This window comes from Aptenodytes patagonicus, chromosome 2 (genome assembly GCF_965638725.1).
Source record: "Aptenodytes patagonicus chromosome 2, bAptPat1.pri.cur, whole genome shotgun sequence".
NCBI classification, from domain to species: domain Eukaryota; kingdom Metazoa; phylum Chordata; class Aves; order Sphenisciformes; family Spheniscidae; genus Aptenodytes; species Aptenodytes patagonicus.
Genome location: NC_134950.1, coordinates 101,911,357 through 101,983,445, shown reverse-complemented (window position 1 = coordinate 101,983,445; position 72,089 = coordinate 101,911,357). Strand labels below are relative to the sequence as shown.

Here is a 72,089-nt window from a genome sequence, read left to right as displayed (position 1 = left end):
GCTTGGGGCTCTTCATGGCCCCAGGATTACTCAGGGTCAAACTTCTTGGCGTGTTTTCTACCCAAGAGCCTGAAAGCTGGATTCTCCTCTGCCTTGCATCTGTTTCCACCTCTACAAAATAGGTGTCAACGATCAGCAAAGAAATGTTTCCATTTTGTCAGCTCTCTCTACTGTTTTAGCTGGACAAAAGCCACCCAGCCTTTTGGACACGACATTCTCTGATGGTGTCAAATGTAAGCATTCTGCTTCAAGAGCAGGCTGCCTTACTTTAAACAGATAAAAACGCAATACAGACCACAAGGTGGTGGAAAACAAATTTTCAAGTTGTTGTTCCTGCGGTAACAATGAAGTATACTGATTTATACAGTGGACACAGTATGCTGTATCATTTTTTTGTTTCAGTGTTTTTCACACTCAGAAAAAACAAAACAAAACAAAAACGCTACAAGAGAGAAAGGAATCTGTAACATCCTTGAGAGAACAACACATTTTACCAGCTGAGTGCTCAACCCCTTACCTAGACAACACTTCCGTCTAAGTTTATGATAGATTGGCTTGACTGCTGGATCCAATCCAGAATAAATGCTGAACTAGATGTCTTCCAACTATTATCTGTTCCAAGTCTGGACACTAGTTGGATTCTTGAGATGGCTGGCAAAATATCACTCCTGCTGCTCCCATTCCCCCGCCAAGGTTAATGGTGCTATTTCCCACAGCTCAGAAGAGCAGTTTTGAAGAGATCTGTCTTGCCTCAACAAAACCTATAGCCTCCCCTTGGGCCGACACTGCAATGCAAGCACAGAATATTTAGGTTTAAAACATTTGTTTCACACAAACGAATTGAGATATATATTCAAATGCAGAAATTATTGTCTTATCCAACAAGGTTTTAATGTCATATTTGTTGATTAGAGAGGAAAACAGTGATACGGTATGTTCTTAAGTTAGAGTGTTTGGGTTACTAGAATTGTTTTTGGGTAGCAATGAAGTGCAAGGTTAAGATGTAATAATAATACTATAAACATGGTAATAACTATTCATATGTTTTTAGCAAAAGTAATTGTGAAACTACTAACAGCAAGTTGTTAATACATTAGCCAATATTGTTAAAAAGCTTAGAACAGAAATATGTGAAATAGAAAAATGTGACATAAAAGTAAGTTTAAAGGAAAATGGGATCTGCTGGAGCAGAAGCAGGTTGATGTGGTTGGATACTGTGCCACCTTTTTTCTGTTCAGCCATGGTAAAAATGCTGTGAACTACTATTCTCATCTGACAGTAGGGAATGTTAACTTCAGCTCTTGGTATTTGCTCATATCTGTGGCTTTCTGTCATCATTTCAGTGCAGCATGTCAGAATCAAACCTAGCACATGCAATCAGTGTTAATTGCACCAGGTAGTCACTAAGGCAATGTAACAAGGTCTTTATGTTGAGGTTCAGGGCTGCTGAAGTTAGCACTGCCTTTATGAGGACCTAGCCATGCTATTAGGAATTATGCAGATATAGTATACATGTAAGAATGTAAAAATTTCTCTATGGACAATAGCCATAAATTAAAAAGGCAAGAGATACAATTTCATCTGCATTAGTCTGCAACTTGTACTTTTTTTATTTTGGAGGACTATGCTGGGGCAAAGCTGCCCGTTGTAACTAAACATTTCCTCTTTTTTTCCTTTAAGATATGAGATCTGGAAACAATATTATTCAGACATTCACACAGGCGCTTCATGCTGGTCATTGCACCTACATAGATAATTTTTATCATGTTTGCCAGGTCTCTAGTTTTCGTAAAGGTTCCTGCAGCCTTTTAAGTCCTGTTTCTTTTTTTTCCCATTTGCCTGCCACCTGAGGAGAAGGCAGTTGCACTAGCTAAGATGTGCTTTGAGAGGGCGTCCTCGGTGACTCGGTTGCATGTCAGTGCCTAGGTCTCCCTCAGGTGGGCATGCTTAAGAGAAAGAGGTTGAGAGAGGTCCTCCTTTCTTGGCTAAGACAGAGGGATGTTTGGGCCCCATTGGGATGGCCAGAATCTCCTGATGTCCAGCCTTGCAGATTGCCAGATTCTGCCAGAACTTGCAGAGGCCCAATTAGTGTCGGAGACACTCCTCTTTTTATCTCCTAATGACCGCCAACACTCACCACCTAAGATTTCTTCATGAGATGGGGAGAAAGATTTTTCAGTGCATGCTGACTTCATTATTCTGCACAAAATTCACATTTCTGTTTCAGCCAGAAACTCAGTTTTGGGGAGTAGGGCAAATCTGTGGCATGCTCTGTGCAAAATAGCTTGAACTAGCTGCTTACTCTCAAAACAGGCTTTTAACACCATTAGTTTGTTTCTTTCACTGCTGCTTCTTTCCAGACATCTCCCTCCTAGAATTATCTTCTATTAGATCTTTGGAGTCTGTTTGCTGGATTTAATGTCTTGTTATTGGTTTAATGCAATATTAATGTTAAACCCCTTTTGTTTTTTAACCCCCCCAATGATTTAAAATGCTTAAAACTGAAAGTAATGTATATGCCTCAAGACAAGGATGCAAAAGCCCTAAACATCTGCCATCAGAGTCTGAGTTGTGGGGACATCCGACATTGTAGATAACACTGTTGTTCTCTGTCAACACCAATCAGTGTTCAAAGACTTGTAAGGCTGTAGTGAGAGGGAGAAAAATTTGCCAACATGAATCGGGAGAAAAACTCATGTTACAGTCTTGTTTACAAACATGTACACAAGGGAGGATAAACAACCATGTTTCCTTTCTCATAACCTCTGTGTGGTTTTTTTTTTCCCTCTTGGCATCAGCCAATATCTTTGACTGTAGTTGCAGTTTAGGAAATTGCTTACCTTAGCTTAACTCTGACCTGCCTCCTAGCAGCCTCCAGTAGTTGCAGATGTCTAGTACATCTAGACTAGAGGCTGGCTCTGGACCCAAGGCTTTGTGGTTGATAATTATTAGTATCTTGCAGGATACTGTTAAATGTAACCTCTTTTTGATCCAAATGATTCTTTTTCCCTCCGTGGAGTAATGCAAACTCTGTAGTCTGGAGGTGAAGGGTTTCTCTTTTGTGTAATACTCCATAGGAACTGTAGGTTGACCAAGCTGGTTATGGAGATACTTTCTGTACAACTGCAATGTTTCAGTTCAGAAAACTTTAGCTTATAGGCAGCTGCTTGTTAACTGACACTGAAGAGTCATAAAGACACTGCCAACCCAATGGCCTTGAGGACATGCAGTCAAACTCCTTCTGAGCCTGAAGGTGTTACTTGTCTAGGAATAATAAATGACTCTACCAACTCTGAAAAACTCCAGTGAGGTCTGTGGTGTACTTTCAGAAACATCAGTTACCTGTGAAGGAGTCACACAGACCTAACAAGGTCTCAGAGAAGACAGTCCTTCCAAGGGGTGGTGCATAGGCAAGACAGACAGAAGCCTAAGCTACTTTAAAAAATCCTAGATGTTATCTAATGCTTTGTTTCTTCTAATCGTCACTTAAGTATGAGACCTGATCATAGACTCCCTGGGGAGGTGACATAAATGCCGGAAACTGACTGAGCGTCTGGGCTGAGACTGGTTGCTCTACAGAGCACTGTAGACTCATCTAAAAATAGGGGACTTTCACCTCTACAGCTGACATGAAGAGTGATCCCTGCTGGGGTACGCTTGGGGTGACTCACAGGAGGACCGAGATACAATTAACTTTATAACCATAAAAATGACATGAAAGCAATGCCCATTTAATTGGAAAAGCATTAACATGCCAACCTCTCCTAGAGCATTCCAAAAATAAATATTGTGACGCCAAAAGACCTGGAAGGAAGCATCTTTAAATTGTGATGGATAACTGCTTAACTATTCAGAAACAGAAAGGAAATTACCAAGTAACAGCTAACCTCCATTTCTTTAGGATTTCACTAGACCGCAATTCCTTTTTAAATCAAATGCACATCTCCCAGAGAACACAACTTCTCCCCCCTACCCCCAAGTTATTATAAATGAATACTGTGGCTGGAAGAAGAAAGTAACAGGTTTCCTTTTTTTAATGAACAATGGTCTAGCTTATAGCATTTCATAAGGTTTCCAGATGGAAGAAAGCAATCCAATAAAAGATTTTGCATCAGTAAGGTCATTTGGGGACATAATTATCTATGAAAGACATTGCATTTTTGGCAATATATGAAAAGAGATTACAGTTCTGGGTGCCTAGTTTCTTGTGGGTTTTTTTTTGAGGTAGGTCCTGCTTGTGTAGATACCTTTCTCCCCCGCACTGTTCTTTAAGTGTCAAATTTTGTTGCATTTAAGAAAAGTATACATCATAACAGATGGCAAAAATGCCATTGAATAATTTTAATAATAGCAGAAAGCTAATTGCTTGTCAGCAGAAGATTCCTTTTCTAGAACTGGCAGAAACCATACAGAACATCCATGTTGTTGCTGAAAGGCTCAAGCTAGTCGATTTTGTAAAAACCTGACAAAAGTAGCCTGTACATTCATATAAATATATTTAGGTAAGGTACAGCTGCTGAAATGAGTACCTAATTGATGTGAAATGCTGCCAGTGTGCCCAAATGAAATAACAGAATTTAACAAGATGAAATTACTTCAGTTGTGACTTGGCCATCAGATGAGGAGAGGTGCTCTTGGCTTTTGGAAGAGTTTTGTATTAGTTTATACACACTGAAGACTTTAATTTTACATCTTTTCATTGAGAGTATTATGTAGAGATGTACTCTGCCTGCTAAACATTAATGAATGCTCTTTTTGGCACCACTGAGAGAAATGGCAATATTATTATAATTCCCGTATTAAAGATGTAAAGCTCCTAAATTATAGCCAGTGACTGTTTTTTGGGTATATTTTGGTTAATAAGGACAAGTCCCTACAATTCAGTAGGGCAAGTAGAAACTCATTATATGTTTAAGTTATCTCACTTTTGTTAAGGTTACTGTGAATGGCTGAAGAAGTTTGAAATTTTTTGCTTTATATGCTTTTCCCCTGAAGGAATGGCAAACCCAGCCATTAAATCTCGTAAACCTCGGTTCGGTGCCTTAAACTTTGGACTCGCCCTTCTTACCATTGAAATGGGACCTAATGCCATTTCTGGGCACTGATTCACTACTGCAGCAGGTTCCAGGTGTGGGAGTTTCGGTCCTGTGAAGTGCTCCCAGCTCCTGTTGCCCTACCTCCCATACCATACCTGCTGGTGGTGCCCACAACTGCCCAGTGCTGACCTTGAGGGGATGCAGTGGGGTCTCTGGCATCAGCAGCGGCTCTGCCTGAGTTGTCCTTCTCAGCATCTCCTCCGAAATCCAGGCTGAGCACATCCTTACGTAGCTCATGACATCTGATGAATCACACCGGTAAGTGAGACAGATGTGGATGCATTTTTTAAAAAACACAAGGTAAAAAGGTACTTTATACTTAAAACAAAACAAAACACCCCTAAATACTATTCCTAAGGAAGATCACTCATTTGCAGTGCCTGACAAAACTAATCAGCCTGAATGACTAAGCCATTACATCTTTCCAGAGTACAATGCTGTGTTCACAAAGAACATGACCCAGAAGATGATTTTAAAACTTTCAGCAGAACTAGTTCCATAAAGTATTTAGATTTTTCATATAACTGTAATCCAAAGAAACACTCCGAAATGCAACAGGAGCAGATAGCCATCATTTCTATCTTAGGAGAGACCTTCACCTAGTAATGACCCAATAATTTTTGCTGTATCTTTACTTTCATACGCTGTTGATGGGAAAATGAGCTCAGTATTTCATATCCAGTGTGAGTCTTGTCCTTTTATTTTGATATAATATTGGAGACACAAATAGCTGGAAGAATAGATCTAATTTATTGATTGATAGGAACACGGAAAAGCAATATAAGGAATCTCACACACACTGATACCACCCCTCTTTGCTGTGCCAAGAAAGTCACTTGAAATCCCAAGTTCTTCCACAGAGTTTATGTCTGGCCTTCAGGCTCTGGAACTCATCAAGTTCTCACAGTCTGAAAGAGCTCATATCTGTTGACTCTACGGGTTCAGTATAAAGACCCTCATTTTTCCCTGAACATGACTGTGATGGGGGCAGAATCTCACTGACAGGGAAATGTGATTCCAGCTTTTCATTTGCCAAGTGTATTTTTAACTACTTATTTTGAGTGGCTGATCTGCACTTTGGTTTAGTGTTATTTTTATAAAGATAATTTGTAGCTGTGTAAAAGGTGCTGAGGGTGCACTTCCAGAACCCTTTTGTACATATGCAAAAATAATGAATAAATAAATAAATGCTCCTTTCACATGACCTCATTAAGAGCAAAGCCAAATTCCTGCAAGAGAAAGCCAGCTGAGCAGAATTTTCCAAGTGCCTTTATTACGACATTATTTCTATTCCCATTGCATCTCAGGGTCCTAGTCACAGACCGGGACATTACGATGCTAAGTACCACACAAAAATAAAAAGGATGTCTTTGCTCCAAGGGGCTTTTATAACAGCAGTGGTCAAAACGGGGCAATGTCTGCCAGTAGGACCCAGGAGCATTTTTCCGAGCGTGGAAGTGTGTATCAGCACTTTCTTTTTACGCGGGCTCAAGGACAGATGGGATCGGTGCGATGACATCTGAAGTTCAATTTCAGCTACTGTGTAGAAACTCATAAATGCTTCAGAAGAACCAAGCTGTACACTTGCTGTACTTTGAAGAGGTAAGTTAAAAACCAAATGCTAATCAGCCGACTATGCAGAGATGAAGCGGGGACAGTCAGCTCAGGTTTTCAAGTCAGCATTGCTGAGGGATTTTGCTTATGTAAACACTTGCGATCATGTTTTCTATGTCTATAACCATCTGAAATTTTGCATAGCTGCAGACTGAACATCTGCATAAATCTGAATGAAAGATTTAGAAAACAAATAAGAAGATTATGTAGCAAAACAGCATCTTTGTTGCAGCATTTAGGAGCTCAGACACAAAAAATCAGACACATTATATGAAACTAACAATACGAAATTGTGTTTTCAATACATATCATCCATCTGGACGTTAACTTTTAGCACCTATATCTTCAGGTTTGAGCTGAAGGTGACACACTGCTGGAAGCAAGGAAATCATTATGGATTGTTAGGCTAGTATTGAAGACACTGCGTAGTTCCAATAAATGGACTATATGGACATATATTTGTGGAGGTAAAGGCAAACGGACTCATCTCTCAAATCTCATAGTGGCGGTGATGCAGATGAGCTGTATTGCTGGCGCCCCAAGGTTTCACTAGCCCAAAAGTGACAGCTGTGCTTTCATTAAGAGAAAAGGATTTAGCTCATGGATCCCTGTGGCAAGTGACACCTCGCAAATTTGCAGGAGCGCAGGAGACTTCAGAGCCCTACACATTGAACCTTTATTCGTGCATCCATGCCCTAGCCATGTCTGCATCTCAGGTCTTTTGTGATATCCTCCCAGGCTGTGATCGGCCCCTGCCATGTGCCCTTCCTCATGTATGCAGCATGAAATTAGAGAAATGCATGTGACCTGAGGCTGCAAAGGAGGAAAACAAGCACGTCTCTTCTGTATCAAAAGGAAAAAAAATCTCTGTAAGGTGATTTTATATATTGATTATCCCTTGGCAAGACACATGCGTTGTTAAAATGACAAAATCACACCTATCATTGGCTCCCACAGCTGCCCAGGTGGGACATACCTGCTGAAAAATAACCTCCCCCACTCCCCGTCCCCTGCTTTCCTTACCTCCTGTGAGTTTAGGGGAATCACATTAACAGAGGGGCAAAGACGCAAGTCTAGGACCTGGGAGGCTAGAGAGCAGGGAAGGACTAGAAAGGGAGTTGCCGCTTTAAGTGGCTCTCTCTTCTCTTTTCATTACTAGCGCCTAAAGTCCTAAGTGGTATCGGGCCCCATTTCCAGAAAGTACAACTAAATGCAAAGACAGTTTCCACAAAATCTCAATTTTTACCCAATTGGGTAAAATGGAAATATTTTTGGATTAACCAGAATCAAAACTTTTTTGTTCAACTGAATTGAAGCATTTCATTCTAGATCAGAGCAAGGCAAATCTGGGCTGTTAATACTGATGTTCCGCATCAGCCAGCTTATCTCTGGATCAGGATCTTTGCCTAGATTAAACCCGGGTACTATACCATAATTTGCCTGTAGATTGCACCAGCCCTGACAAGTTCGTTAGCTGGAGCCTGTGCAGAGGGAAGGGGATGGAGGGAATGAGGCCCTTGGGCAGAACGGCAGTTCAGGTGGGCACTGTTCCGTTTTGGGGGTGTTGAAACTTTTCAGTGAGATTAAAATGCAGCTGGAATTGTTTTTTGAATGCTAGAAGTGCAGCTTGGAAGTAACTGGTGGGTTAAAACTGCAGATGAAGAGCCGTGGGCATTTGCAGCAATCAAGCAGTCTGGAGTCTTTCAGAGAATGAGCAAAAACCCCCACATTTTAAATACAGTGAAAATACCAGGCAAATATATCTCTGTAGCTTTTTCCTGGCACTTTCTTTCATCAACCAGATAGTAATACTAGTGTTCATACCCTACATATAATTTTTTTCCCAAGGATATTTCTTTAAAAGAGGTCGTGTTTAAGAACATGGTTGAAATGAATGACTCATGAGCAAATATCAGCAGGCCCCTATTTCAGGGTGTCAATTAGATGGCTACTTTTGTACTGCTGGGGTGGTTGACAATATGCAGTTGAAATCACTACTGGCCTCCTTTGCTTCTTCCTCCATTAACTTCTATTGTCTTTAACGTAAGCCTCAGTAATTTTTCCACTGATTTGAATAAATAATAATTACAGTTCAGTAATCCTTGTTATAGCATAGCCTAATTAGTCTTTGTAGCTGACTGAAGCTTTTAAATCATGAAGATAGAAATGAATTAAATATAGGATAAACAAAAAAACCCCACAAAACAGCTTTCCCTCCAACATCATAAAAATGTTTCTCAAGGAACTATGGAAAAAAATTACTATTTTAAAAAGCATTTTAACTTATTTTCCTGGGCGACTGCCAATTCTTAATTTGTTGACATTTTTATTTTGCTCTCTTGGGTCTCAACTGGAAGATGGACCATGTCTTGAAACGTAGATAACATTTTTATCCTTAAGTAATCTTCTCCTAGGAATGATGCTGCATGCATAAAACATCTGACATACAATAGACCAAACTAAGCTCTTGTACAAGTCTATTAAAGTCAATGGAGTTACACTAAGAATGAATTTGGCCCAATTAAGTATTCTGGAGAATAATGCGAAGCCTATCAGATTACATACAAGAAAATAAAATACCAGAGCTGCACAGTTGGACAATTTAATCCTATTTTCATTTCGGCTCAAAAGCTTCTTGGTTGCTAGTTGCTATTCTGCATAGGTTTTTATACTGCAGTCATCACCACAATATCTGAATACCTTCCAATAGTGCTTTAAATAGTGTGACTAACATCTGGTACATTTGTTTTCTCATCTTCTCCAATGCACTAGGAAGTTCTATTTACAATGAATAATTATCAGGAGGAAAAGGTATTTGTCCATTAAGACTATCAAAAAAAAAGAAGCAGCATTTTTTACACAGAGAATCAAAAACTTAGGGGGAAAACACAATTCTTTTCTACACTTCAGAAATACAGCTTTAGACTTACAATGTTTAAAAAGTACTTTCTGCAGATGTCTCAGAAAGAACACTTTGCAACACGAATACATTCATAATGCCTTTCTGTACTCAGAATTGTTTCAAGGCAAAATCTTGTGAGAAGAAGCTGAGTTGTCAAGTCAGTTGGAATCAAAGTGGCTTAACTCCTTGTGGAAGATGCTTGGCCATTTCTGAAACTGGCAAGTTGAGAGCAGAGCAGGAGGGGAGAGTTTAAGCCTTGGCTCATGGATTCTCAAGCGCCAGCTGGAGTAGACAGCAGGAGTGTGAACGCTGCCCCTCTTCATCCAGAATGGGAGGGAGTTGAGTAAACCATTCCCACAATGAAATCAGAAATAAAGGAGAACTTGGGATTTGAGCAATCCTCCTTATGAATGAGTAGTGTACATTGCTCAAGACACAAAAAGAAATCTTAAAAAATGAAAAAAAAAAGAAGTGATCGAAGAGAGCAGAAGTACCATGTTGCATTAAGTGGCTTAAAGCCATGTGTGCTTTCAAGCCCCAGGCTCAGTTCTTTCGATACATCTAACTGATAAATCATGCCGTTATTTGATCATCTACATTTGAATCTTATTCTTCAAATTCACATGAATCCTAGCAGGCACAGGAGTTGTTACTCCTTAATTTGAATTCAATTGAGTAACATCTGTGCAGAGAAGCTAATTGCACAGATTTTTCTGTGGTCTTTATATGAAACATTTCCTCTTTTCCATTTGAGAAACGAGGCTTTTGTTAGCTCTGCAGATAACCACGGTTCAAATTCATGCCTATCAGTAGCATCATCTTTGTGGTTTTTTTTTTTCTTGTCAGGTGTTTATATAAGTTTGATTCCATCTTCTTACACAGGGCTGCGAGATAACGCCCTCCGTTTCTCCTAACAGTCATTTCCCTGGGTAAGAGTGTTTCTGTTTCAGCTCTTTCATCACGCACTGCCTCTCCCTGCAGAGTTCAGATGCTCCTGTGAGTCCCATCTCTGTTACTGTAAAAGTTTCTGTTGGCTTTGTGTTCTCTACGATATGATTTATTTCAGTACGATTTTTAAAAGACAGTAATTTAAACAAAAATAAAGGTAGAAGAACTGCGAATCTGAAATGCAAGATGAAGTTGCCTCCAAACTAATCCATCTTGGAAGAGTGTCCGGGAATGGTTCAAACCAATCCGATGAGCTGTCTTCTTGGAGGGTGTGTCAATACAAGTTTTTTCATCTGGCAGTTTACACTGAATAATTAACGGCCCTGAAAACCCGTGTGTGTGTTCTGCTAGCAGGCGGAATCAGTCTAGCTCCTGAGAAGGTGGTCAGCAAGTGAGGAATATTGGCATCAACACAGAAACTGAAGCTGATGAAGTAAGATGAAGTAAAATGAAGTTAGCGGCAGCAGTGGCTTTCTCCCTAGTGCTGAAGAGAAGCCGTAACCTCATCTCAGTTACACTACTGCAACTCCAAAGACGCCACAGAGAACAGAAACTTGCCTAAGGACTGAAATCTTGCAGTCGGTACTTTCACATGACATATGCATGTACTTCAGACAAAAAGTGATTTATTTCAATAGCACCTGTACCTTTGAATCCTGTATTTTGTCATTGAACCAATCTGCAGGATCAGCGTTCATAAACATTTGTGATAACTGCTATAAACATTGCATTGAAACGGGACCAGAATCTGCTGTTGGTAACGTGAATCTCCTCCTCTTCACTCCTGAGGGAGCTGCAAACACAGAAGAACACCCAGCTCAAACTGCCTTTCTTACTCACTTTCAGCTCGATGTGTTTTTCCCATTTCTTATTCTCATTTGTGTTAGAAAGGAAAATACATTCTTCTCCTTGCTCTAAGAATTACATTGATTATGTGTTCTAGATAGAAAGAGCCACTGTTGCATCTTGCATTGTTTTTATCCCGGGAGTTTGCTGGTGAAAGAACCAGACCAAATTCTTAAAAATAAACTGAATTCAGAAGTATTGAGCTAAAGGCAGGAGCATTTCAAGAAACAATTAGAACCCATTTTGAAAAAGCACATACATAAAAATAGAGTAAAGCAGACAGACTAAATTGGCTTTTATCCCCTGTGTTCCAGCCCCTGCTTTTTGATCTGTGACTCTTCAGTGAGGTAAAAAAAAGTTTTTATCAAAAATATCCCTATCATTTAGACACTATAATAACCTGCAATCTACAGGCTTTCAGGACTCGGGGAGGTTAGGTAATCACCTTTTGTTCAGCGCCTCATTCTCTATCATTTTCGTTCTAAGCACCTAAGACAGAATGTCACAGAAATCTATGGGTTGATTTCTATTTGAGCTGAATTAGACAATGCTAAGTGCTGTAAACCTGTCTATTACTGTCTTTAAAGATGTCCGTAATGAGCAGCAGTATATCAATGATTTACACCTCTTCCGTTACCATCATCCACATTAATAAAGGACTCCAGGATCATCTCTCATCAAAAGCATTTTGTTTTTACACGTTCCATATAAAATTTGATGATGAATTGTAAAAGGCAAACGAACTGTGGCCAGGTGAATAGATTTACCTTATCATAATATTATGACAGTTTATTTAACTGTTTTATTGCTTGAACTGTGAAGATTGTATTGTGCTGCTGCAGAAAGACAGCAGAAAGCTGTAAGAATGCATGATGCCAGTTAGCACCTGTGGAAGGTAATGATGCTTCATATTGCTGCTGTAGTCTTAAGGGCGAAAAAAGGGATGATCTGAAAAATCCCCCAAAGACTTGTTAAGAAGCGTTCTATTTGCACATTAGTGTATTGTGCTAAATTTACTTGCTAATTTTGATGTCAACAGCGACTAGTGCTAATGAAAAGCTTATGCAACATCAGAGACTTCAGTAAAATAAAAATAAAAAATCAGTTTAAAGAGTTAGATTCCACCGAACTGTAATCACTAGTTCAAGATTACACAAGACTGTAAGTTCAGTGTTACAAACACTATCAAAAGGCGACAGAGGACACATTTACAGTATGTACAAACACCATTGCTAGCGAGGTTTTAATAGCATGTGTTTTTTCCCTTCTACTAGTGGTTCAAATGGCTTAGATAAACTAGGCGCCAGTAGGGAAATCTGGCCAGATTAATGTTATCTACTGTGTCCCGGTTCAAGATGGGACTTAAGCTGCTGCTTAAATTCACCTCTCTCCAAAAATAAATTTCCTAAACATATGCTTGACGGTAGCATGTGCTAAGACCACATTTCCCACAGCAGCACACACATGAATATTTTCCTGACTTAGAGCCAGAAGGATATAAACCTCATTTTAAACCCTTCCAATCAAGGCAAATAATAGTTTAGAGTCACCTCGCTAACAGGAATGTTATAATGTAAACGACACTTCTCTCCAAACCAGATCCAATAAAAGGAAGACAATTCTTATTCACATGTGGTCAGGCCCTATGGGGAGGTTACGATGAAGATTCAGGGCTGATTTGGTGTCTACAAGATTGTGAATTTCCTGCCTTTTATGGAACTTCTAGTTAATTGTGTTTAAAAAAGATGGCAAGGGATACCAGTCTTAACAGAGGGGCACTGTGCTTATATAAGCCAACTGCAGGCTTATCTAATGTAGTAGACTGTGCAAAACCCAAATTCAAACAAATATTCCAGAGGGAAATGCTGACCCGGAGGGATTCTTCCCATCAAAGGTGAGATTCATTTCCAACCCCTTTCTCGATCCCACTATGGGCTTTCAATACTGCTGACCCATGCACGCTACCATTTTGCCTGAGAGAAGTGGCAGGGCATGCAGACGTATTCAGTAAAGTAATTTAGAAAGATAAAAGCAGTGCTTAACAAGGAGAAACTGCATCCCCGCTGCTGGAGGACTCACCCGTGAAGACTCACAGGACCCAAATCTGTCTCCATGAAGACCCAAATCTGCCTCCATCTCTTTTCTGTTTCTCTTTGCAGTTTCAGGGTGAGCTGGCCAGACAGCACGGGCTGAAGCGCTGGCAGCAGAGGGAAAACCATTAACTGTATACATGGATCCCCATTATCAGTCAGGTCCAGCTCTTGTGTGGGATCGCGTCATGGAAGAGGAGTACCTGAGTAAGACAGATCCCATGAGACTGGGCAGTGGGAAGCTTTCAGAGAGGATCGTGCAGCTACAGTGCTGCCTTCACCGATTAACTGCCTGAGCTCGTACGGTACAAGTCACTCATCCGAAACTGCATCATTTTGCATCGCAGCATTTGTACTTGTGCGTTGCTGCGTCATGTTGCAGCTTTTGTACTTACTGTTTTCTGTCGCTGCTGGCTCAGAGGTTGCCCCATTCTGGCTTCAGCCGATCATACCTGTGTCATCTCTCGATTGAGCTGCAGCTGCCTGATGCGGGTGGGGAGGCAGCCGCCGGTGCTTGGGAGACCTCCTTAGGTTGTGATGGGTCTGTGCTAATACAGCAGGTCCCCTCAGCAATCTAAATTTTACCTTCCTGCTACTCTCTGCTGCCTTCCCTAAAATACTATCCTGAGTGTTGGATTTCCAGATTTACCATTCATGCACCCCATGGTTTACGCTAACTGGAAGTTTACCCAAGACCAGTTTGTTGAAGTCCCTTTTCCAGCACCATGGAAGTTTCCCAGAGCAAGACTCACCCTCCCTCGTGCCTCCCTCTGGGATCTAACAAGCTGCTCTGGGAAGGCACCTTCCCATCCACTGCCTTCGTCCTTCACCGCTTGCTGCTGTGGCTGCAAGATGCATTTCTTTGACTTTGTCATCTTTAACATTCTCATAATCTTGTATGTTATGTTTATGTTTTAAGAGCATGCTGGTGGGTTTTAATTTTCACCCGTTAGATGTAGCAGGTGTCTGATACATTCATTCCGCCACCCGAAGAAAAGAAATGAGGAAAACCCATCAGCGACTTCAGTAACATCAGGCACTTCACATACTACTGGAAGGCACAACTTGGTGTGGTGGTGTGCCTGAGAGCAGAGGGAGCGTACAGCTTTCCACACCTGAGGAAGCCGTATGCCCCGCACTGGTCTGGGGAGCGTTTCTCCATTTGGGAGTCCTGCAATGATGGGGACTAGAGTGGTTTTGGTACCAATACCTGTACTCTTGATATGCTAGTCTTAATTTTTTGTTCTCTCCATGTTACCCTGCAGTGTTCCCTGAAAGACTTCACGCTATAACAGAGCTCAGGTAGGTCACTGGTCCTACCTGCTCATTGAACATGAGCTATCATCTCTGGTTTGCAATTAAGGTGCTGTAGTGGGACTAATAGCAGGAGCTTCTGGCACACTGAACTACTGAAGCTTTTGTCAGCTTGGGGAATTCAAAGGCGAAGTCGTACAACAAAGCAACTGGAAGAAAAAATGCTCATGAAAGTCTCTTTCAACAGCCGTATGTTAAAAGGACTATGTAAAGTTGAAAGAAAAAAATTACATACCTGAAGTATTTTTAACTTACTGTTTGCTACATACAGGAGATAAATTGTTAACTCAAAAGGATTTAAACTATACTAACAACACTGCTTTGATCTGCAGCTTTTCCTTTTCTCTGTTCCTTCTGGTATTTGATGGTGGAAGTAGAGGAGTTAATTGTGACTTGCCTGCAGATAAGGTATCTATCAATATTTTTTGGACAAGCACATTACTGGTTGGGATGTCTGTACTGGGGGCAGAGGGAAACACTCGTTGTCCATTGTAAAGACTGAGCTGTATTCCCTGTGCAAAAAATAACAGATCCATGGATCCAGAAGAGTTTCACTCACATCAGGAACTTAAAAGAGGCAAATATATTGCCATCCTTACGAATATACTTTTTTCAAACCAACCACATCTGCCCTCACTGTGTCCTTTAATGTTTGAGACTCTGCATGTGGCTCTAAATGACTTTTAAAATGTAATTTTCACATTCTTGTTTGTTTTGACTGATTTCTTAATACAATATAAAGTACTTGCCAGAAACAATCCTTCTCTGTCAGACAAAGGCACCAAAGTAAACATTCCTTGATTTGTGCTTGGCAGCAGCTGAAGAAAATCCTTGTCAATAGGAAATGTCTCCTACTGCTGAAACAATCGGTTATTAAATAAATCTTAGGTGATTTTTCAGGAGCATGCATCTCCTACAGTTTACTTTTTCTAGTAGATTTTTCCATTTATGCTTTTACCTTCACCTTGGCTTTTTCCTTTACCATAAAGAATATGGAATTTTTCAATAATTCAGAGTGGTGGGAGCACTGGGTAGCCCTGCGTCCACCTTCAATATGTACATCCTGAATACCAGGTTGGTTAATGCAAATATTGGATCCAGACCTGGACCAGGACATTACTCCTGGTAACCCTGCTCAGTATCCATTCTGATCTCCATTTGGTTAGTCATCCTTTGAGGATTTGGGTGTAAATATCCAGCTTTGCTACCTTTCAGTAGTTTCCCACATTTGTCTTCTTTGTTTATGAAATTATATATAATTTTTTTTCATATGAGGTAGTACCAAAAACTGTACTAATATCCCAGATGTAGGACTTCTACTGTTTCTCCCTTAATGGCAAGGCCCGTTACCTTGCTGTAGAAGGAAATTAGCTTGCCAGGATTTGCTCTTGATAAAGCTGCTCCTTTACTCCTTGAGACCTTCAAGCATTCAAGTGGCTTGACCAGGGGAACCACAGAGAGCTGCGGAGAGCTGACGAGTCAGTAATTCCCTGCTCCTACCCACTCCACCTTTAAAAAAATAAGCATATATACCTGTTTTTTTCCTTCTTCCTGGTATTTCTCCCCTCCTTCCTGAATTTTCGAAGAGGACCACTGATAGCTCTGAGACAGCTTTAGCAGGGTCTTTAGCCTAGGAAAAGCTCATCTGACATGCCTGACTGGAAAGCCTCCAAGCTAACCAATGACCGACTCACTTTTTCTTGCCTCATTTTACCTGTCACTGGTATTAATTTTACGAGCCATTTGCTCACAGCCAACCTTTCCTTAAGGAAGACTGATGCAAAAAGAGCCTTTCCAGAAGACTTTCCAGTTCAAGACAGGTTTTGAGTTCACATTAGCCTCCACCTCCCAGTTTTGCCTCCCCACCGTGCAGCCTTCCCTGCTCATTACACATCACTGTATCCTCTGGGGACCCCCACTCTCGCTCCCTCACTTCCCTTTGCTTCCCTGCAGATGCTGCCCTACTCTTCTCGAGTAGTGAAGCGCTGGAGCAAGAGCATCCACGTTATCCTGTTTGCTCTATCCTGGTTTACAAACCACCACTGACCAGCACGTGAGGAGGTTTGAGTTCATCGTGTAGTCTGGAGGTGAGCTCACAAGGAAGAGTAGTGCTTATGGTACTGGCTGCTGGGACAGCCAGCCGCAGAGATGGCACGGGATGCATACCTTACTCTTCTTACTTTACGATGTCCAGAAACCTGGGGACTCCAAATGTGTCAAAATTGCAATTATCTTTTTTCTCTAAGAATAATCATTCACATTTCAGATAAATTTGCCCCAGTCCTACACATCCTTAAACAAATTTAAAATCTATGCACAAATGTTTAGGCATTGCAAGCATTTGTGCCACACACTACTGAAGATACACCACCCCAACTTTTTTAACTGATTGCAATCCACAGCACTGTTCAAATTGCAAGCATCTGTCATCGCTCCACTGAGGAGAATCTTCAAAGAGATATCAATTTAAAGAAATAAACAAGCAACGAATTATTTTCAGGAAACAGTGAGCTCTGTGACAGTGCTCTGCAAGCAGGGAAAGGCAAAGTCTAAATTAATTGTGTCAAGTATTCTGTTTGAATTAGTCAATCAGGTCTAAGTATAGTATTTTGTCTAATGATTTGGGGGTTGCGCCTTGTGCAGAACAGAAGGAAATACATAAAAGCAATACAAGAAGTCGAATGGAAGGAGCAGAACGTGGCTGCAACATTTCCTTAAGAAACCCAGCAGCGAGGCAGGCAGGGGCAGCAGAGGGAGCCGGGGGAGGACAGGGAAGGAGAGTTAAGGGGCTGGCGGCGGGGAGGGACGGGAGGAGCTGCTTGCTCGGTGCCAGGCGTGTGCAGGCCACGGGGGAGAGGACGGGTGGCTGCTGGGGCCGCCGATGCCCGAGTGCAACTGCCCTACAGCTTTAATAGTTGTGCAGCGCAGAAGATAAAGCTGCAGCAGGCAACGTGGCCTATGAAGGAGAAAGCCCTCATCGAGCCCAACCTCGTGACTGCGGGTTAGTGCTGCACCGCCAGCGCACAGCGCTGCAGCGGGGGAGAACGCTTCATGCAACACGAGCCACTTATACCGGGTAAACGCACGCAATGCTATGCTGGGAATGAAATGCTCCGTTCCTCTTCACGTTAATGGGAACATAGGGCTTCTTCCCTTGCTGCTGTGTAAAAAGCACACCCCGTGATACCCACAAGGCTCTTCCTCCCAATTCTCTCTTTGAAGCCAGCTCAGATTGCTCTGTAGGATTTCCCGGAGGTGTCTGGCACCAAATGGTTCAGCTGTATCTCCTTGGTCAAGGAGACAGCCATGATTTACATTTCAGACAAGCAGGCACAGCTGGCAGGTAGCATCTTTCAAGAAGCATCTCTAAATGCCGTCATTGTTCAAGGCCTGGGAGACGCAGCCTTCCCGGTCCTCCCTACCCGGTTGCTATAGGGACGTACAACCAGGCGATGCTGAGGGACGTTTCTCTGCTCCTACCAGAGGCTCAGTCCCAGGTCAAAACACCAATGCCTCTAGCAAAACTAACCACCGAATAACTTGCCTTTTGAATAACGTGTCAGTGGCAAGAGGAACAGGTTCGCACCCCTTTGCGATGTGTAAGCAGCTCCTGATATTTTCTGTATTTGAGGAGGGGAAGAGCCGGCTTTTAGCTGTAACGTATCAAGAATCCGGGCCTAAGCTTTGTTTATTTTCCTCTTTGGAGATTCCAGCGATGCTGGCTGAGCGCTAGAAGCTCAGCACTTTGGATACCTAACAAAGCTGCCTCTTCTCCCAAAGTTTTTTTTATGGTGCTTTTATCAGTACAGTTCAACAAAGAAACAAAGAACTTCGGAGCGAAGATCACGCTCTCTCTCATTTGCTTACGTACTGCACTTGATTTCCTAAACCTATGCATTGGGCTGTGTCGGGAAAAAAGAGGGGAAATATCTGAAATTCTGGTGTGGTAAAAATAAAGCTGAAAAGAAACTCCATGTTTGAATTTCCCGTGGAAAAAACAATTGCCTAAATTTTAATCTGAGTTTTTATTTCTACACTAGAAAGAGGGAAAGATAGTACACCTCCACCTTTTTTCCAAGGATGGTTTACTGTCAGCTAGGAGTGGGTTAACCCACAACTCAGGGTTCAAACATCTACAAGCTTAGAGGCTCATGACATCTGTAGATCAGAAAGCTTACCAGTTCTGGGCCATCCCTCCGTTTAATAGAGAAAAAGGAAGCAAAGCGTGGCAGGTGAGGTTTTGCAATTTAAAAAATGAAGAAGCCACTGCATGAGTTTTATATCTAACCATCACTATACCAAAGTCTCATCCATTCAAAATGCAAATTACACCAGTGGCCACATACTGGCTAATGTGAATAAATCTTCCTATTCTACCCACTACTACAAGATTACATATTGCAACCCTGTGCGTTGTGCTCCTATACAGTCCAGCTGTGCCTGAAGCCAGCAGTTACACAACACACTTGCTCCTTGTAGTCCTGCTAAAAGAAGGAATAATTCACGTCGGGGGAGTGTGCGTTTGCCGGGCAGCTGCATTTCCCTGTGCACACATGTGTGCAGATCACACCCACAGCCCCTGAGACCAGGCTCCACCGCCGCCTCTCTAATAACATAAGGGACAACCTGCAGCTTGCAGCCTTCAGAAGAGGTGTCCTGGTTTTGGCTGGGATAGAGTTAATTTTCTTCCTAGTAGCTGGTACAGTGCTGGGTTTTGGATTTAGGATGAGAACAATGTTGATAACACACCGATGTTTTAGTTGTTGCTAAGTGGTGCTTACACTAGTCAAGGACTCTTTAGTTTCCCATGCTCTACTGACTGAGAAGGCTGGAGGTGCACAAGAAGCTGGGAGGGGGCACAGCCAGGACAGCTGACCCAAACTGGCCAAAGGGACATTCCATACCATGTGACGTCATGCTCAGTACATAAACTGGGGAAAGCTGGCCGGGGGGCCGCTGCTTGGGGACTGGCTGGGCATCGGTCGGCAGGTGGTGAGCAATTGCACTGTGCATCACTCGCTTTGTATATTCTTGTATTATTATTATTGTTATTATTATTACTATTTTACTTTATTTCAATTATGAAACTGTTTTTATCTCAACCCATGAATTTTCTCACTTTTACTCTTCCAATTCTCTCCCCCATCCCAGCGGGGGTGGGAGGGGGGTGAGCAAGTGGCTGTGTGGTGCTCAGTTGCCGGCTGGGGTTAAACCATGACAAGAGGCAAACACTGGTGGGCTCAGGTTTGAGAGATGCCTGTACTAAGGGTTTCCAGGCAAGAACAACCTTCTCTAAACCAGGAATTAGGCCTGGTTTTTTAATAACAGTCAGTGGGCAAGGTCAGAAAATGTAGGACTCCAATGCAAAACACATGCTCCAAAGTACCTTCTGGCTGCTACCTGGAATGCTCCCTCATACGCTGTCATTTTATCTTAAAAATACGTGGTTGAGTGATCATCTAGAAATCTGCCTAGCTTTTGTTTAATTTTTTTGCAATCTTCCTTTACACAAAATACTTTACATTCTAATGCATTAAACAGAAATATTTTGTCCTATTTGGTTAAAATACTGTGAAATACTATCACATATTCACCTTCAGTCTATTTTTTAAACTGTTCCCATGAATAACAGGAATGAAATCTGAAAGACCTCCAAATCCAGGCATTAAGAAATAAGCTTATCATGACAAATCTTTACTGAAAAATTAAATTTTTATTGAGTGAAACAATTGCTTTTACATTAGTACTTCATTATTTCAGATAGGAATAGTTATACTTTTGCCATTTGCTACCACGTTATAGTTTCCATGTCTGCAAGATTACCTTGTATTTCATCGTTCTACTCCTGAAATAAAAACAAAAAGAAGTCCCCACACTATGACTTTTCTTCATAAAACTAAAAAAGACAACTATAGAAGGCAAAGTTACAGTAGTCAAACTCCTCTCGTAAAACTCACGTTACATTTGGTAAGCCTCAAGCTGATCTGGAATTTAAAACCACTGGATTTTAGGAGACAAAGTATAAAGTAAAGCAATATATGCTTAAACCTTTTGTTTTTTTCAGTTTGTTGGGTCAAGAATTACACACTACAATGTGTCGATAATTCACTGGAGCTTGTACACACATTTTCACATTCTACCTGTCTTTGTGCATTATTTCTACAATCTCTTGTCTTGTCAAGTTACATCCAGCTGTTTGCCCTCTCCACCCAAGCCCTATTGTGTGATTAAGCCTCTTTTTTCTCTTTCTTTTTTAAAAAACCCTTTTTTTTTACACACTTTCGGAACCTACTTGCAAAGTTTCATTAACTACCTGCATGATTTATACAGCCTCACTGACCTGGTTTTATTCAGTGTGTTTCATTACCAAAACAAACAAAAAAGTCAGAGATTTGCAGCTGACCCTGGAAGTGCCACAAAATTCCTGAGTTTCAGCCTCAGAATTTTATTCATTGCTGAGAGAAAATGAGCCCTATCTAGTTTTAATGCAATAATAATGTTTTTTTACAGTCACTCACTTTTTCTAAGTAAAAGCAGGAACAAAGATGGAACATTGATGTAAAGAGCATCAATGTGAAGAAGTCCTCCAAAGGCTGCAAGGAGCTTTCCCTGGGGCCCAGGACAGCAAGCTGCGGAGCCCCCTGCTTACACCCCTGGGAGCTGAAGGCAGAGACCCCTAACTTTTGCCCTAACTGGCAATACGAAGGACCAAACGTAAAGAGCTCACCCTCTAAACAGCATTATTATTTTTATCTGCCAGCATCTCCTCTTCTTGGAATAAAGAAAGGAGAACATGAAAAAGGCCACAAGCCTTGAGGAAATAAAAGATTAAGTAAAAGACATTTAAAAAAAAAAAAAGTATTCTTGCAGTGAAAAGCTCTAGGCTGTAGTTTGGGGTGGCTGCAGCAAGTGGGTGAGGTAGGCGTACCACTATGGCAGAGAGAGAAGGCATCTTACAGCACTTGCTGATGAGTAGCTGCTCAGTCCAGCCATGTCAGGCCACGTGCTTAATAGAGCTAAAATCTGTACAGCCTATGCCAAGATTAAATTAAATATTCTCCTGGAATCTACCACCTCCTGCACCCATGTGAAGCGGACAATTTAAGCAGACAGATTAGAATGCATGGGATAAATACATGTTAGCAAGTTTACCAATGTGCATGGTTTTGCCCTCCATATAATGCACGATATATGAACTAACAATAGTCAAGTGTAACACCTCAGATGTGCCGTCAGGAATGATATCAATGACAAAGTGATTTCAGCGGCCGTGGGAGTACAGATGTCTGACACGGTCACACAACTTATTAACAAATGACACTAATAAGAACCTATTTCTGAGTGCTTCGCCCCACCTCAAAGCAAAAAAGAAGTAGCAGTAGAAAAGGTTCAGGAAAGTGCAAAGGATGGTGTCAAGCATGGAAAGGCTGCTGTCTAAGGAGAGATCAAATTGACTAGGATCTTCAGGTTGGAAAAGAGGCAGCCGAGGAGAAGTATGAGGGATTAAATCATGACGTTAATATTTCTAGAGACAGATGAAGTTCTGAGGGGTGCGTAGGAAACAATGTGCAATCACACCTCGGAACTGCTTTTCCTATCAGAAAAAGTAGGGGACACGTAACTAGTATCTTAGGAGTTTTTAAGACAAAGACGACCTTTTCCACGTTACGAACTCACTGCTGCGGGATTTTATAGATGCCAAGACTATAAATGGGATAAACCCAACATTTAAAGGAATTCACAGAAATCCATAGGCAAGAATCAAACCCACAGATACAGACATAACCTCCATCTCAAGAGGTCTCCAAACTGCAGATTGCCGTAAATGAGGAGGTATATTGGAAGCTCACCATCCACGTGGGCTGTTCATATATTTTTTTACATGCATCCACCACCACTCACTGTTAGAGAGACCCTACTTGAACCAGCAGACTGTCTACCTGACCCAGGCTCAGCGTTCTCCTATAAAGCATAGTACCATTTTTTTAAGTAAGTATCTTTTGAATGCAAAACCATATGAAGTCCATCTGTCCACCTAGGGTTTCCTTAGTCACACTGCTCCTTCTTGTCATTTGACATAGGCAGAGGATTATCTAATACGTTGTAATTAAATTGGCAATGCGCTGTTTCCGTTGTCAAGACATGAGTCACTTCTTCATGCACAGATCTGATTCCAGTGACACAGTTGCAAACGCATCTTTTCAAACTCTTCTCCTTAACGCTGGATTAAATTTTTCTTCTGAGCTAAGCTGTCAGCAAAAACTGCTCTGCAGTGAGCGGCAATCAATCCAGCCTTGTCTCTCAACAAGTTAAGAGTTTTGACATAGCGTGGTTCTCACATAGAGGTTTGCTTATGAAAAGGACATTTAAACGCTTTTTAAAAGCGTACTTTTATTAAAATCATCCACTTTTAGAAAGAAATGCTCTATCTAAAGAAGTAGGCTGTTTGCCTCAGCACCTCTTGAAATTTCAGTAATATTGCCACGCACGCGCTTGGGAAGACGTATTTCTTCAGTTTCACTTGACATTTTTCACTCCCTAATGTAGAAAGAAGTGTCAGCCAGGACTTGCCAGGAAATATGTCTACTGGCACATGGCACACCATCTCAGTGAAGTATTAGCTGTTCAGCAACTGGTTGCTTCTCTCTTGCATTACTTGAACAACAAGGATTATGAATTATTCAGCTACAGTATGAAATGGATAAATATGATACATTTCCCAGATTTCATAAAAGTTAAAACAGTAGGTGCAGAATAAAGGGATTACATTATGCAGAAGAAAAAATTGGGATCAGTATGAAGAAAATATTTCCTAACAAAGACGCCTATTAAACGACTGAAAAGTCCCTTGTGGGAAGAGGTGGAGGCCTCGTCACCTGAGATATTTAAAACCAGACTAGACAAAGCATTCATCTCTACCGGGGCAGAGGAAATGGATAAAATTACTTATTAGGCTTTTTTCTACCCATCTCTGATTTCTATGATTTAATACATTTTTTAAAATGCAAACCACATTTGTATAACACAAGAAAGAGACAGAAATACAATAAAAGGGTTTTTAGTTGTAGTGTTGCCCAACACAATGAAACTTGATTTAAAATGAAATTTATGCTAGCACTTCAGACTGCAAGATGACTTCTCTTTGTTTAAGGTCTAACACTGAAAGCTTTGCTACTGCCACACGTCTCTAAAAAGATGATTTACCATCCCCAGGCTGGGGATTTATTCTCTGTGCCAGAACTCTTCATAAACTGTGATGGTTCAACTTTTGACAAGGGGAGCTGATGCAAAAGCAGAATGGTACTTTACAGAAAAGCAACGGAGTACAGGGTTTGTGCCTAAGGTCTGGCAGACTTATCAACTCCCTCAGGAATCTCCAGCACTAAATATTTACTGATGTCACTCAAAGGATAACATCTAATCTGCTAGTATGAAGGTAAAAGTAGACTCTCAGAACAGCCTCTTTCCATCGCTTTGAATATCTTAAAATGATTTCAAAATTCTCAGTTCTTCTTCCCCCTGGTGGTTTTTTTTTTTATCTTTGAAGGCACTGCTCTATTTAAAATAAAATGCACTGTCTTGCTTTTGTAGAAATATGAAGAAATCCAGAAAAAAAAAACCCTGAGAAACCTTAGGATAGTTAAAATGAGCCTGTTTAAGAGTGGAACACTGTGGACCTTTCACTACACCCATCATCCACGCAGGAAGATGAAATCATGACGTACAACTGCTGTACAAGAAATCAAGGTGCACAACTGAAGTGAACTGTCACAGAGGTAACGCAGGAGAGGGTGTCGAGTCACAGTGGTCCTCCGGCTTGGGACAGCCTCTCACGAGTTTTGAACTGGCCAAGACAAGGCACATGTTTTCCTTGCTCTGGCATCAAAACTATTTTAACAACCTGCTGCCATTTCCCCTCTGCACCCTGTTCACTCTCGCATCCTGGCTGCAGTTTGCCATCTTTTCATTATTAATCTTCTTGTGCTGGACTGAGCTGCAAACTCAGTGTAGTAGAAAAGGTTGTTTCATTTCAAAATACTGTTTACCCACAGTTCCACACAGCCTTGTCCCAGCAGAGGGGGCAGAAAAGTAATGGGGAAAAGTGAGTTGAATCTACCCCTGGAACTGGTTAGAATTAGGAAAAACAATGGTTCTGTACCCTAATAACAAGGAACTCCCTCAAACACAACATCATCCACCTTCCTGTGAACCTCCTCAGTTCCCCTTCCTCTGGTTGAAGTGATGTGTAGCCATTTAGCTGGAAACCTGTGTTTTCCTGTACTATACTTGCCTATTTGGCTGTGTGCTGCTGGACTTACCTGTATCTTAAGGTAATTAAGTCCATCGGGAAGAGTGTCTATTCTGCGACACATCGTAAAATGCTGGCAACCCTGAAGTTTGCCAATAGTGCTATCAGGACAAGGGTTTGCCTATTTTAAGTGTTTTATATTAGCATATACAGTTTTGCAGGCATATAATCAATATAGTGGGACAAAGCTCACAATGCAGCTAAATCGAAGACATCAGCCCTTATTTGGGTCAATCCTGTTTGAAAGATTGTAGCTTTAAATAATTAACATAATAGAGGGAGTACGCCCAAATCTAAGGATCTCTTTAAATTATAAAGTTCAATACTTTGCCATTTGGAAAGTAAAAATACTCAACTGTAGTAGCAGTAGCAAATGACTTTTAACTACCAAATGAATTTTAAAACCCAGAAGGGTCAGTATGAAAAACAGTAACTCTGTTTGTAGCAGCTCTACCCCAAACTCCGCATTTAGCACACAGCCCCTTTGTCCCAGGCATAGACCCCTCTCCGCCTTGCACAGCTGCTCAGCCACAGCCCACCCCCAGCCCCAAGTCCTGTTCATGAACCCGCAGGCCCTGCTTCCCATGTAACCCGCTCCCTGTTAAATGCCCTTTAGGCTCTGGGCTCAGGCCACGCTTGCAGGAGAGCTTCATCCTTCACTGGGTCCCGCTCAGAGGACGGTCCCGCTCAGCACATCCTTCCTGTGTTGTGCCCAGCGACTACCACTGCATCATCCTGCCCCAGCCCTCAGGGGATACCGCTATATCATACTGTAAACAAACAGCTGGTGAGGATACAGTCCGCATCCATAGGATAAGCGGGAATTAAAAACAAACAAACAAAGAAAAATCTCATTTGGACTAAATTAATCCTCTAGTAATGAATTTATAACACTTTGTACCTGGTTGAGTCACGTGTCCGGGCAAAGCAGGAATAAAATCCTACTGAAAGGGGATTGCCTTGGTGTGCAGGCAGTATTTTACGACCCCAGGAGCCGTTACTCTCCAAAGAGAGAAAAAAGTCACAGGAAGGGGATGCAGGCAGGCAGGCAGGTATGCAGGACTTGATTCTAGCCCCATTTACACTGACTGCAGCAGAGTTATTCCCCTGCAGAGGACACGAGAGTTTGCAGTTCTAAGTCTTAAGGATGGTGGAGGATAGAAATAATGAAAGAGTAATATCTGAAGTTCTTCTAGTCTCAGTCACTCAGCAAATATCTTCTCCACAAATAATGGAGATTTAGACCTCCTAGCAATTCTCAATGGCCATATTATAAGTCATACAGGAATTTTATGAGACCAAAGCTGTAATAACGTGCTCTCGCTGAGTGGCAGAATAGCTATACAATCAATATGTTTTTGCACGCTCGCATTTTTGAGTATTTTGTATTGTAGCACAGTCTAAAATAACAGCATAAATTTAACGGGCTGGCAGTCTTAAAAGTAGTGAAGTATAATAACAGGTGTATTTATTTGTGCTCTGATGTGTAACTGATACCACTGTAATCCTGCTGAGATTAGGCTCTGTTTTAAAACAGAGTACAAAATACCTGGTGCCGGAGCTAAGATAATCTTAATCAACTGAAAATCAAAAGGAAAAGACGGCAGGTAGCACTGCAGACATGTTGTGCAGAGGTAATACATATATGTCACACATTTGCAAAACCTACTTCCTCTACTAGCCAGCCCTTTATTAGAGACACTATATTCAGACAAATTGAACAAATCCTAAAACATATAAATCCCTAACACTACAAATACATCTTTTCCCAAAGTTATGAAGTACTATAAAATCACATAGGTTTCTATTTTTCTTGCTTTTTGACATGATTGTTGTCGGATACTTAAAATTTACGAGTTCATAGATGAGTCAAACCTTGCAGTATACTAGAACTGGAAATGATACCTCTTCTAACTATATGTGCTTTACCACAAACATTAAAAACAATTACTTAGGAACAGTCATTTCTAGGAATTCTGAAAATATTTTAAATTGTTATCGAGTCATTACAGAAAAGTCTGAAACATTTCCTTTAATCATTCAGTACATAGCTCCATAACTCCATACACTTGAAAACTATAATTTCGCTATGAGTTTTCTTCTTACATATGTGTCTATATGTACATACACACATATATATGCACTATTATAAAATGAGTGTCAAGAAAAGCAGAACCTTTACATTTCCACATTTTTCCCTATGTTTGCAATAGGAATGACACTGTAGATACCACCTGCGCCATCTACAAAAATTGGACCAGCTTGAATTCAAATCCTCTTGACAGACACAACCACCACTTATGCTCTGCTTTTCCCATCGGCATTTTTCATTCTTACCAAAGTCGTTTTGCTCTAAGAATATATTGTTAGGCCATACATTCAGTCTTCACACAACAAAGCCTCTCCCTTACACTGCCTTGAAATTACTAAATCTTGTGCCTGACCCCAAAACCATGCTTGCACTGCTCAACTCCTCCTCCTCAGTTTTTACCCTGCTGTGCACTGGAAAAAAGAGTTTGCAGCTGTGGTGTTGACTAGAGCTAGTTATACACATAAACATTAAGTATTTCTTATTTTTGTGCTCTTCCAGTAGTTCAAAAAGTAGCCTAAACCATGCGACATACAAGCAAGCCTTACAGGGCCTGATTCTATTTGTGGAATGGTAAATCATCAGTAATTCCTCTGAACTCAACTAATCAAGACATGCTAATTGCCACATCTAGAGTGCCATCAACTCGCAACGGTGACAGAGGGAGTTCAGGGTATTAAACATTTTGAAGGACTATGCGTTAAACAGAAACCTTCCCAAAATCATAGTACCTCCTTACAATGCTCATTCTGTGAACTCAGAAAGCAAAAAAAACCCCAGTTAACCGTTTCAGATTTTTTCTGAAATTTGTATTAGTGATTGAAGGTCCATTTCCTAATGGTTGGGAATAAAAGCCTATCTTGATAGCTAAAGTCACATAAGCCAAATCCTCCAGCGTAGCTACCACAGAGTAGATGTGCCTGAAGTTGGTCAGGCAATTTGTTAGGAGGACTAATGGGTTGGAAACATGGTGTGGTGGTAGAAATGCTGGGAGGGAGGGTAGGCACAACAGAACATAGCTAGAGAAGTCTGCAGAGCTCTGAACCCTCAAAGGGAAGTCTAAGGTGTATGCACACTGAAATAAGTGCACCTAGAGAAGAGCAAACCTGTGGCTGGGTCCCTGGAACTACTCATTAGCAGGAGTATCTCAGAGGGAGCTGCAACTGTATGACAAGTAAAGTGGGCTTCTGTTTGGGGAAAGTGTTTTGGAGACATGTTTTTAGCGTGGTGAAAAAAAGATTCCTCATGTTGCAGAATGCAAAAAATCTGTAACCATTGGCCTCCCACAAATATTTTTGCTGTAGCAAGAACTGAAAAAAGCAATGGTAGCTTGTCTTATTCTTCTTATAATATTAACTAAGTGATTTCATTTGCTATAAATGATAATGAACGATAAATAACAGCTATTCCAAAGCATGTAATGCTTTGGATGAAGCTGTACTTTGACCTGGAAGATGCCTGTTATACTAATTTCTTCTAGGGTGGATCCTGCAGCCTTGACTGACATGATCAAGCCAATAGAAAGCAAAGGGCTACTTATTTGAATAGTGGTGGCAGCAGCAGGCACCAAGTTTGGCAATTTTGCTTTATCCCTTTCTACAACTCGGCCTTTTAAAATCAGCATGTAAATTTTATTTCCGTTATTTAGCTTAAAAAAAGAAGGGGGGGGGGATCAAATCAGGTAGAAAAAAAGGACCACATAATTAGGGCCACTGCTTCCATTTAGTGGGATGGACAACAATAAGAATAAATAAGAATACAAAGACAGGATAAATCAACTATGCTACACATGTGGCAATACATCTTATTTTACTGTATTTGTTATCAAGACGACATGCAGTCTAGAACTTCATGGCAAACACACTGGCAAAAGCCATAAACCATGAGAATAACAAGGCTCGAAGGAACAAGACTTACAAAGACAACCCCAAGAGTGACCTTCTTAGATACCAGTAAATAAATCCCTAAAGGCAAGGAACTAAAGTACAGCAACCCTAGCAACCACACTAGCACCCGAATTGAGGTCTGGAAGAGCAAAGATGTGCAGTTCCACACTGTCCAGTTGTGGGACACAGTTGCAACAGAGTCAAAACTCGTAGGCCTATAAAATTCCACCACAGGGGTTGAGTTCAGAGTCTGGGGACTTTCTCTTTGTACTTCCATGATTGTTATAACCAGGCAATTAGAAGAAGTGTGAGAAGGGCTAACCAGAGACGCCAACCTTTTGGGAGTCAGCAACAGTTCTGTTGGGTTGTCTGGTAGGCACTTCTTTCCCTTTCCCCCACAAGCTAAATTCAGAAGGATGTTGTTGTCATCAGGAAGACTACTAACCTCATCGTCTGGCAGGCATGTTTCAAACCTGCAAAACGGGCACACTATGACTCCTTGCGGGGAATCACCGAAGTCTATGATCTTGCAAAGGCATTTGGCACATACTCTGTGACAACACCCCAGCACTTTCGGTTTTCTCTGTCGCAGGTTATAGCGGTTGTAACAGATCTTGCACTCAAGCTCATCTGAGCTTTGGGTCTCCACAGACTCCTCTGGTAGTTGACTGGTCATTTCTTCTGATGGTTTTTAGACTTGCAGAAAGAGGAGTGAAGGGACGAAGAGGTCACTTGGGCTTATTTTAGAACTTTTTCCTGATGATCATATCACCTATCTCAAACAGGAAAAGAGGAGATGACGTTGTTGAAAAGCATCAGTAGAGGTCATCCATTTTCAGCTTCTGCCAGGGACTGTGCACTGCATGTCCTTTACTCTGAGCCAGGCACCCATCTGAAAAAGACGATGTGGAATTTTTGTGGAAGAAAAGAAAAGAAAAAGCTGTAGCAGGTGAAATATGCAAGTTCCACTTTTTACAAGCTTAGCTTCCTTTGCTAAAAATACCTCTAAGGTAGTTTTTTTCTGTGGCATATGGGGCCTATACAGCAGTCGTGCTGATAAAACTTGGTATCACACTGCACGCATTTGTTTTAGACTTGTAACTTTGACTGGCTCATCCCATGAAGTTCTCAGCAGAAGCTGCAATCTAATTACTGATTTGTGACCGTTTGTTTAAACCCTGGTTTCCTAAGGAAATGAGACCTGACCCCTGGAGCTTTTCGTCTTTCTTGGTAACTTGTGAACCTGCTGTCCAATTTCAAACAAGACGGCAGAGGGGCAGCAGTACTGAAGATAACTAAGTTTCTAAAATAGTAGTGAACACTGGCAGTTGGGTGGAGGAGAGGGAGAGGTATTTATAACAACTACCATTTATCCCGGAGGGCAATGGTCAGCCAGCACACACCCAGCCTCTGCTCTGAACAGGCAGCATGCTGCCTGTTGCTCAGCCAGAGAGGAGGGCACCGCAGGGGGAAGCTGGTGATACTCTGGGGAAATAAAGAGTTTTGGGGAGTGGAGTGGGTATGGAAGAGGGGTGGGGTTATTGTAAAGAGTTACGTGGGGACCTAGGTCAAATTTGGAAAAGATCAGGCTTTATTAATTTTGCTGCTTTTGGAACAGCTCATTTCTCTGTCTCCACCTAGCTGCTGAACAAAGATTACCAAAATGAGGGTTCTTTAGCTTGCAACAAATGTCTCCTTTACTGTGTGGATGCTAGGGTGAAGGCTAAGGTGTCTCTCAAGGGCATTCGCCAGATGCACTGGCTTTCAAGTGTTTCATGGCTGCAACAGCTGTTTCACACCTCAGCTACGGAGAGGCCCGTGGCATGCTTGTGCTGCTGCACTCCCATCCTGCACAGCGTTTTTGCCACCAGACCCATCAACCTTGCTTAAACAAATGTATTGCCATATTTTGTAACCATGCATTTTCATGACTTCAGGAACCAGTTCACGTATTGTAAACAAAACATTAACCAGGACAACGTACTCTGGGGACCAATAACTACCAGCATTTACAAAACCAGCTCTATCTGCCAGAAGATAAAAACTTCTTCCAGATTCAGGCATATGCTTGCTCACAGATGTGGGTGCGACATTGCATTTTGCAGGCTTTCAAACTCATTCCGTCACTGCTAGAGTAGCAAGAAACTTGCCACAGTCAAATGATGGGGGTCAGCACTTGTGTCCAGCCACCTCTTGCATTATCAATAAATATCAGGCACACGGAATATGAAAAAAGTGGCCTATTTCAATAAACTTGTTTCTTGACTATTAGTTTTAGTAAATATTTGATTCCTCTCCCTTTTCCTTGGGAAGTTTTTACTCACTCCTAGCATCCAGATCTTTGTCCTTTTTTTGAGAACAAGGCAGGAAGTTCTCTCTTTTAAGCAACGTGCTCCTTCTGTCAAAACATTTTACCTGCCAACCATCAGGTTCAGTAAAGTCTCTCATCGGCTTCTTGTTCCTACTGTGCTTTAGGGATTTTCCATTCTCTCTCTTAACTTTCTGCACAATATAGCTTCTATAAGTAACATAATTTCTAAAACTCACCTCCTGGATTTTAAAACAAAGATGTTATACTTCAGACAATTCTTTACGAAAAAGCCATACCAACATAGTGAAGAAAATACCATATTTCTCTAAGAATTTATAACAGACATGATCCCCTCCCCATTCAATTTTCTTAACTTTTTTCCTGCCTCTTCCAACTTATTTCTTTAGTGCTTTAAAAGTTTTCAGCTCTGTCTTACTGTTGTTTTTATTATTTGTACTGTGACTATATTTGTGGTATGTTCCATTAGGCAAGGCAAACATGAGAAGATTGATCCATAATTTTCAGGGTGTACAAGCTAAACATTTTATAAGAGACAAAAAGTACATCTTTTACAGACCTTATAACTTATCCTTTATCCTTTGTTACACTGTGTGCTTCCTTGTTCATTTCTACTACTCTTTTTATTTCATTCCAAATACCATCTTCTAGATGACTTTTAGGCATATATAAATGTCATGGGAGGCTAACTTTCCAAAGGATGAAGAAACCACAAAATGGACCTAAAAAAGTGAAATGCCAGCCTCCAGGAAGGCAAAGCACTGCTGAAAAGTTAAGAAGCCAAACAAAACAAGTGATGGTTTTGAACTTTCACATCTTGAGTATTACTATTCTTCTGTACCTGAGGTGAAATAGGATTACTAGCATGTTCACATGCTAAGGCTGGCAAACGTTGTCCTATGACACAAAACTAGATTCTGATTAACCAAAAATCTTCCAGAAAATGTGTCTGCTTCTCATGGAAAATTGTGACCTTTCTCTGAAAACTCCCAACTAAAAAATATTCGTATTTTAGTGTTTATCTTTCTAATGAATATTTCCAGGTTTTCACAGAAAACAGCCCACTTTTCCAACCAATTCTATCCAGACATGGATCACTTCTGCCTGAATCAGTTTTCAAACTGGAAGTATTTTCCTGATTCTATCCCCTTTAAGTGGCCAAATTAGCATTAATAAAAGGAGTAACAAGTCCCTGCGACTAGCAACGTCCCAATTGCCAAATTGGGACCATTAGCTTCATTACCAGAACACAATGATCCTCCTATTGTAGTTTCTGTCATGAGCTATTCTACAAATTATTTTCAAACTTTTTTTTAATGTACTGTACAAGAAAGAGCTACTTTCATCGTCTTTCTCTCTTCAAAGAGTCTCTTCAAAACATAACCCTCAGTAATAAAACATCATTGATTGTTTTTTCTTTGGCTAAGTTTAGATGTTGAATTTCTCCTTATGCGTTTTAGTGTGATCACTGCTTACTACTATTCTTCATTTATACATATTTTCCTTTGAAAATTAAAATTTAATCACCAATGCCTATGAATGCTATTCATACATTTTTTACCTTCTCAGCTCTATGGTGGTTTTAGATGCTTCCTCTGTCTCTTTTTGCTTTCCTGATTTCTTAGGGAATTTTCTATTTTTCCTTCTCAATACCCACTTTCCTGCTCATTTTTTCTCTGCTGAGAACTGACACTTTTTTTAGCTTATTTAATGCTGCCCTGCTATTATATACACCACATATACTAAAAAGTTCTCCAATCACAGACTTATTAAAAATATAAGAAAACTGAGGATTTTAAAGAAATTTGACTTCAAATTAGCCCTATTTCTTGAGAAAATGAGACATTTCTTGAGAAATATGGCCAGCTACTCCTTCAAGCAACTTTTACTCTATGTCAAAGATTTCCCAGCTTGTCTTTTGCATGTCTCCCAAGCGGGTATTGACTGGAAGCAGGCAGAATAATGAATTAAAGTAGGGAATAGATTAACTGCTGCCCCACTGAATCCTGGTCCCCCACCAAAAAGGTGGCAATTCACATACTTCTGCTTCCTGTGTGTTGAAAGCCAGAGAAGCTGCAATACTATGCAGAAAAAAGGGATTGTGTCTGTGTGTTTGCGTTTTGTCCTCCTCTTCTCTTTGAGCCACTTTTTTTATGATGCCATGAGAAGCTATGTCCCTACTATATGCTCCAATGCTCCATTAATGTTTGGGCTTTTTTAAATATTGAGCTGCATTCTGCATGTTCTTTCTGACCTTGACATCCAGAGGGCAGTCAGGTAAAAACTCCTGAGTACAAATCCTATGATGAGTCTAACCTCTGACTTGAGATCAAAGTGAGGTCCCATGTCTATTTTTAAAGCACTGTGTTTATTTTTATTAATTCTGATATTTTTCATGACTTTAAACTACTCCTCATGTCCAGTTTTCCACTTGAGCTTTTCTATTTTTAGATAGAGGTGTCTCACCTGCTTGTTTGCTACCAACAGACAGAAGTTGTAACTAGGGAAATTTCAATTAGGTATTAGGGAAAAAAAAAATTTCATAAGGTGTTCAAACACTGGAACAGGTGCCGAGAGAGGTGGAAATGAAAGCTCCAACCTTACAGCTACTGAAAACTTGACTGGATACAACCCTGGTCAGGCCACTCTACCTCGGAATTTGGCCCTGCTTTGAGCAAAGGGAACTGGACCCTTGCTGGAGATTCCTTCCAACCCAAATTATTCTATGATTTTACGCTTTGGTATCCTGAACTCACTTTACGTGGTCTGTTTGAGAAGCTTTGTCCCTTCCTGAATAAGGAATCAGGCTGACAGTTGCTTATGTAGCTAAACATCTCTCCTAGATAATAATTCTTTCATTTAATATATGAATTCCTTTTTACAAGAAAGCCTAGACACCTTCTGCTATTCTGTCTTCCATAGAACCTATCTGATGGGATCAACACAATCCAACTGCAGAACTTTTCATTCTTGTGTCTATTATGTAGCGCACCGTGGCTTTCCAAACAAAATATAAACTACTAGACATGTACAATGATAACAGCATCCATTGCAGTTTATCCAAGAACAAGCACGTCTGTTATACTACGACAAGCACTTGTCTTTTGTAAGAGTTCTCTCTAAGCACTGCAGGAGTGAATCCATCATTCCTGTTCACGTCATGTTCCTGCTGCTGCTTGAGCTCTGACTCCTTCTCTTCCCCTTCCCGTTGCCACCTGTCCTGTACCTTGCAGACTCCTCTACCTGACCCTTTTACTAGAAAGGGAGAAAAGCTGAAGACAGAGAGGCATCTTCTGGATGGCAGAAGATCGCCAGCGGTCCCCACAGTGCTCCAGCTGACTGCTGGAGGGCACTCCCAGAAGCAGGGGGAATATCCTCCCTTGAGAGCAAGAGGAGGCCACCCGCAGAACCAGACTGAATAAATAATAGCAGGCTCTTGTGTGTGACCCCAGGCATGGCCGGACAGAGTGCAATGGACGACACCAGCCCAAATAGGCCACTATCCATCGATCAGTTTTCTACTAATCGCTACTGGGTTGCAGACTGCAGATTGCAGGCTTTCATCCCAGGCGTGGAAAGAAAGGTGAACGGGTTGTGCAACATGTTATGACCCCTCTTTGCACTCATCTATCAAACACCACATAGACAAAGTGTTCTTATGAGAGGCCAGAAGCAATTAGTTGTAGATGAAACTCTCCATATTGGAGCTCAGTCATGCTGACAGGGCAAAGTAGATGGGAAATTTGTGCTTCTCCTCCCTAACGAAAGGTCATCCTTGCCCAGTTTATCAAACCAACCTTTTATCATTCATCTCTCACACTTTTTTTCTGTGAAGGGAATTTGCCAATATTTCACATATAACCTAAAATGAATACATGAGGTCAGTAATTAACTTCCATAAGATATCATCCATGGAGCTACCCAACATCTGATATTTTCAAAGGTTTTTAAAGTTTCCTCTAAATGCAAGCCAAGTGTATTTAGGGAATAAGAGAAGGAAAAAAATATATAGAGATAAATAAATACAGAGAAACTTACTTTCCAAGAAAAAGAACTTCTTGCAAAGGTTCACTTGCAGGGAACACAAGAAACGCCTATTCTTCTCCACACGGGCAAAAACTGGTGGAAAGGAGGGAAACAAAATTAGTAGAGCAGGAATACAGCTGGGAGACTTTTCAGTCTATTTTCTCTGAAAGAGAGGAAGTAGTCCGACTTCTCTAGTTTGGGTGGAAATACCCATACGTTAAGATTCCTGTTTAGAGGAATCCCATTTACTAAAATTATTTCTGTAAAATAATCCAGAGTTATCTTTACAGATCTGTTGTTGATTTTAAGCCTCTTTCAATATTATGCGCTAACCACTCTGAAGTGCTATCTCTTCTAGCAACCACATATTCACAAATGTTAGCAATTCACTCAAAAAAACCCCCCAAAAGCGGCTAAAGAGATAAACTGTGCTTTGAAAGAGTTTTAAAAACGTATTGAAATACTTCCCTTCACAAATCTCATGGAAGCTCTTTGATCGCTACTTTTCCAAACAAACTGCAGTCTCTTCTCCAGCACAGACCAGAAAGCAACCATCTCCTGTGGACCACTGCATTCACATTCGAGCAGCTTTGCTGCATTCTGACTCAGCGGGAAATGACCATCGCACTGGATTTTTCCAGCTTGTGCTAAGCACAATGCAAAAACCCCCCTGAACTGCTTTACTAATCTGACATTTGTATAGACTACGTTCAAAGTGCCAGCAGCTATCACATGTTCAACCTGTTTCATGCCACGTTTCTGCTAACATTGGATGGGTTTTCACAATGGGCATTTCCCTGTCAACTCTAATCAATGCGAGACTTTGCAGAAGAGTTACAGAATGTGATGTACTGATCCATGCTCGGTTTATGGTCAGCTGTATAAACTGCTAGGAAAAATGCCTCAATTCTTTTCACAAAAACATAGTTTTCAATGGGATGGGTAATATTTCTCTAATAACAATGCACGAAAGAGAAACCCTGCAACATATATACAGCAAACATTTGCGTACTCTTGACTGCTTCACAAGGGACTAATATCAAATAGAAGTATTTTTGTCGGAAGTTATTGTTACAATATTTAGAGTCCTTGCCTGATCTCTCTCAATCCTCTACAATAATATCACAAAAATACAAAATACAGAAAATCATAGCTTTTCATAGTCAAAGCAGAGTTCATGGGTCTCTGATCATTTAGTATGAGAAGTCATGTAATATTAATGTGTCATCTTATATTAAAAAAAAAAAAATCAACAGTTAATGTTCTTTTTTTTATTATTATTCCCCCCCCGGTAAATAAGCGAGGATATTTTCATCTAACACAGGGTTCACTTTATTCAATATTGTGACACTGTCTCTTAGGGTACTTTCTACATCCTTTGCACGTGCATATTCAATATCACCAGACTCCATTTCCTCTTAACAATATCATTTGCAATGCTTTTTTGTTATTCCAATAACTCACATTACGTGTCAGGTAGTAGTGGAAAATGGTATGAATAAACAGCGAATGCCTTATTGAAACCCTACTATCCTCAATGACTTTCTTCCTAGCTAGAGGCTACTACAGTATTGATATGAATCTTAAAACTGACTATGATGTAGAAAAAAATGTTTTATTAGTTAGGCTTGCAGACACAAGCAAAACCTCTTCCAATATTTCTTATGAAGGATTTTTCCCTCATATATAACTCATGAGCTATTTATATAGCAATATGCTGAATGACTACTTAACGTGACATACGGTTGTGGGTTGCTTTGTAGCTGTTTTAAGAATAAAACTAATAAAGGACAAAGGATCTGATCTCTTAATAGCTGTCTTGATTTAAACAAACTATTAATTACACTAAATCGATAAATAGAGATGGCTTGAAATTTGTATCTAAAATGGTAACATTTAATTTTGGAAATATGCTAGTTAAACAGAATTCGTTCCTTTTAAAATTATTTTTAATTGTTTCACAACCTGCTTATGTGGGCTGTTTTAGCATTTTCTCTTGTACTGTTTTCTCACTGCCAATGGCTTTTCCTTTATGACTCTGAAACCAAGAAATTATCTACTCCAATAAGAATATATTTCACAATAGAACTCATGACCTTCCTATTATTTTAGCAAAAGGTTAGACGTTCTCCTCCTTGGTAGCAGGGTGGTTTTTGGCAGCTTTCTCAATTAAGATGGAATTCTGTTTCTCTGCTTTAGTGTTTGTGTCCTTTAAAAGCTCTTCTGAGAATTGAATAGACTGTAGGACATTGATTCTAGAATGTGACTTGAAAAGATACAAAATGATAAATAAATAGTTTCCCAGTATTTCTTAATATAGGCATAAATGTTTAATCATATGACCTATAGATATGTCTAGTATTTATCTTTAAATTAGGCATTATTAAAAGCCAATATGATTTTGTATTAGGTTTCAGAATACATGAAGATAACACCATAGATGTTTACCTCCTTGTTTTGCTCGCTATTGTATGCTTGAATGTAAGTAATTAAGTCCAGAAATACAAGCAAATAACTTTTTCGTTTTTAATAAAAATGACTGTTGTACTAGAAGATATTAAGTGACATACACAAAATGTAAGGTCCCCAAAATATGACAGAATTCTTTTTCTTTGGACTTATTTTCTATGTTATATAATTTGGGAGGGACCAGGTGAGATAAAATTACAGAAAATCAATCTTGATTACATCATTCAGTGAGAAATTCCTCTTCATACAGGGGAATCATTTTAATGCATTATAATAAGTTCCAATTAACCTTCAAAATAAGATTTAAATAGAAAGTAAGTGTTGCATTAGCTTTGTCCTAACGGAGCTGAAAATAATGCCAGAATAGACTAGAAATGAAGCTCTACTTGCTTTTTCTATTGACATTAAGAGCAATCCATCTAATACTTAAGTATGTTTAACTTGGTTCATTCTGTTTCAGATATTTTTGAGGATATGACTATGTATAAAAATTTTACTATATTGTCTATTTTATCTCAATAGGTTAGTGCAAACAGAAAATAAAAAGGGTGGAGGATTATACAGGGCAGTACCGATACTGAAGTTTACGTATTGTTTACATATATTCGGTAACAAGGTTTTCTGCTTTAACTACTGCTCAGAATTTGCGTGTTATCCTGTGCGGAAAGGAAAAGAGTAAAAAACAAGTGCAGTTACTTCAGTCACAGAACGTTTGAAAACCATATGTCAAAATAATCCCAATCCAATACAGATTTCCACTTATAAACAACATTTTCAGACCTGGTCTTCAACATATCCTTTTTGAAAAGCTGGCGACCAAAATCTAATCTAGCTGATGCTGCTGGTAGTCCCAATAGCTTGAAAAGGGAGGGGTCTGAGGAAACAATACTTTAACCTGGGTATACTAAACTGTAATTTTAGTATTTAATTCAGTTCACTTAAAGCACACATCTAAAAATAGTTACTGCTGGGATCAAAATTATTTTTATTTTGGCAATATAGCAATAGTTGGCATATATTCCCTCCTCACTTGACAGTATTATATATGACTAGAATTGCAATGATGTAACCAAGAAAAATTTTGTTTAAAAATCTTATTGATGTATTTAAAAAAGAGTAAACACAAAAAAACCCAGATGCTATGAAAAAATCTAACATTAGTAGATCTTGTTGACATGCGGCAAAGCTAAGTTGTTTGTCTTCAACTGCATTCATGGGAACTGAATGATCCCAACAGACAAGTGTCAATGAGGAGACATTAACTTTGACTGTAACATGTATTGCCCTTTTACAAAATATTTGCAGGAAAAAGTCCACTTGGCCTGATTTATACACAACGGAATTAATTTTAGAAGTGTAGCAAATTTGTTTTCAACTGCATTTTTTTTTCAAGCACTTGTTATTATTAGCCTGCACCAAACAAACAGCCTTATTTTCAGCTAACTTTCAGAAGTATTTTTCTTCTGAAAAATGAAAAATCCCTCAAATAATCAAAAAGAAAAACTTCTTGTTAGGTTTTTATACTAACTATAAGCAAATTACAATCTATGACCTCTATGGTCTTAAGAAAATACAGAAGAAAGTTATCTGTTAGTAGTTTTGGGGGTTTTTTTTGAGTGCTTCTGCTGAAAATGAAGCAGCATTACAATAACGCCACAAGAAGCATCACAGCAACTCTGCTTCTGTCTAGCAGGGCTTCACAGTTGCATGGCTGCTGCATGCAAATAAACTACAGAACTACAAAGAACAGTTACTGCATGCACACCCATCATTCTAGATGCAGGTACATGAAATAAAATTGCATATATTTAAAAAATAGATGAAAGGAGTAAAATTAATTTGTGTCAAATGATACGCACAGCTTTTATTTTATGCCACTAAGGAATACGGCAATCCTCTTAAACAAGAGCCGCTTTAAGTATTAGTCTGGAGGTATCTTCATAACTACTGTGAATGGTCTGGGGCTGTCAGAGCTCCATAAAGTGCTACACCACTAGTCTCAGAATCGCTGGAGTGTTCTTCTGGTGAGATTTGCTTACCTCAGATTAATGCTTATAAAGGACTTAAACTTCAGGGAGAATGATATGAATTGCTCTGCTTTTAACATGTTATTTAGTAGCAAAATGTGATTTTTTTTTACCCATTGTGAATTGTCAGTGAAAGAGTTTTAGTGCTACTGGATGGAGTATTTCAAGCGAAGGGCAGAATCCTCATGGGCTGAGACTCTATATACAGCAATAATACAGAGACTACCAGTTTAGTATGATTGCTTTCCCAAGAGAAATCCTCTCCATTGTTAGTCTCAATGTTGCCTTGAGGGTTGGCTTGAAGAGCTAGCCCTCACCAGACCTCAGACTTTGGGTCAAATTTTCCTCAGTGGTCAAAAGAAAAATTGGCTGTACTTACTATGTATATGTCGTCCCATCCTACATCAATCCTAAAGTATACAGGAATCTGCTAAGGATGAGCTGAAATATTGTATCGTCTGGGTATTTCTGAAGGCACCATGGTCACCGGGGGTTGCCCTGAGACTAGTGCTGCTTTTGGGAGCATGTTCAGGCCTGGGATGCCCTTCAGAGCAGAAACAAGCAGGTGATTTATCCATAGCATGTATCAAAACTCAGTTAAGTATACAGTGTATCTCCCTCACATGTGTTTCTGGTAGAAATACAGTGCCGCAATGGCAGCTAATCCAATCAAGTTAAATCTGATCAATATGAATCTGCAAAGCAGTTGGAAAACGTGTTTCAGCAAGAGTTGCCAATTGTTTTTTGGGGCAAGGACAACCTGGACTTTCCAAATTTTCCATCATCCAAAAGAGTTACACTGGTCAAGTCTCACGAACTCAATGGAGGGTATGAAATTGTCTTTGCTTTGAGCAGAGCTACAGCATTTTTATGTCATTTGTAGTTATAACAGTTGAAAAGCTAAACTGAATCAAAATGTTTGAAGTATGCCAGTTGAGCATATTTAAAATACAAAATCCAGGAACAGAAAGCATTGCTTCAGAAATTTTGGTAGTAATCAAGACATATTCAGAAACACGGCTTGTCTATTAAACTAATTAGAAAAAAATCCCCAAACCAAAAACCCCAAAGCCAGATAGAAGGAACATAAAAGGGAATTTTAAAGTTTTAAGAAGCAATAAAATCTGTAGAGTCTCATTACACTTGCCTATTTACCTGGCTTAGTGTGAATTAATAACTGAGACCAGATATTGGTATTTTCTTAACTGGTAATAACGAATAGGGATTTTAATTTAAGTGTTTTGCAACATATAGTACCAGGCTAGAAAAACTAGAAAATAGAACACTAACAAGTTCTGGATTTCACTTAATATAACATAAATCCCAACATCAACACAGCAGCTTTTCAGTGAGTATTCCCAAGGATATCAGGTTTTCTATACAGTATCACAAATGAGCAGCTTGGCTGAGGCTTATGGAATAAAGCAGGAAGTGAAAAGCATTTCTTGCCTTCTACTAAGAAAAAATTTTTTGATAGAACAGAAACATAATGAAGAGCATCTTAAAATACCAGATGTTTTAAATGACAGTTTTCTTTAAAATATTTTAAATAATGAATCTCCTCTGCTCTGCTTTTACTTAAGCAAGTGAATAGGAGGCTTCTGAATGTTCTACTACATAAGCCTCTTTTCCAAAAAGGGATACTAGAAAGATGAGTTAGTAAGTGACCTTATTTACTAGACATTAGAGGATAACACGTATTTCACTATGGCTTCATTTCCAGTGTGCTGAATGCATACAATTTGCAAAGAACTGAAGATCTAGGAAAAAAGACTTTAGAAATGTACTATCTATTTGGAAGCTAAGAAGCATTAGGTTTTATTTATGCTATTACTTTTCCATGGAAAGCTCCATGCTTGAAGCACCAGTACAGCACAGTGCTGTTTGTTAGCCTACTAGACCACAGTTTATGAAATTGTAAGTATTGCACTAATAATCAGTGCAAAAGGCAGCATAGCATCCACTGTGAATCTATGACTTTTTCACATCTCTGCAAACACAGGCCACATAATTTGTGGCAAGTTAAAATATACCTTTTTCCTTGGGTTTGGCTTCTTGACAGAAGGAGCTCTCTGTGAAATTGAGTAAAATCCAGTTCTAGTCTCTTCTCCAGAGTAAAATGATTACAGTATTCCTTGAGGACTTCTGAGCTCATATTTGTCCTTCTCTGCTTCTGGAGGGCTCTCTCAGAAAGCGCACCCTAAGAAAGGGCACCCTGAAGTGCATTTCACATTAATTGTGGTGGATATATTTTGCAACAGCGAGTACATCTACACTTTAAACTGCAGTGCAGTGTCGATATAACTCAGCCAGATCTGGTACTGGAAGCAACCTAGCTATAGCAACATGTAGTTCTGGATGAGCTAAGTTAATCTGGTTCGTAGGAGATTCAGCCAAAGTTATGTATCATTTCCCACTCCATCATCCTGTGCTAATATGCTGAGGTTTGTCTACAACCTGTGCCAATATCTTGCCTATCTGTAACCAGTCACTGTACAGTGTTAAGCTATGGGAGACTGCATTTTGAAATGTGATAGGAGATATCCTAGAAGACAGTAAAAATTTTACCTTTCGTTCTCAGAGTTTCCAAACTTAGGTATGTCTCAGTTTGAACTGAGTATCTCAGAGGATCAGTAGCCACAGAAAATGGGAGACTTCCATCTCCGCTTACTCAAAACTTTATGTAAATGTTGCTATTCACATCATGTCTGGCTGTGTTCCTCCATACAGGTGCCTTCTAAAGTTTTGTCATGCCCATTAATGTCTTGCATGTTTGAAGAAACAAGGCCTGCAGTAGAAGGTTTGAAAAAATTCTAACTTTCGTGATTTTTCCCCTGAGAGACTCCTGTTTCTCAAGGGCTTTCACAGAACTCTGCTATATGGATGGATCATTAGACAAAGGTGGATTGAGGGAGTAGCAGAAGCAGCTGCTCAGATAGTGAATTTTATGTTAAGTGGATTCACCAGAACAAATGACTGCTGCCAAAGGCCCGTTACACAGCAACAACCACAGCTTTACGTACCAGATCAAGTCAAATGACCAAACTGTAAGCGTGGAATTCAAACGGAAGTTTGCAGATCTCAGATTAGTTGAACACGCTAACAGTTACGGCTTTAAACAAACAAAGAATTCTACATATACATCTAAGATTGATTACTAAGGACAAAGCTGCTTTCTTGTACCAAATGCACTGCATGTATTAAGATAAATGAGAGCTATCTGTGTAGTCCCACTGATTGAATGAGAGGATCTGGGAAAGGACTGCCAGAACATGCCTACCCCTTTGTGAAATTCTTTTGACCCAATGATTCAGACTGAAATTTCTGACTTACTTCAGCCAGTCCTAGTGGCAATTTTGCCTTGTTAATGAAGCATTCCTTTTCTACAGCAAAAGGTGATAGAATATCATGCTGTCTATGCCCAAACCTCTAGCTTTCAATGATCCCACTCAACTGCATAAAATAAAAAGCTCTGTACAGTATTTTCAGTGATGCAATTTATGGTATAGTACAGCAATAAAAGTATCCTTTACTTTTAGGCCAGAGTGGTTAAAAGCCTTTTGATTAGCAAAATGGCAAAAGGGCATATTGATAATTCATTAGACAAAGATACTGTAAACTAGATCCTCTTGTGTAAATCAAGACTGATTCAACCAAATGAGATGCAATGCTTGCAAATATAATGTGAACAAATCCCATTGGCTTTTGTCTTAAAAAAGCCTTTTGTTTGGAAAAAAAGTTGTCTTCCTGTTGCTTTCCTTATGGTAGCTGGTAGTTCTAAAGATGTGTTAAGAAAAACTTGAGGGATTCGTTCATCAAATCTTCTCACTGAGATTAGCTTGGAAAATGACAGCAGAAATTAAATCTTGGATGCAAACATTTTCTTAGGACATACATGCAGGCCTTTCTCAGGCAAAATTCCTATTTATTGGGGTAACGGGGAGAAAGCTGGTAGAATTAAGCACTAGAAGAATACTATATGCTTTTCTTGGTTTCTGTTTCATAGAATAAAAACCTTTTTGATGTTTCTAAAATTTGTTACTGCATCATTTATTCAGTTCCTAAATCTGTAATCCCTGCTAAGGCAAAAGTCACATTGAATTGACTAGGAGACTGACACAAACAACCATTAATTTCTCCTTGGGTCTGTTACTGAAAAAAAATATTGGTTTTTAATTGTCACATTATTAAATCTTGGAAACAACTGTGCTTCATAATATATAACTCCAACCAGGGAACATCATCAGTAAAGAACGATGATGGCAATCTAGTAATTCATAAAAACTGCAGGATACCGTCCCCTACCCAAAAAGATAAACTTCTTTTAATACACTGGGTTGTGCAGAAAGGAGCAGACAAGATCTCAAGGACAATGTTTATGAATACATGAATTGTGGCAGCCCCACTGGCAGGATATCAAGTCTGAAGGACTTACTGATTGAACATCATGTGAATGAAGTATTTGATACACTCACACAGACTTGGTATCATGTCCAAATGAGACATTACAGCCTCAGATGTGTCTCATTCTGTGAACATACCAGGTGGAACCACTGGCTTATTATACCAATGGTTCTGAAAGAACTTTAGATCCCACTCACCATCAATAGCAATCCTTAACCATTTCACCTGCTAAGATTTTAACTTAGCTACTCAGAAAAGGAAACTAAGCACTATGCGTTATAATTGTCTTTAAAGACTATAAGACATCTTGCAGTGACACTTTAATAACAACATTATTAAGCACCAGATCTAAATGGAACAAAACAGGACCTTCAAAGTAAATGCCCACTATCTTTTCTAAGCACTCTGCAGTAAATTTTACTCTTGCTTATACCTGTGCAAAGCCACTGAGATAAATTCCATTGAGTTACTGGTGTTGCACGAGTGTAACTGAGCACAGAATACAATTTACAAGATTGCTCTCTCAGATTCTTGGGATCCTTACAGAAGAGAGTGTTGAATCAGAGAAAAGAGAGGGCAGTGGAATGTTGAATCTGAAAGAGTTTTATGTATAGTGTGGGCAGAGGGAGGTAAGGGCAACTGAAGAAAATTTAGGAAAAACGGTTTCTAAATTGGCATGCTAAGGAACACAGCAGAAAGCACGTGCAGGGGGAGAACGTTTGAATGTAATAAAAAAAAGTCTGAGTTGATACACAAAGTGAATTTGTGGTGAGTTTCAAAGATGCAGAATTATATGGTTTAGGAAGACGGCCAAAAAAGATACAAGGGGTTTAGATAAGGGGAAGGGAAGCATGGAAGTGTCAAGTCAGCTAGGAAAGAGTAGGTTACAGGTTATATGTTACAAGTTACAGGAATCAAAGTAAGAAAATATTAAGGCATAGGCAGAGGTGGAAGGTGAGGAAAATTTTGTGTGTTACACAAGAATAGATGATAGGAAAATTTGGTACCAATCTGAATATGAAAATAAATGGAGAAATGAGATCTTGCTTCTGTTGCCCACCATGCTGATGAGAATGAATGTGATAAATAATAACAGAATGATAAAGCGGGAGAGGACGTAGGAACAAAACGTGGAATTCATTTCGATACTGGAGATACTAGCAAAATAGCTACAGTGAAATGTTAGAGAACCAGCCAAAGCAAAATTCAGGAGAAAACTGTTTTATTTTGTTGTATAACCAAATTCTCTCACTATCAAGCACAATCACAAGTGTTAGTAGCTATCAAAAAAACCCCACAACAACAGGAGAGACTGGGGGAGGGAGGAGAGTGATGCAGGGAAGAGATGCATTCACATTTACTCCCTGAGCTGTCAGACCACCAACATGACAAATGGCTTGGTTCTTTTAACAGGAAATTCTATTGAGGGTAAAAGCTGGACAAGGAGCGGGTGATGGGGTTCATACCAGATCCTTTAGTGTTTTTAAAGAAACAGTATTTTCTCAGACAATACACAAACCAACAAGCACAACTCCTGGTCTGCGGTGGAGCTGACAGACATGCATGATTTTGAGTAACATGCCTTCATTCTATATATATACAGCAACATTACAGTAGAGACGAATGAGAGAGATTATTTGTGGCTCCAGCCTCATACAGTCAGCTCAGCACACTGAAGAACATTACAAGATGAGGTCTGCAAATTGGGGAGTTCAGTCTGGGCACTGTATTTTTTTTTTTAAGTGGATACATAATCCTCATTGTTTGTGATTGATCCTGTCTCAGTCAACAACTGAGATGACATTTCAATCCCAGCTCCCTGAAGTTCAGAGGTTTACAGCCTTTTGATCAAAAAGATCCACAGAATGGAATTTTTTCAAGTGCAAGATTATTTAACAGATAGTCAAAACAACCCCTCTTGGGAATATGAAACTAACTTTTATGCTCTGAAGATGATTCAGGATTTTTTTTCTTGTACCTGGATGACTCAATCCATTTTTAAAAAAGAAAACAAAAAAACTTTAATCCTTACCTGTGAGGACATGGGTAGTTGGAACAAATGAAGACAAAAATGTAAGATTTAAGAAAGAACCATAAAGCTATACTAATCTTACCTCCTGCGCAGTGGAGACCATGGAACATACTCCACTAATTCTTGCATTCAAGTGACAGAATGACAGAATTTAGATTGGAAGGAACCTCTGGAGGTCATCTGGTCCAAACCTCACTTCCCGAAAAGTCTAGAAAACAATATTGCAACACTGTGTACCAGCAGTTTAGTAGAGCTCAATGTGAGATCTTACAGAACGTGAGGGTGCTGATCTCACTCCAACCCATGTGCTCACAAGCACCAGGCATATATAACCAAATAGTCTGTCCAGCATTCATAATGGAGATACATTCCTTGCAATGACATGGTGGACAAGGGATGCCAGCTATCCAGTCCTCATCCTAACTTCTGGGTTCTTTTTAGGTTGGCAACCATGTGCTGCTGCTGGATGCGCCTTTCTGTTGTCTTTAGGCACCAACAGCAAACAATCTCTTCATCCTGTCCCACCTCTGAGAATCATCAGGATTTATTCACTGACCTGTCTCCTGATGTGGGTGTCCTGAGAAGCTGCATGTAGATGTGTGCTGTTATCTTGGCCTCCTAATCTGGGTGCCATAGCCCTCACACAGTTCTTATAGCCCTTCTCCCATTGTTACTTTGGTGCTTCCACACCCATACAATCCCATTCACACCAATCAAGGTTCCCATTGCAATTCTCAACAAAAGCAGAGACAGGTCTGAAGTTATATTTGCTCAGGGCCTTGTCCATTTTAGTTTTGAATGTCTCCAGTGATGATGGAGGGTCCACAACTCCCCTGGGCACCTGTTTCAAAGCCTGACTCACAGTGAAGAATTCACTCATATCCCCCTTGGCTCTTTCACTGATTCAGGGGGCAGATCCAAGGCAACTTCTCATACCATGCACATTGCTACCCCACACACAAAGCAAACACAAGATGATGAGGAAGGTCTGCACAGCCACACAAGAGACAGTAGTTGAGTAGAGTATACGAGAGGTTTGACAAGCATTGACATCTACCTCCTATGGTCAGTACAGATCACAGCACTGCTCTGGAGAAACAAAGCTAGCTTAATACCCCCTTGACTTCCATAATCCCTAACTAAGAAAATACCTGCTTGGAAATGTTGGCTACTGCTATAAGATTTGTTAAATTCTCCCTGAGTCTGTTTGGCAGATGACATTTTACCCCTTACTTATATGGAGTTGCCAGCTGGGTCATAGCTTGGGGTCTAGTCGTCCCTGAGGGTGGCAATCTCCTCTCTACCTCTAACATGAGGCTGGCCATCAAGGGAGTGTCCTCAGTTTTAGCAAAGGCACTTAACGCAATTTCCGTATGCCTGTCTTCATCCATGGGCTTCTATTCATTACACTTTCATGGCACTGTGAACGAACATTAAAAGAAACATACAAACAAGACTGACCATTGATTACTTTTATTTGAATCATGCATGAACTGCACTATCAAATAAAGATAAATTGTATATGTATATATTTTTACATGAACGGTCACATTCTCAGATAATTTTCTTTGTAATATACTACTTTTTTGATTATTCTGATTTTCAAAATCAGGTCTAACATACAGGGCATTGTCCAGGAAGGGTTACAGAGGAAGGACTGTGTTGCCTCGCACACTATGATTTCATGCTTCTAAATACATTACTATATGTTGGGGAAAATACAGAGATATGTGATACTTCAGGATAAAAACTGAAATTGCAATTTTCACATTTGAAACGAGCACTACTATCTCCTCATAAAAAAAACCACATCAGGTAGAATATTGTTGCTAGTGACTGTTGTTCAACTGGAGTAAAACACTGCATTTCTGAAAACGCAGAAGAAAAGTAGCTCAATGTATTTCTTTGAACATTACATTGATAAATTAATGTTTTCTACAAGTAGCATATGTGTACAATAATATTTAGCTAGATAATTTTATCTGACATTTCAAGAAAGATATTCAGTCATAGCTATGGTCTACAGTCAGTACTCTATGGGGATATTGATGGAGGGAGAACATACAAACACAGACATTCCCCGCCTCTAAGCCCACTTCAGCCAGAGGACACAAGATGTCTCTATTTTAAATGCTGATTCAAGACTGAAGATTTAACAGAATTATCAGGGAACTACTTAAATAAAACAGAAGCTCGGTTTAAACAATTTAAAGCTGGGGCACAATGCCATTATCACAATGCCTCATATTAATTATCATGTTTGCTCTTTCCGGCCTGTCACAATGATGAACAGTAATGATTGCACAATGCGAGATATTTACCATTTAGCTAATTCACTCAGTCTAGGCAGAGGATCAAAGATGTCTCTATACTCTTCTATTCCTTAACAACGGCCCTTTTCGGTTCCAAATGAAACTAAGAGAAACTCTAAAACTGGTGTGACCTGTGCATATCTTGCCTGTCGTATCCCAGAGCCTAAAAGCCAGCTACAGGAACGCAATGGCCACAACTTTTAACCTCAGTCTTTCCAGGGCAGCGGGCACTGCGGAGAGGCAGAGCAGTGCTATACCACTTCAGTTCCCTTCCTCTCAGACCTCCAGCAGACCAAGGACCATCTCTGGTGTGTCAGTGGTAGTGCCATTCTTTGCTTATGTGAAAGAAAAATTGGGAAAAAAAAAGTTTCATGGACATCTGGAGCTGTACATGGCAAGTAAGCTTTGTCAGTGTCCTCGCTGGAACCAGCGGGTTTAATGGAACAGACCCCCAGCCTTTGCCCATTTCCTATCAACACAATTCCCTGTGGTTTTCCCATTATAACTTTGCTCATCAGTGAATGTATGATGCTTGCTGTTTGCTGCCTGGCACACTGCATTTCTTTTTGCAGGTGGGTGAGTAACCATTCATATATCTGACTAGAGTCTTTCTTTTGCTAGGGACATGCAACTGGATTTGTGTGGGGCAGCTGTTCAGTATTTGTGTGCCAGTCTGAGTGGCCTAGTATGTCACGGTGGACAAATGACGTCATTTCTGGAGCAGGCTTCACAGGAACTGTGCCACTGCTTAGTGCTATGAATGCTGATGAAATTGCTTTCCCAAGATTTGTTTCTTTCCTCAGAACGATATGATCTTGCAATTATGTGGGTTGTTTGATTTTTTTTCTACAAGTCTTTCAGACTTTGCCTATTATCTGAGCACTCCACACTCCTTCAGTGTATTCTCTAGAAAATTTGATGAAAACATTGCAGTGTGTACTGGCAGTGCAAAGTTAGGTATTTTAACAGGCATACTGTCAGGATACAAATTCATTCTCATCCACATGCCAGTCCAGAAATCCCACTCCTAATTCATATTTCTTCCCCAAAGACCCATACCTTCCATCTTTCCTACCGTAAAAAAACCCAAAACCAAACCAAACAAAAACCCACACAAAACCCAGCAAACCATTCCAATCCATTTCGACTAAAAAGTGATGCCAAATAATATTAATCTCTTTCTCTGGAATTTACTGACATACCCTACCGGCCTCGCTTCTGTCTGTTTAGACCCTAAATTCTGCACAGCAAAGGCTGTATTGCATCTTGTCCATCAAAGATATTGCTAACGTTTTAACAACAAATAATGAATCTAATCCATCAGCTATGTGCATTACTATAACACACACACACACACACTTGAACTTTAATTTTATGCATATACAAACATCAAAGCAATTGTTGATTGAAGCCGGCCCCCCGCCAATTCTCCAAACGTCCCAAGACAAATATAACTCTTCAAACATGATCAAAAGAGTTCTGGGCCAGAAGTAATGGGGTGATATTAACCTTACTTTTCAATATAGACAGTCATGTGCTGATCACTGTATATTATTTTTTTTGTTTCCCAGGAGTTATTATTTGTCATAGCATTATTTCATGCTTCTTTTTGCTCTTTATCAGTGCTTTGGTTAACATTGCTAGTGTGTGAGCAGCAAAATAAAACATCTAGGATAACTCTTTGAAACACCTTTTAAAAAAAAAAAATCTGTGTTCCAATGAGGTTGGCTTTTCTGTACTCACACAGACAAGATCATAAATGAAAAAAAGGTGTGACAAAACTAAGTATAAAGACACAACGCTGCTATTGAAAGAGGTGCAGAATGAAGCAGTAAAGAGGAGGCGGCATCAAATACGCAGCAGGATTGTTTGTTACAAGTTGCTATTTTACAGTCAGTGGATAGATACTTCTTTTTCGGACACCTGCATAGAATTGTGTCCACAGCTGCTCTTTACTGATCTTATTGTGTGAAATTGTTTCTCTTCCTTGAGCAACGGGCAAAAAGGTGACGGGGATGAACTTGTTTGCAGAGTAATTTACAGCACCGTATGTAGGCAATTTCCACACATGTATCTGTGATGTCAATTTATACCCTTGGTCTATCTGGCAAATATAAATATACAACTGTGCATATCTGCATAATTTAAAATACTATAGTTCTCTTGAGGGGGTAGCATATATAAATATGTTGTGTGTGCACATGTGTGCGTGTGGACTAGAACTACAAAAAAGCTGTTACCCTCTCAAGAGGCCTACAGAATTTCAAATACACACGCACTATATGAGCTATCTATATACATGACAAGCAGTGAGTCAAGCATCATATTAATGTTATTAAAACTGAAAACAAATTACAAGACTGGCATTACTGACATTTCTTTTTATGAATAATTTTACTTTACTGTAACAGAAAAATAGGCAGACGACTTAATTTTTAACAGGGAACGAAGTTCAGAAGGCTGTTCAACTTATTCGTAGCCATATCTGAATAACAAAGCTGCATTAAAAAGAACCCCAGAGAGTTTCTTTCTACGTGTTATTGTGGGACAGGGAGGAGGGAGGCATGTCAAAGTCAATGAGAATTCATATTCTCAACCACACTTGAGCATGAAGCAAATGTTTTGGCCATGTTACAATAAATTCATAAAAAGAAGCTTCATAATGCAAATGTTGCCAGATCCATAAGCACAGCACACTACTGTGGGACAAGCTGTCTTGGGAGATATACCAGGGGAAGGTACGGAGACACAGCTGCACTCAACGTTTCTCCACTCCAGGGTTATAAAATGCTTTAACTTGCCTGTCAGATGGCATAGATGGGCAAAGTCATGTAAGAGAGTTTCATTTATTCTTAAGAGACAGATGACATAAGATTTACTGGAAACAGTTCATTTGGGATTTTTGTGGGATCCATCGATATGCAATATTATTACTTTGTTTTTACATCACCTGCACACCATTAATTTTCAGCTCTGCCTCGCTCTTTCTAAGTCTTGTAAGAGCTGTTTCTCTATTTTCCCATCCAAGAAAGCATCCTTCTTCAGATCCCTACTTGAGCACATGTACAAGTATGTACATGCTTAAGATCCACTGAAAACAGATGTATGCTTAAGTGTGATCCTATTGCCTTAAGGAGATACTTTATATTCTAGGATATGATTTGGCAAAATACAACATGTAAAATAGAGATGCAATGCTTGAGAAAGCATTTTGGTGAGCTTCCAGGGACTTACCTGCCAGCTGCCAAGCTGGCTTATAGCTGTGGGCTTGATCTATTCATCCATCCACCACCAAAGTGTCTGAATGACTGATAACAAAAACAGATGATTCATTGTTGGTATGTTCTCTGTTCTCTCTTTGTCCTGTGGGAGACATGGTATATTACGATTAAGGTGTTAATATTTCAGGCTAAGAGAAACTTATGGTATAAAGAGGGCAGTTTTTATCTTACTGGATAGATACTTGTTCCTAATTTTTAGAAGACAGAGAGGGCCAGAAATGAAATTTTTCATGGTTAGCTGATCTTTAAATGAGCAGGTACCCATGCCTGTCTTCTCAAGTGTAAAATACCACCTAATGGCCAATGAAGAATAACATAAGCTATACAGTCAGAAGGCGCTCTCCCTTTTGGTCTTTTTAGATAGATCTGACTAGTAAGATCATATTTCATTTCCATTTACTTAACAAGCATTATTCAAGGTGTCGACCTTGAACTTAATAGCACAAACATCAAGGACTTATCTCAGAGACCTATAGGGAGGATAAGACAACTTCAGGTCTGCCATGGAGGGAAAAGAAAGGAGAAATACATTAGAATATTCAGAAATGCAGAGAGTGCTTTCACCTAGCAACAACTTTGCTCAAGTGATACAAACAAAATGAGGAATTAACAAAAGAAAATAGCATTTCTTTTTAACATTAAAGTGCCTTCTAGTTGCATTGTTATTGTATCAGATTGCTATAGAGAAAGGTATGTGTATTCCCATAACATGGGTACCTAACTCATACTGTGATTGAAGCATGCAGATTAAAAATTCACAGACATTTCTCCACTAATGCCTGCCAGAAGGGATCATCAAATAGGCATGTTTTAAAGGAGGGGCTGAGGACAAGGCTAATAAGTGTTTTTACCAGTGGACTTCAAGGAAATATAAAATAACTTCTGATAAATTGTATGGATTGCACAAGAATTTGGCAGAAGAGTAAATAATTAAGAGGACAGGATTATTTGGCAAACCAGGCTCATTCAAACAAAATGCACCTGAATACAACCAGATACAGAGTCTGGAATTATCAAACCAGTCCTTGAGAATGGGGAACTATCTAATGGAAAACAAATAATCTGAAAGAATATAGAAGTCACAGAGGACAAATCACTGAGTATGAGATCTTAGCAACATGGGTTTAGCAACATGGGATGATTGAGGAGGGAAACACAGCTGTTTTTTTCCTCTAGATACCATTAGCATTTATGCTTTGGTGAGAGTCAAACTAAGATATTTTGCGCAGTTCTGATGTTCACATTCTATAAAGGGTATTGAACGATTGGACAGTTTCTCACAGAAACAGTGAGATCAGTCACAAAAAAATTATTCAGGAGCTGAATAAAACTCCATCCAGCGAAGGCTTTAAAGAGCTCAATCTGTTTAGCTTATCAGAGAATGAGAGGCAACTTGATTACAGGAATAAAGCATCAGGTACAAAAGCGCTCTTTGATTTAGTGGACACAGTAAAATGTCTGTAATATACTGAAAGCAAAGCCAAGTACTAGAGCATTACAAAACATGAGCTTTCTATTGAATGTATGTATTACAATACCATTTTAGTCATACAATCACACATCATTTTCTTCCACAGGAAACTTCATTGAGCGTGTGGGATAGTTGGTGGTTATTTAGTGAATGCTTTGTTTTATTCTCATTCCTTAATTTGTGGCCCCACAACTCACTCATTGTACACTACTTAAACCTAGCACCAAACACAGCACAGTTTCTTTCTTCATCGACTTTCATTTGGCTGTCACTTTAACAGCGTATGAGTGTAATTCAGTGAACTGAAAAAGATACAGGAAGATAAAAGCCCTCATTACACACGCATGTTATACAACACTTCACCTGGACAAAGGCTGATTCAAACACTACCCGAAATTTCTGCTTAAGTTGTTTATAAAATTCTAGTTAAATAAGCTAAATATTTTCAATAGCGGCAGAAGCACTGGCAGGCCTTTCCAAGCTTTTTTGAGAGTTACTTGTAGGAATTGTTTAAAGAGTGAAAGGCCAGTATCAGCTTGAGGTTTGAGTAGGTTTGTTTCCACCACAGAATACGACTGTGGAGATACTCCAGATCCCCCATCATGTATTAGGAGGCAAATGGCTTCTGCAGGTTCTTGGTAAACACCTGCAGGGTAGCTCCTCGGGGGTCAAGCCATACTTTCACATAAAGTTTTCACACTTTCACACATTCCACAGTAGAAGCGTCAAGGTCAGATGTTTTTTCAAGCAGACTCTGATCAGGTCACTGCTTGTGAGTCACCAAGGGGGGGAATATTTCCTTGCTGTTCACAGGAGCACATCTCCTGCCTGAGATTTACAGACTGGCTATCCATCTATCATCTGAAACGGGAGTTTTCTTTCTTTGCCATGAACTGCCTGCCAAGATGAGTTCCCCTGCCTGGAACACCACCTGCCCTGAAACTATTATGGAAAGGCTTGGGTTTCCTGACCAACACCTTTTGCCACAGATATTGCTGATGAAGCCTTGAAAGCTTACAAAAGGGGGCCTAAAAGAAGCCTTCAGCCCCTAACTGGGCCATCCACTGGGAGGAACTGGAGCACACAGTCTAATACCTAGAGATTTTCCTGGCTGGGTCTCCACCAGCCTGTTCTAGTCCCAGCCCCATCTCAACCTGCCTCCTCATACCAGTCCCAGGTAACTCTCTCCCACCATGCCCCTTGACTCCAGGGCTACATCTCCACGATGGGCTGCACATCAAACCCCACCTTGTTCCTCAGTGCAGTCCCATACACCTTCAGGTTTTTTCAGGTTTCCCTACAGCTATTCACAAGCCCAGATTGTCACACCCCTTTCTTTCTGCCAGGCTACCATTTCTCCTAATAACTTGGGCAACTCCTAATTGAGGCAGGAGAGCTGAGAGATAAGACAGTCCATCCCCATCCCTCCCTCAATTTCTGAACATGGCAGCACCAGCAGTAGTAATCTTTATAGATGCTACTTTCAAAATGCAATACATACCTACAAAACACTTGTGAACCTGAGTCTTTCAGAGAACCACAACTTTGTTACACTTTGGCTAAATTTCCTGGAAATGGCAAGAGACATCAGGCAAACCCTTAATGAATTTCAAGTCTCCGCTCAGCACTTTGGATATGCTGGAGCATGTCAGGTTTTCACACTACCTGGACTAAACTTAAATTGCTGCTGTGTAATTTAAACTTTTACTGAATGTTTGCGTAGATCTTGTCTGGACAGTTAATAAAGACTTCCATTCATTTGGAAATTTACCAAAGTTAAGCCCTCACATGAACATCCCCTCATTTCAAAATAAGTTAGCTGTAAGCCACCATCAGATCTGAAAAATTGGATTCGTCTATAGTGAAGAAGATAAAATGTGAAAACGAAAAGTATGCTTAATTATGGCATTTATTGTGCCTAAACTGCTGTGCTGCATCATCTCTGCAGGAAACCCAAGCTGAATGAAACCACAGAGGATTGGGTTTAAAAAATTGTAGAGTTATAGTAGGTTAAAAGCTGCACATCTGGTACTTCTTTATGTGTCTTTTCAAATGAATTTGAAACCTAAGGTACATTTTCAGGAGGCCTGAGCTCTTGGTAGCTTACTGCAGCACTCTCACACTTGCAAATGTTTTCTTTATACTACAAAGTCACAATTACCATGTTACACTACTCTAAGGTAGGCATCTGCCCATACTGTATTACTGTCAGAACAGTAGTTTATATTGGATAGGAAGCGCTTCAGCACACAACATGTGCAAAGGCCACAGGAGAATTTCCCAAGGTTTGCTCTCCAAGGATCCCTAATACTCCTTAGCAACCTTGCTAGAAGGACTGAAATCACAGCCTCTAGACAGCAGGTGATAAGTGTCCCTGTATACTTGAAATAGCTGCTGGCTACAGCAAGCGCACATACATCTCCAGAAAAACATTTAACAGTCATCAAACCTGAGATATAGACAAACATGTTAAACTCAGACTGATTAAAGCAAGAGGAATACTGGCGAGCAGACTCCTGCAGGGGCCTTAAATCACTGTACAGAGTGCACAGCTTTAGAGGATGCTTTCATGACAATTTGAGAACAGGCTTCCTATAAACCTAGTCTGGACTGAGGAGCATCAGAAAGGTATGAAATGACAGTCTGAGAGACTGTGATCTAAGTGCTAGAACTGTTTAGACCATTAGAAGCCCTTATACATGTCAGGCTATATTATGAGACATATTACCTATAGCGAGCTATCTTGTTCTTTCCTGGTACTGCCTCAACTACTACATTGTTTTTTCCTCTGACAAACTTCATCAAGTGGAGTTTGCAATTGTTCCACATAGAACAATTTCAGGACTGAAATGTCACGTGGCAGCATAACCATAAATATTTTGCCTATCCCTTTAGCTTTTAGGGCAAGATCATACTGAGTTCTGATGTTTCTCATTCTCTGCCATGCAGCTAAGGGAATAGAAGTCCCCAGGTCTTCATTATACACAGCTGACCTTTTATTTCCTGCTAGGTGCATTCAATTTCAGAGAGCCCAGACTATGGTCTTGAAATGCTATTTTCCATCACGCTAAACTAATCTGAGGTCTCCATTTTTACACATTTAATAAACTCAAGGGTTTGCTTCTCAGTGTTGCATGAAAAACAGAGGTCATTCAGAAGGTTATAACTTTTTCAAGAAAACAACTGTTGTGACACTTCTGAAAGAAGCAAAGGACAAACACTTCTAAACACCGGGCAAAACACTGCAATCAACATAAGTAAGAAATTCCACTTTTTTGTTTTGTTTTTAACAAACTAGATCTGAATTCCACTGTATCTATTGCTATGATATTTCTCATTTCAATTTTATATCGAGAGATGTTTAACCTTGATTAACCCTCATTTAAAACTTAATTTCTGTTATACATTTCTTGCAAGAGAAACCTGTCTCCATTTTATATGCTACTTGTATTCATGATTGCTGAAAAGAGCTGTATCTTCTCTTTCCAACCTATAAAATATTTTCACATCTTTTACTTAAATGGTATTGGTAGCTCCACTTTTCATTTAACAGTCACTATTTTTATATACCTCTCAAACTTCTTCCAGTCAATACTTAGCCTTTGGGTTCTGATGCCCTGATATTACCTTACGTATAGTGTTTTAAAGCTCAAATAATCTGATATTTAGATTACATATCATTTAAAATTTCAATTCTTGTCCACCCATTCAATAACTAGGATAGCCACACTCTTCCCATCTCACATACTATTTCCCGTTTTTTTCTTGTTCCCACCCAAGAAGATTCCCATCTAGAGCATCCTGCTGGCTGCACACATGTCACAGTACAATTTTGCCTTGGCCCATCAACCAGTTTATTTCCTAAATCACTCAGCAACGAACCATAATGGCTGCTTCTTAGGACCTCATCATGCAAGGTCAGCCGTTCTGTTATCATTGGGAAGTTGCTCTGAATTTTAAGCTTCTGCTGAAATGCATGGTTATTCATACAGCCACTACGATTCAGATGTTATCCATACAGCCACTACAAACAGCGCTCAGGCAACTGTCCTGCTAATGACCTTCCCATCGACCCTCTGACATTAGTATCTCAAGAGCTAAGGGTGGCTAATTCTTGACTAACCTTGGTTGCCCGAGATAAGCAAACGTGTTACGTTTGACCATCTCTACCATCTTACCTTAGGTCGGTCTTCTAATGAGCTAGGCTGACTCCGAAAGCTACAGACTCTTTTCACATAAAACCTTTTAATACACTTACTCCTAAAACCAAGCAGTAATTTTCTGGTTACTCTTCAGCACCAATGCTTTAGACTTCATTTTTTTTAAAATAAGTAGTGCATTTTGAAACTATCATCCTATTCAACATTACTTTATAAAGCTGAACAAATTAAACTTTGTAACCACAAAATTTCCGGGGGGGGCAAAGCATATTTTTATAACAACAACAATAATAAAATTATTATTATCAAGGGTAATCTTAACTGACGAGGGGAAGGGCTGTCCCCGGCGGAAAGGGAAAGCCGAGCCCACCGGTTGCAGCCCAGGGCGCGGAGCCCGCCCGTATCGTTCCCCCGCCAGCGCACCCCTAACGCCGCCGCCAGGAGGGTGAGGTGAGCCGACCTGCCGGGCCCACCCCGGCGAGCGGCGGTTATCCGGGAGCTGAAGCGCCCCTGTGCCCCCGGCCCTGCCGAGGCGAAGTCGGAAAGGGGCCGCCTCGGGCGTACCTGCGGCACCCCTCCCCGCTCTCGATCAGTTGCCACAGACGCGGACGGAGGGACGGACGCGTCCCCCTCTCCCCCTCAGCCGCCCGCCGCCGCCCCTCAGGCGAGGCCCGCCGCCCCTCAGCCGCCCCGGGCCGCGCCTCAGGCGACGCCCGCCGCCGCCCGGCCCGGGGCGGGGGGATCCTCTCCCGCAGCCGTGACCCAGCGGCAGGTCCCCGAGCCCCGCCGCCTGGCTGGGGGCGCCGCGGCCGCACGGCGATCACCCAGCCGCGACGGGGGCGGGCGGCGGCCGCCGGGGAGCCCCTCGCTCCGTACCTGTCTGGGGCGCCGCAGGCGGGCGGGGTATCTTCGGGAGAGGGAGCCCCGGCCCCCCTCAGCCCCGGCCCGGCAGTGGGCAGCCGGCTTTGTTACTACTCGGAAGAGCCGTGGACCAGCGCCGTCGCTATAGAAACTGGCTGCGCCTCGAAGCGACACCGGCGAGTGGCGGGAGGGAGGCGGGAGCCGGGCGCCGGGCGGAGGTGTGGGGTGAGGAGGGAGCCGTTCATTCAGGAATATCCTGCCCTCGTTCTCCTCCTCCTCCTCCGCCTGCAGCCGGCCCCCGGCACCGCCCAGCTCGGCCCGGGGGTTGGGAAGGCGCCTCGCCGCCCTTATCTCAACCTGCTTCCCCAGGCTAGGATGGGGCCCCTCCGCTCAGAGCACCCCTCCCCCCCCCATCGCCGCCGCCCCCTCCTCAGGGAGACTTCCCCCCAAAACACGCACTCACGCTCACTCCCTGGCTTGCCCACTCCGAGAGCGGACCCCAGGGCAGCGGGGACCCGGGGAGCACCCACACCGCGAAATGGCGGGGGTTGATCTGGACTCCCGCTCCCGCCCCCCTGCCTTTGCAGCCCGTTTGGTCCCGGCGCATCGCCACAAAAACCCCCACAAACCCAGGACCAAACTTTTTTAGCAACAGTGTTTCATTTTGTAAAAGTGATTTAGCTCCGCGTCCTCTGGTGAGGAGCTGCTTTCGTGTGGGAACTTGCTGCTGGGACCCCTCTGGACAGCAGCTGGTGGTCGCTGACGCGAGATCCAAGGGCGCGGTGGGGTTTTTCTCTGCTGCGGTGCATTTCGTTTGATGCAGCAGGCCCTAAGGGACGAGGAGGAGTAGGGACCGTTGTCCTGGGTGCTGTGCAGGCAGCAAACGGGAAGGGAAACACGGATGGTGGGAAGGAAGAGGAGGGAAAGGCTGAGAACGGATCAGGGTAAAGTGGCCAGGTGGGTGGGAGATACCATTGTGTCCTGACGCTTATGAGATTCAGGGGGGATGAGTCTGGGGGATGGTGTGTTTTCCTACAGCAACAGCCTATGGCATGTCACAGACACCCATCTTCACGTCCCTCTCCCTGCTTGGCACGACTGACAAAAGCTGAGGCAGTCCCTCCTTTCTTCTTCCTTTCCTCCTCATCCACTGAAGGCTCAGTGGTATTGGTTTGTTGAATCTATTCTCTTCTAATTTCTCTCCCTGAAACGTTATTATTCTCTCTCTCAATAGTAGTAAAGTTGATAAAACATCCTTCAAAGTGCAAGATGGATGTCTCCTTTTCTCTTTCCCTTGTTTATATTGATTAAATTGCCCTTCCCAGTTTGCCAAACAGAAGAAACCCAACATGCAAGATGCAACTCAGAGGCTGCATTATCCATCTCAGCTACTGCCACTGCTAAGCTACAGGGGATGACTATTAAGTATCAGCACTGCAAGTCACTGTGAGCTGACAAATCTGTGCCAAGAGCTGCTGGTACACTGCAGAAAATACTCTTTAGGAAGAGTTTGCCAAAGACAAGAAAGACCCCCCACAGGAGCTCTTCACAAAACAACGCGACTTACAGCAGAACTGCTGGCAGACCATAACACAGCCAAATGACAATGATGGCACAAATGAGGGAGGCAGAAGGTTGGGTACGAAAGACAGGAGGTCACCATGTATTTATCTATCTAATTTGCATGCTAAATACTAATTCTAGAGTTAAAAAAAGATAAATCCAGTCAGAGCATGGCAGAGCTGAATTAATTTTTTTGTTTTACCTTATAGCGAATTCTCTTGCTCTGGGGTGGAAAGAGTAACATTAGAGAAGTGAAAGATCTGCCACATGCTGGATCTTATAGTGTAAGAGAAATTCTGCTCATTTTTCCTGTATATAAAAGAATGCTTTCATCCTTTTAGTCAAATGGAGTAACAATATTCATAATAAATATAGTTCTTTAAAAAACTGAAAGCTGGAAAGCAATTCATATTCTAAAACCTTTTGGAATGGTAAGGATGCTTTTTAACTTAAGATGTATTTAGAAAAGAGAGAATTTAGCGACACAAATGTTGCTAAAAGAAATGGTCATTGTTTTGACAGTAAGAAACACTGCTGTTGCCATGATGCCTATTCATTTCTCTTACAAAAGAATTTCATAGCACTTTCTCCCAGGTGGAAGTGCAGGAAGGGCTAGAAAAATGATAGGAAAGACTTACTATCTGGTCTTCACTGATACAAAGCACCTGAGTTGTGATATTATTTTGTGTGTTCCTGGGGCTTTTAATCTTCAATGCAGTTTTACACACCGACTTCTAAACAGGTTTCCCTCTCTAGGCTGAAGGTGAAGAATAGCATTTCCAGAAGCTGCAGTTGAGACAATTGGGTAATATCTTAAATACTCGCAGGCAGGCACAATTGGATGTGTCTTAGTATTGTGCAGATATCTGTGCCTTCTAGATTACTTTTCCTATCAAGGTTATGATGATCTTTCACTGACAGAGATGAGCCATTTTTGTAGATGGATATCACCTGTATCTTTAGAACAGAGCCTTAGCCAGTTCACCATTCTAGTGCTTGTGAAGTGTTTACTGTTTTTTTTAAAACTCCGCTTGAAATGCTTGAAATGTATTTAATTTTAACTAGTTTAATGTCATTTGGATCCTAACTTTTGTAATAGCATTTACAAAGTAGGGCACTAACTGCAAACGTGCTAAGTTGATGCTCGGGCTGTTCGCAGTCACAGTATTTCTATAGGTACAGTGAGGGTAATGAAAAATAAAAGTTATTAAACTCTTGCATTGCAGTAAGTATTAAATAAGTATTAAATAAGTAAGTATTAAATCAGTATCACATTTTGTAACATTTTAACACTAAGCTATCCTGCCTTTGTGTTTTTATATTTTGTCACTATTTCTCCCAGTTTGCGTTAAGGACAATACTTCTAAAATCTACAGCTGGAATGCCTTCTGGCAACGCTTTTTAGGGAACATATACTTCCTTGGGGGAGGGTGACAAAAAAAAAAAGAACATTTAAAAAAATGTGTGCTGACATGACCATTGCCAGCTTCTGACTCAGCACTGACATGTGCGTCTTTCTCAGCGTGGAGGATTTTTTCCAGTAACTCGGTGTACTGAAGGAAGTTCATCGTGGAACATTGAACAAGTGTTAACATTCACGTGGAGCAGAACAGCTTTTGATGGTGTCCCCTCTCTTTTGTCATTTGTCCTCACTCCAAACACCATTCATCCCACCAAATGCTTATTCCATTGGACTATTTGTTCCCTGTAAGCAGAGCAAAGTATCCTTAGCGCAGCACTGAAACGTTAAATAAGGAATGCTTCAGTCGAAGGAATGAAATGCATTCTTAGCATTCTTACCATATTAAAACAAAAGAGGGGGGTAAGCTGTGGTAAAATTGAAGTAACAATATTTAATACCAATATTAATTATCATTACTACTATTAGGATTGTGGTGCAGCCTCTAGGCTACACCAGTGCCAGGCACTGTTTTCCCACAGAACAAAAATGTAGGTAATTTCTGCCCCAAGGAGTTTACCTTAGAATTAAATGTTTTTCCTGAGGGCCTGGAATGCCATTAGGTAGTGGCAAGCGCAGTGGGGCCTAATTTAATTGTGGCCTTTTAGATATGTGTAATATAAATTTTAAATAATGTAATAATTGTAATAATAATTCTGTCAGGAGACAGCGCAAAACCATTTTTCTGTGTCTAGCAGTCCTTTTGGAAATTAGAGCCTTCGGAATCTGGAAAATGAGTCAAAACGATAATTGAAGGAAGCAATAAAACATGAATATGCTAAAATAGGGGATGAACTCCTAGGTTCTGGCTTTGTAAAAGGTAAATATGCTTTCCCCAGGGCTATCTTTCAATTGTGTTTCCTCAGACATATCCTCTTTTTTCTTCTGGTTTTTTTTTTTTTTTCCCCCCTTGGGCAGAAATGTATATTTTAAACCTTTGCTTGAGATTTCTGGATGTTCTGCAGAGACAAAGCTAGAGCAGTACAAAAGGGATCGGAGTGCCAAATGGGCACAGGCCCTCCCCAGCTTTGCCAGCTGCTGCTCCTCCGGGCTGCTTCTCAGAGGTGCCTCTGGCTGGGTAGAGCCACTGCAGCAGCGGCAGTGGCTGGAAGTGGTTTTTAGGGGTGAGGGACACGAAAAGGTTGTTGAGGAGAGGAGGGCTTGAGAGGGAGCACTGTAGTTACCAGATCCATGGTATCTGGGGTACATGCTTGGATTCCCAGCCTTTCTGTTTCTATACCTGTTTTCTACCACATTGCGGAGATAAGGAAAATCAAGTACGTGTAAATATATTCAGACTTGCAGCTGATCATTTAACAAAATAATTATCAGAGGTTTGTAAAGGCTCCTATCCAAACTTGTGGTGGGAGAGAAAGTACTGTTGAGCATTCAAAACTGTCGGAAAGCAAGTATTACTACTATCTGGTTGACTTTCAAGATGGCCAGGCTCGTGCCTGCCCTTCACCATGTAGTGCCGTGCTGAGATACCACAGCTACTCAAAACAAGGCAGTGAAGTAGCCTGCTGAGAAACAGGCAACATATGAGTTGAAGTGTGGTGCTATACCGATATAGACATGCTTGACTGTGTTTGTACTCCCTGTGTGGGGCTGTGTAGATATATCCCAAGCGTATACACTTACAGGCCTCCTGTGACAACATGGCATCTCAAGGAAACACGTGTTAAAAGGGCATGTTAAAAATATTATTGATCTGGAAAGGGGTAAAACGATGTGGCAACGTACAGAACGCATACCAGTATTTAACTTTGCTTACTGTAGGAGAGCCTCAGAGATAGTGAAGAAAAGCCTAACCTAAGTAGCTGAATAAACACCACAGTGGCCAAAGGGATTAATGCTAGGAAAGCATAGCTCTGGATGGCGTATTTTGTGTTATTCACACAGCCTACTGGGATCTTAATTGAGTGCAACTGCTCAGAAAAAAAGATCCTGGCAGTACTGTGGAAAGCTCAGTGGACAGCAGTGTTGAACAAAGCGCTAGTGGGAAAGAAAAAATCAGACTGGAAATACTGTAATTCCCACAGATCGGTTATTTGCTACACCTTGAATACTTTGTTCAGTTCTGGGAACTCGACTGCAAAATAGATACAGCAGATACAGAGAGCATCTGGAGACAGGCAGTGCAAATGATTAGAGGCTGAGAGAGAAAATTTTGTATCTGGAGAAATTGAAAAGATTCGACCTGTTTAGGGATGGCATGAAGAAAGGACGTGATAGAGTTTTATAAAAAATAATGAATGGCACAAAGAAGATAAATCCTGCATTTCTAGTCACCTTTTTTCCCTAATTTAAGAACAAGAGTTCATCCAGTGGAATTAAAAAGATACAAATTTGAAAGTGATGAAAGGAAATATTAGCTATTAAAGTGAAAGTATTCACTGTTAACATGAGATAAAATTTAAAGAAAGGATTAGGTTGTATAAAACGTGTAAAGGGATAGAAACCTTCATATTTCAATGCATAAGCCTGTCATTAAGCCAGAGGGACAGGGAAAGGAGCATTGACAGCATTAACATTACCTCTTTGGGCAAATTATTGAGTTTCTTGAAACTTCTTCTGAAGCATCTACTGCTGGTGATTAGGGGGAGAAGTTATGACAACAGACGATACTGGTTCTCATCTGATATGCAGATTCACTTTCTCATGCAGGAGGGACTAACGCCCCCCGCCCCAGTCACCCATTTGTGCCTGAGTAAACAACCTGTGCCTCCAATTGCACAGCACTGGGTGTTTCTCTTTCCACAGATCACCAAGGACTACATTGCTGGGAAACTGCAAACCCTTCTTTTTAAACTCATTTGCAAATCTGGCCTTCAGGGACTCAGGTATCTAAAGACACATCCATGTGACAGGCGTAGTCCTGTATTTGTATGGTCCATGCTCTAAGTAGTCCTGCCAAGCACCATCTGATTCCAGCCTGAAAACCTCTCGACTACCGGAGCTAGTAACCCGCTGTATGGTTCATACTTAACCCAGCTCAGGGGTAGATTGCATATGTGACCGTTAGTGTTTCTTCAAACAGATGCAAACTTACTAGGTGAAAACCAACAGAAGCTGGGTACTTTGGAGACAGAACATTTCCATTATTTTAATATGTTACAATCCCCAGTCAATGAGTCACTTTTGAAATTTTCACCTCAAGCCTTGCAGCCATTAGTCATACAAAACTCCAAAATTGTACTGGAGACATTAGGAGTTTTTTTTTTTTCCCGTAATCAATTAGATTCACCCATTTTAGATATAAATTTTTCATATAGTGGGAGTTCAGTACAACAACATAATAAATGTGCCTGGCAAAAAAAGTAGGGACTTCATATGTCTTGGGAAAGATAATAATGTGATAAGACCACACATATCCCAAGATGTTCAGCCAACTGAAAACTACTTATAACTCACACAGCCACTACTTATATATAAACTTAAATCATGCTTAAATTTGATGGTGAATTATGATGCCAGTACTGCAGAGCACTACTACACCTATTACCTTCTTACTCTCTTATAAGCTACGTCATCCAAACAAGTCCTCAGGCTGAAGCTATCTGTTCAGTACACAGGAATAACAGTTTTTCCATGCTATTTGTGCGTTAAGCCAGCCTGAGATTGTTCAAGTAGATTGACCAACCTGTACTACACTTTAACAGATTCAAAATGTGCCCATCTTTTCTTGCCTCACATAAAAAAAACAATTACTGGCTCACAGTTGGAGCCTGTGCAGCAATTTGGTACCAGCAATGGCTGTTATCCCTTTGCATTTCCCATCCACATCACAAAACATGATGGCACAGCTAAAGCAACTGCAGAAAAGTGTAACAATTGCATGTCAGTAGTCATCTGCCATCAACACCATCTATATAATGTTTAGTTCTGTTTTTTTTTTAAGCCGGCATGAATTTCCATAAAAATGTTCATGAACCATTACACCTCCAACCCCTGCCCCAAACAACAGTAAGGAAGAAAATACCAGTCTAATGGGAGCTCAACTTTCCCTGGGATGTGATTCTGTGTCTATCAGTGGCATGAAATTGGTAGAATTCACATTATGCGTTAGCATCTTAGTTTTCTTGCGGTATACTAGTTCCCAGAGGAAATACATATTCTGTGTGATACAAGAGAGTTGGTAGGGTAATATTAATTACATTGTGAAAGAATATCAGAAGCCCTAATGCTTACAGCCTGTCTAATCACAGTTTGCTGCTTCTTAAGGTTTAAAAAAATGAAACCGAGAAAACCAAACACTGCAGCTTTTAGGTTTAAAAAACTAAACCCGAGAAGCCAAAGAAAGACACTATAGCTTTTCCTGTCAACTTCCTCTTTACTTTGAATTTATTCTTTTCTTGTTTGTCAGTTAACTGCATGTAAAGAAGTTAATGATGCATATAGTAAGAAGGCCACTGCAGGCAGAATAATGTTGAATAAAAGTTCCTGCATCACTAAGATCTGTAAGCCCCAACAGTAATTTCAATATCTGAATTAATGATTTGTCATTAATTAATGATTACTGTCCTAAAACCAGTTTTGCATATAATAAATTTAACTCTCACGTTAAATGTTGCTTGCCTTGTGGAAAAAAATTCCTTAAATTGTCTTATGGTAAAAGTCAGTTGGAGAATCAACATGAAAAGTGAACACGGAACAAAATTTTTGAAGAGGCAGTAACTCCAGGATTTGAAGTGAATTTGAGGACAAGGGAAGAGTTTCAGAAAGGTAGGCTTTGGTTAGAAAAAAAAAATACAGTATTAAAATATTATTTATCAATGAAAGAAGCCAACTGGTACAGTCTACATTTAATTTGGAGTCTTCTTTACTCCACTTTTCATCATTTCCAGATTTATCTGATAAGCACAAAACGTAAAATCTGTATTTATTTGTATCATCAATAAAAGTCTACTAAGGTTGGTTTAGGTCTTCACTCTTCTACAGCTTGTGGATAAAGTATAGTATAGATTGACTATAGAGAGTCTTTACTTTCCAATTCATCTGTAATAAATAGGGTTGTATTTAGAATTATAAATCACAGTGGAGACTTGTCATATGGAAGGAAATATAGAGTAGCTGTTTGAAAGAGAATCACGTGCAAACAGCCAAATACCACCTTCTGGAGATGGCTTGTGCCATTGCCACCGACAGCTATTCTATTCCATGATGGTGGTGCTCTGCCAAATAAAATTTGGGTAAAGCTGGTAGAAGGTAGAGCTCCTGAAAATGTGATAAGTATTTTGCTGAGTGAAACTTATTTTGAAATGGATACAGCTCTTAAGTATAAACAGGGAATGGAGTCACTTCCTCAATGGGTGAAAAATATGGAATCTACACTTATGGGACACATGAACATTCAGTTTTGTTTTGAATGTTGTATTGTTTCCCTTGTTGATTATCTGGAACTGCTGGTAGTACTGTAGAGAACGACATTTCGTATTGCACCCAAACAGTGACAAACTGTTTCATTGCAAACATGAGACAGTTTCATCTAGAAAATAAGATGCTTTAATCTGTACAAAGTAATGTCTGACCCTATTTGAGAAAAAAACCCAAACCAAAACAAGTAACAATATTCTGAAAACTATTTTTATTACATGATGCCTCATCTTAAAACATAACTTGGCATCTGACATGTCACTTATGGTTTTCATGTTTCAATGGCTGGTTGAACAGACGAGGCTATTTTTTTACAACTTCATGGCACTTTAAGCTTAGGCATGATGTGGTAGCTTTTGATTACTGGGCCAATTCAGAAGTTTCAGGGAACACTTCAATCATCAGTGGGAAAAACTTCACTGATGTGGGTGAAAACTAGGGTGGAGGGATGCCCAAAGGGTAAAGAATGGTGATACAGACCCCCACAGAGTTTTGTACTGAAGAGTTAAACAACACATGATTTAGCAGCTGTCAGTCCTTACAACTTTAATTCTCACTGCCTGTAGTCACATTGATTTTGTCCACGTCAATACTGGATAAGACCTTGGTGAGCTGCTAGCATATGTTCTACCCAGCTGTATCTGGAAACCCACGGGGCTCTCGGCAAGCAACGCATTTCCCCACATTTGCAGTAGGGACAGCTAGCATTTGCAATGCACTTGCTAAACTCCTGTTGATCAAAGAGCTAGCTGATGGCAGAAAAACATGTTAGTCTCAATACATGACTCATTTTATTTTGGCCCTATAACCCAGTTGTGTTAAAAATGTTGACACCTTGAAAAAGAAAGAGGAGAAAGGAGTAAGAAATAGGAGGAGGGATGAAAATTAGAAGGGGCACACAGAGCTTCTGGCATGGAGGAAATGTGGATTTCTAGTACAGAGTCCCGCAGCGCAACACAGATCTGGCATGAAGGAGAAAGAAAACCACAGCTTAAGCAATGTGTGAAAGGATCAACAGAGGCATTGGTATGGAGAGGGGAGAAAGGGAACAGAACCAGATAACAGCCTGATGGGAGAAGCGCGACTGGGTGAAAAAACGGTGCAGGCACTATTAGTGCAGGCTAAGCTTTTGGGGAAAAGATGCGGAACGTGGCATGAAAATACCACCTCTAAGGAGTGTGAGATGAGCCTACTCTGGCGTGAGAATAGAGAGAATGGGACACCTTGTATAGGAAGCAGAAAGAAAATTATGAGCATGCAGGGCATATGAGGGAAATGAGGGCTACTAACGTCTGAAAGCAGAGGTGGCACATGGGACACCTGTGGGGAGACAAACAGATGCGAGAAGCCTTGTCTAGCTCAGATGCCACAAGGTGAATGACTCCTAAAAATAGCCACAGTGGTTGTAATGAAGTGTCACTTTTTGCATTTGAGGGTTACCACGGATAGTACGGGATGGGTGTTATGATAGCTATACATGATGATACTTTATCAAAAGTGTCCTCAAGCTGTGTGGGAGACAAGTTGAGAAGGTTCTCAGGGCCTGTCCAAAATGAGTCTTCAGTGCTGGTGTACTGAACTCTCACACCTCGGCTCTCGGGGTGGTGTACATGCGTCTGAGTGAGGGTCCTAGGACCTTGATATGAAGTGTGGGTATCTCTGAATACAACTGAAAACACCCACCATGATTAGCAGCATTGTTTTTACACAGATATGCCTTTTTAACACAAGGAAACTTGAAAAACAATATATTATGATATGTATTTGGGCAATATGTCGTAGATATAACCAATTTTTCCAATTGTGTTTCCATTACTTTTGCCATCATGTCCCCACTTTTTGAAAAATGTATAGTAAAACTACTGCTTAATTGAAAGGAAGAAAAACTAATAAAATTAAGTGTACACAAGGTACACAAAGTACCTTGACATAAAGTATCTTAAAGGTTAGTGAATTCTATTTTTCCTTTTTAGGGCACTCTCATCCCAGATAGGTTTATATATTCCTAGTAGGAATAAATCGTGATTCATTTATACATATTTATTTTTTAAAAATCAGTCTACAAGGTTTATATAGGATTATAAGATATTGATTTAGAATACTGTAAATCTGGAAACCTGATTCAGTATCATTTAAAGGGAAATTTCACACTTTGGTAAGAAAGAAAGAAACTGCTTTCACGTGATACATTTTTACATTTTAAAGGACAGTTCTTCTCTTTGAAAGCAGCTTAGAGGTTTGAAATCCTGGAAATAGCCTCAGAGGAGATTAATTGACAAAATGTGGGTGAATGGTTCAATTATACAAAACAGCTGATTTAATCACAGGGTTTCACAGCTTTGTTACTTCGGCAGAGTAATAAATAAGTTTATCATACCCTGTAGATGCCATCAGACACTTTGGCCTTGCTACAAACATGATGTCATCACACTTGAAAGATTTTCTGTGGTCATTATTAGTATATAGTATGGTTACAATGACAGTTCTTTGCTGCAACCGGTAATCAAAACTAGTATTTTTTTTCTCTGCTTTCTCCCTATGCCTATGAACACATCAATAACAGATTTAAATATTTCAAGGGTCAGTGGAGTTAACAGTGAAACTGACTTTTGAGAAAAATGCTAAAACACTGCAGTTCATCATACTTGTAAAAATTTTTATATTGTGCAAGTGTTTGCTTATCTACTGCTAAGCCCAGGAAGCTGGGTACGTAGTGAAGAGGGAATGAAATAGGGAATTACAAATCTCTTGGCAGATAATACAGTGTTTTACACAGAAGATGTGGCAAGCATTCTGTAGGTATCTGTGTGGCTGTTTTTTTTGACGAGTTGATGAAGTGGCATTTTAAGAGCATCGTTGGTGAATGCTACAGAACTGCAATTGTACATACCCATCTGTGCACTTTTACGGGGATCATTACAAATCAGGATTATATACGCACTTCCTGAGATTGCCCATCCAAGCAGGAAAACTAAAAGAGAATAGTTTGCTAATTTTCCTCTGCACACCTGCAGTATTATGCCTACAAAATGAAACATGCAGCATCTTATTCAAAATACGTGTTGAAAACCGGGTCCTCTATTACAATGAAAACCGACAGAATCTGGAAATGTTTCTAGCAATGTGCAGCTGGTGCAATCCCCTGGAAAATTTTCTAGAAGCAGTACTGAAAATGCTATCATTTTTTGCCTCTATGTAAGCAGCATTAAACAGTCTTTGCCTGACTAGCCTCTGGTAAGGCTACACAGAGTGTTGTTGCCACCTAGAGTCAGTTCATCAAAATAGGAATTCTGCATGTCTTTTTTTCCCCTTCACTTAAAGAAGAAGGAATCCTCCAACATACCCAGACATCTCCTACCCTGTCACTTAGCGCCGGTTGTTCCACTACAAAAAAACCAAAGGTGCGTTTCCAACAACTTAACTACCCCTACGTGAATTCCTGGAGAATGCAAGGCAGCCTGTAGCCTTACTTTCATTAGTGTCTGCAGAGGGACCACTTGCACCCATCAGTGATCTTGATCTTTGACGGTGGAAGCACAGCTCTGGCCTCTTCAACTAAACCAACTAACTCGGGAGCGGCAAGTGCGTGCGGCGCAGTGCCAAGGCTAAGCGTGTGGCTGCTGGGGCGCTTTGCTGGATCTAGGGCCCCCAGCCCATCTCCCCTTTTCTTTTGTCAAACCGCATGGCTCACATATCGTTGTTTTTAGTCACACAGAGGTTTGGATACACGGCACGCAGGGCCAGGAAGGAAATGAAATGTGGAAATGAAAACTGGTGGAAAATAAAATCCCAGTGAAGATTCAACAACTGGTGCAGATTCACAACTCTTCTTTTGTGTAGGTGGAGTATCCACTTCTACACTGGACAATAAAACATGTACTTCTGAAACAAAATCAATTTATCCACTTTTATATTTTTTCACATTTTATACCCAGAGTAACTGAAAAACAGAAACTGAGCAGAATTTAGACTAAGATCCCAATATTGTTCTCACTGCTCTCTCTTGCATCAATTTTTAATAAAAATTTAGAAATTATTTATACTCAGATATCATCTTGGGGAATCCTAAAGCAACTACAACTAGTGAAATCTTCAGAAAAGAAAGAAAAAAAAAATTCTCTGTAATACTCATTCTGAAGTGCAACCATTCCTAAGGCAGAGAATAAAGGAGAGTAGCGGAGATTAGAGATACTTAGGCCTTTTTCTCTGACGGGTCCCTCTCACCTCTCATCTCTACCAGATAAAGAGCCCCAAACATGAGCTTTTGTAATCTATAACTGCTTGACCAGACATTTCACAAAGATAATGCCTTGATTCAAAACTTCAGAAAGGTAAAATATCAGGACAGATAAGTAACGAGGGTGAAGTGGTGGCTGAAAAAGGTAGGAAGTCATCTCAGGAGAAATTCAGATCTTCCGAACTCATGGGAAAAATATTACAGACCTGTATTTAGAAACTGTAGATGAAAGGAGAAAACCAAGGGCTTCTGCAAAATATCAGTTCTATCAATTTCTTCAGGCTGAATATGCTTTTCAGAGCAGATTTAGAATTCTGCTAGAATAGATTTCCCTGCAGGATCACTTGTTTTTGACATTTATCATTCAGAGCCATCAAGAATAATTTATAATATAAACATTCTGCTTCCACTGTCAGTAGGAAATGCCTCAGTCTCCATGGCATACGTAGCTACGTACTGAAATGTTTGTGGTATTTTTAAATTCATATAACTCTGCTTTTTTGCTGAAGGAAGTTGCCATTTTAGTTGGCCAGTTTAGATAGATAGGAGACAAATGCTCTGTTCTCTCCTGGACATATGGCCACGCTTCCTGTGACTTGTTATTCCCCACCTTCATTTAAGAAAATCACTCAAACTGACCAGCTAACAGTTGCTCTGTCTTTGGATGAGTAGCAATAAAAAGTTCTTCCTGAAAAAAAGTATTACTTTCTCCCTTCATCCCCCCCAAAACTGCCCAGTCCCTTTCTGAAAATGAACAAACTAGAGTTTTAGCTTAAGTTTACAGAATAGTCTGTAAGTAGAGATCATCGCAAACAAGTGACACATCCACTGCTTGTTTGCGTGGTTTTGACATTTTAAACGCTCATGCAACATTGATTTCTCTTCTGCTTTTGAAATACGTAGACTAAGCTGTAATACCCAGACCGATTCAGAGGGTGAGGAGGGAACATAAGAGCTTTTCAGTAATTCCTCCTAGCCATACATGGTG

At 40.5% G+C, this 72,089-nt stretch overlaps 1 protein-coding gene across 3 annotated transcripts; it reads right to left on the bottom strand.

The window, feature by feature from the left end:
* Positions 1-28,645: 28,645 nt before the first annotated feature.
* RNF182 (ring finger protein 182) lies at positions 28,646-58,664 on the bottom strand. 3 transcript variants are annotated; one of them, XM_076330597.1, is made up of 5 exons: positions 58,482-58,664; positions 51,928-52,056; positions 46,464-46,589; positions 35,462-35,542; positions 28,646-29,986 (listed from the first exon to the last, which is right to left on the bottom strand). In XM_076330597.1, exon 5 carries the CDS (start codon positions 29,768-29,770, stop codon positions 29,033-29,035), a length of 738 nt encoding a protein of 245 aa, XP_076186712.1. In that variant the 5' UTR covers positions 29,771-29,986; positions 35,462-35,542; positions 46,464-46,589; positions 51,928-52,056; positions 58,482-58,664; the 3' UTR covers positions 28,646-29,032. The 3 variants fall into 3 exon arrangements, with proteins under 3 accessions (XP_076186712.1, XP_076186713.1, XP_076186714.1); XM_076330598.1 differs by lacking the exon at positions 35,462-35,542; XM_076330599.1 differs by lacking the exons at positions 46,464-46,589; positions 51,928-52,056.
* Between the last annotated feature and the right edge of the window lie 13,425 nt (positions 58,665-72,089).

Coding starts and splice junctions, on each gene's coding strand:
- RNF182 (XM_076330597.1), bottom strand. CDS start 29,770: ATGACCAGTCAACTACCAGAGGAGTCTGTGGAGACCCAAAGCTCAGAT.